We start from the raw sequence: 60,948 nt of genomic DNA, 5'->3' as shown, positions 1-60,948 counted from the left end.
TGCATGTGTAGGGGAGAGAGAGAGCGAGAGAGAGACCCGCTGAGACTCCCTGCTGAGCCTGTACTCCATAGTGGCGGGAAAAGGAAGAAAAACATGGAATGAAGGATGTGCTGTATATTGGCTACTCACTACCTATTCCTCTTGTTGTTCTTATTGTGTGTTTCTGCTGGCCACGTTCACCATTTCATGATGTGTCATCATCTCGCACAGGGAAGTCTGGAGCGATGAAGCAGAATCTTCACTTGGGGATAGTTTGAGGAAAACAGTCATATGTTAGCACTGAATCATTACTCTTCAGTCTAGTTTTTTAATTATGTCAGGAAAAGCTTGTGCTATCGTCATCCTATCTTTGATACAGCTATAGTAGATCTAAAATGTACTGAGGAATCATGGAATGATCCCATCTCAACGTCTCATCCCAGGGTGATATACAACTTCCATGACACTTTCACAGCCTTGTCAAGTGCTTCTCAGAAGATCTTACTCCCGTGTATCTTTTGATCAGCATGTCCAGCTAAAACAGTGCAATGCACGTAGGAAAATGTATGCAAATAGAAAACAGTTATATATGTAGACATCAATAATGTCAGCTTGTTATTGACTTTCTCAATATGAATGACCAGCAAAGGATAGAGGGTGGGGAGTAATTTATCTATGGCTAGTGGTGCCCAGCCAGGCAAAAATTTGCAATAGTGGGGGATGGGGGAAACACTGTTTTGACTGGTGGCTGGCTGTTAGCTTGAAGCCTCTATACTTTTTCCTTTTCATCTGATTGGTGGAACCAAGTGAAGGCTCTTAAACCCAATTTGGGAGGAGGAGGGGGAGGGATGGTTATTATGTGATGGAGCCATTGTGTGCTGGCTCTAAGTACTGTATATGATTGTGAAAGTGAGTTGCCTATTTCTTCATAATTCTATTCTGAGTAGTTGAACTCTCCCATTTCTTTATGGGCAATATTAATACATTCAAAGAGACTGGTTGTATAAAATATACATTCACAGAACTGTATGGCATCTAATTATCTAAATTAATACAATATTGGTTTACCATACGTTTTAATCGTTTAGCAGGAAATAACATTTCCTGTACACTTTTTCTACATGTGACAATGCTTTCTGTGCCTCGCTTCAATGAGTGATGTTTGGAAATACTGTAGCAAGCTGCCTGGACTGCCCATTTTTGTAGGGAAAGTCGCGTCACTGTGTTGAGTGTCTGAAGCCGTTGGCTTCGAACCGCCTGGCTTTGTATCTTATCTATTAGCGTTAAAATGTTAATTAATTTCCTTGTTATATCAATTTTGTAATCTTTGGAAAGAGATAACATGGTTTAGCTTTAACACGTGGATTACAGCGGAAGCCATCTATCAAAAGATTTCAGACAAAGTAGGTAGCTAGCTACTGGATTATGGGGACACATTTTGAAAGAGCAGCTAGCTAGCCTTGCTAGTTAACCAGCACCGTTCATATAAAGAACGAATCTTGTTTTTTTTGGTTTTGTTGTTGGAACACAGGAATAAATGCAAACTATTGCGACCCCTTTCTAAAGGTATGCCCTGTAATATGTTTTTTTTTTTTGACTAACTAGTTAGCTACCGCTAAATCCTTGTTTAGCAATGCCTCATGGTCGCGGGAGAGTGGCGACCGAAAAACCACGTCGCGGTGCCCAGGCTAGCTAGCTAATCACTACGTTAGCTTAGCCTCTTGCGTACAACCGTGTGGGGGATGGGCTTTGTGCTCTTCGCGCTAGCTAGTTAGCAATGCGAGCTACGTTAGCTTAGGCTAGCCGGTGACATAACGCCAACTAACGGTAGCTAGCTAACGTTAGACGAAATCGTTTTTTAATATTACTGTTGCTAGCTAACGTTTATAAATGAGGTAAAAGCCTAAATTGCGCAGTTAGGTAGTTAAAGTTAAGTTACGGATAGTAAATTGTGCCGACTGGTGTAGTGTGCCAATGTTATAACGTTGACTATGATAGCGTTTTCTATCACAGCTGTACACGAAGGTACTGTACATGTTAACGTTACAGTAGTAACTAGGTAATTATTCTTCCCCGTCTGCTTCTTGCGTACTGCTACCAGGGCACTTGTAGCACAAAGGTCCATTGGCTGTATGGATTCATCACTGACCCAGTCTGATAGTATAGCGACACACCCCTCTTGGCCAGTCAGTTTTTAACTCTTTCCTCAATCTGCCTGCGTAGGCACTGCAACATTTCCCTTACAATTTCCATACAATATTGGCAGGTAATATATCAATGTACTGGGATTGTTAAGTCCCAGTTGTCGTGCATAATTATTGAGCTCTGAAGTTGCTATGAAAGCATCATCCTCTTGCCATGATAGCTATATACTTCTAAACAGTATAGGTCTCAAGGTTTCACTCTTATGTACTTACTCAGAGAGAGTCAACATGAACAGTGTATAAACTGGAATAAAAAATAAATGCCTTTCGTTAACTAACACTCACGCTTGACTTTTCCAGCACTGACGTTATTGAGGAAACTTACTATGACCGAGATGTGGTTGTCTCACCTAGCTATCTTGAGATGAATGCACTAACTGTAAGTCACTCTGGATAAGAGCGTCTGCTAAATGACTCAAGTGTAAATGTAATTATTCTGTTCACTGTCTTCGTTCCTAGATTGCTGAGTTCCTCCTCTGGACGGTGGAGCAATGAGCTTCTGAAAGACACTTGATCACATGGTGAGTAGTCTGGGGCTGACATAATCGTATGTAATCGCATGCATAGTGATAGCTGAGAAGTGTTTCCGAAGCAACACACAAGTTGTGCTTTTGTCTTGTATAATAGAAAGCACAGTGGTTATCACAGAATCACACTGACATATCTGACGATTGCATTGTAAGGATGACTTTCTCCAACCTCAAACCTGGACTACCAGAATGTGGAGTTGTTTTGGATATCCCACAGGAGCACATCTCCCATGATGTGTGTCACTTTTCATCAACATAGTCCTTTCTCATCCACTCTGTGCACTTTGGGTTTTCAAATCCCCAAACAGACCATCAACTTTCGTGAAGGAGCAGGAGAGGAGTGCAGATGCAGTCAGACCCTCGGCAAGGTGTCAGGACTCTGGGGTTGAGGCCTGTACTTCAGTGCATGTCAAACAGAGACACAACTAATTCACACCGATGAGCCATATTCGCCCTCCTTGACCCGACTGAATTGTCATCACCCCAAAGAGGCATGAGGGAAACTAGGGCTGGGCGATATATTGAATTAATTCAAAATAATGTTTTAGCGCAATGTTCCAAATGCCTGTATTGCAAAAGTCAAGTATTATTTAATTGTTTTTGTTTCTTTGAGTGTTTTGTCTTTTTGGTCTCGTCTCCTTTGCTCTTTCTGTACTGTGTACTTTCGCACACAGACAATAAGCCCCTCCCCATGCCACTTCCTCTCTGACAACAAGCAGTTTCAACTCTCTATTTGCATTTGAGGTTTGGTCTAACATAATAGGTCATATGGACACCCAAACACATTGAGACATTATTTGTACTGTAATGGAGGAGAACTTAACCTTCATAATGATACTCTTTTTATGTCTCCACTCCCAAAATGTAGAGCAGACCATACTAAGACTGCAGTATAAATGAATGTGGAAAATTAATACTCAGTTTGTCGCAGGTGGTATTGCTGTACCATGTACCGTTAGCAGCATTTTAGCCAGACGGTTATGCGCTAGCTGTCTAGTCTGTGTTTTTTAAATGTGCAAAGAGTATAAAAATACTCATTTATTTAAGGAATTGTCAACTCATTCTGAGAAATAAGCATCTTCTTGTCCAGGTAGGCCTCTTGATTTCCACATCTAAACACAGTGATCAGGCTATTTTGTTCAAATAGTTGGAGATGGACAGGAAGGTGTGTCCAATAGCAAACAAATACAGTGCATTTGGAAAGTATTCAGACCCCTTGACTTTTTCCATATTTTGTTACGTTACAGCCTTATTCCTAAATTGATTTTTTTTTTTAATGTTTAAAATCTCATCATTCTACACACACAATACCCCATAATGACAATGCAAAAACAGGTTTTTAGAACATTTTGCACCTGTATTAACTGAAATATCACATTTACATAAGTATTCAGACCCTTTACTTAGTACTTTGTTGAATCACCTTTGGCAGCGATTACATTCTCGAATCGTCTTGGGTATGAGGCTACAATCTCAAATCAAATCCAATTTTATTTGTCACATACACATGGTTAGCAGATGTTAATGTGAGTGTAGCGAAATGCTTGTGCTTCTAGTTCCGACAATGCAGTAATAACCAACAAGTAATCTAACTAACAATTCCAAAACTACTGTCTTATACACACAAGTGTAAGGGGATAAAGAATATGTACATAAAGATATATGAATGAGTGATGGTACAGAGCGGCATAGCCAAGATACAGTAGATGGTATCGAGTACAGTATATACATATGAGATGAGTATGTAAACAAAGTGGCATAGTTAAAGTGGCTAGTGATACATGTATTACATAAAGATGCAGTAGATGATATAGATTGCAGTATATACGTATACATATGAGATGAATAATGTAGGGTATGTAAACATATTAGGTAGCATTGTTATTTTTATAGTTTTACGTTTATTTAACCAGGCAAGTCAGTTAAGAACATATTCTTATTTTCAATGACGGCCTGGGAACAGTGGGTTTAACTGCCTGTTCAGGGGCTAGAAAGTGGCTAGTGATATTTTACATCATTTCCCATCAGTTCCCATTATTAAAGTGGCTGGAGTTGAGTCAGTGTGTTGGCAGCGGCCACTCAATGTTAGTGGTTGCTGTTTAACAGTCTGATGGCCTTGAGATAGAAGCTATTTTTCAGTCTCTCGGTCCCAGCTTTGATGCACCTGTACTGACCTCGCCTTCTGGATGATAGCGGGGTGAACAGGCAGTGGCTCGGGTGGTTGTTATCCTTGATGATCTTTATGGCCTTCCTGTGACATCGGATGGTGTAGGTGTCCTGGAGGGTAGATAGTTTGCCCCCGGTGATGCGTTGTGCAGACCTCACTACCCTCTGGAGAGCCTTACGGTTGTGGGCGGAGCAGTTGCCGTACCAGGCGGTGATACAGCCCGCCAGGATGCTCTCGATTGTGCATCTGTAGAAGTTTGTGAGTGCTTTTGGTGACAAGCCAAATTTCTTCAGCCTCCTGAGGTTAAACAGGCGCTGCTGCGCCTTCTTCACGATGCTGTCTGTGTGAGTGGACCAATTCAGTTTGTCTGTGATGTGTATGCCGAGGAACTTAAAACTTACTACCCTCTCCACTACTGTTCCATCGATGTGGATAGGGGGGTGTTCCCTCTGCTGTTTCCTGAAGTCCACAATCATCTCCTTAGTTTTGTTGACGTTGAGTGTGAGGTTATTTTCCTGACACCACACTCCGAGGGCCCTCACCTCCTCCCTGTAGGCTGTCTCGTCGTTGTTGGTAATCAAGCCTACCACTGTTGTGTCGTCCGCAAACTTGATGATTGAGTTGGAGGCGTGCGTGGCCACACAGTCGTGGGTGAACAGGGAGTACAGGAGAGGCCTCAGAACGCACCCTTGTGGGGCCCCCAGGATCAGCGGGGTGGAGATGTTGTTGCCTACCCTCACCACCTGGGGGCGGCCCGTCAGGAAGTCCAGTACCCAGTTGTACAGGGCGGGGTCGAGACCCAGGGTCTCGAGCTTGATGACGAGCTTGGAGGGTACTATGGTGTTAAATGCCGAGCTGTAGTCGATGAACAGCATTCTCACATAGGTATTCCTCTTGTCCAGGTGGGTTAGGGCAGTGTGCAGTGTGGTTGAGATTGCATCGTCTGTGGACCTATTTGGGCGGTAAGCAAATTGGAGTGGGTCTAGGGTGTCAGGTAGGGTGGAGGTGATATGGTCCTTGACTAGTCTCTCAAAGCACTTCATGATGACGGAAGTGAGTGCTACGGGGCGGTAGTCGTTTAGCTCAGTTACCTTAGCTTTCTTGGGAACAGGAACAATGGTGGCCCTCTTGAAGCATGTGGGAACAGCAGACTGGTATATGGATTGATTGAATGTCCGTAAACACACTAGCCAGCTGGTCTGCGCATGCTCTGAGGGCGCGGCTGGGGATGCCGTCTGGGCCTGCAGCCTTGCGAGGGTTAACACGTTTAAATGTTTTACTCACCTCGGCTGCAGTGAAGGAGAGGCCGCGTGTTTTCGTTGCAGGCCGTGTCAGTGGCACTGTATTGTCCTCAAAGCGGGCAAAAAAGTTATTTAGTCTGCCTGGGAGCAAGACATCCTGGTCCGTGACTGGGCTGGTTTTCTTCTTGTAGTCTGTAATTGACTGTAGACCCTGCCACACCTCTTGTGTCTGAGCCGTTGAATTGAGATTCTACTTTGTCTCTGACGCTTAGTTTGTTTGATAGCCTTGCGGAGGGAATAACTGCATTGTTTGTATTCGGTCATGTTACCAGTCACCTTGCCCTGATTAAAAGCAGTGGTTTGCGCTTTCAGTTTCACGCGAATGCTGCCATCAATCCACGGTTTCTGGTTTGGGAATGTTTTAATCGTTGCTATGGGAACGACATCTTCAACGCACGTTCTAATGAACTCGCACACCGAATCAGCGTATTCGTCAATGTTGCTGTCTGACGCAATACGAAACATATCCCAGTCCACGTGATGGAAGCAGTCTTGGAGTGTGGAATCAGCTTGGTCGGATCAGCGTTGGACAGACCTCAGTGTGGGAGCCTCTTGTTTTAGTTTCTGTTTGTAGGCAGGGATCAGCAAAATGGAGTCGTGGTCAGCTTTTCCGAAAGGAGGGCGGGGCAGGGCCTTATATGCGTCGCGGAAGTTAGAGTAACAATGATCCAAGGTTTTTCCCGCCCTGGTTGCGCAGTCGATATGCTGATACAATTTAGGGAGTCTTGTTTTCAGATTAGCCTTGTTAAAATCCCCAGCTACAATGAATGCAGCCTCAGGATGTATGGATTCCAGTTTGCAAAGAGTCAAATAAAGTTCGTTCAGAGCCATCGATATGTCTGCTTGGGGGGGAATATATACGGCTGTGATTATAATCGGAAGAGAATTCTCTTGGTAGATAATGTGGTCTACATTTGATTGTGAAGAATTCAAAATCAGGTGAACAGAAGGATTTGAGTTCCTGTATGTTTCTGTGATCACACCAAGTCTCGTTAGCCATAAGGCATACGCCCCTGCCCCACTTCTTTCCAAAAAGTTGTTTGTTTCTATCGGCGCGATGCGTGGAGAAACCCGCTGGCTGCACCGCCTCCGATAGCGTCCCTCCAGTGAGCCATGTTTCCGTGAAGCAAAGAACGTTAGTCTCTGATGTCCCTCTGGAATGCTACCCTTGCTCAGATTTCATCAACCTTGTTGTCAAGAGACTGGACATTGGCGAGAAGAATGCTAGGGAGTGGTGCATGATGTGCCCGTCTCCGGAGTCTGACCAGAAGACCGCCTCGTTTCCCTCTTTTACGGAGTCGTTTTTTTGGGTTGCCGGCTGGGATCCATTCCGTTGTCCTGGTTGAAAGGCAGAACACAGGATCCGCTTCGTGAAAGGCATATTCTTGGTCGTACTGATGGTGAGTTGACGCTGATCTTATATTCAGTAGTTCTTCTCGACTGTATGTAATGAAACCTAAGATGACTTGGGGTACAAATGTAAGAAATAACGCATAAAAAAAAAACTGCATAGTTTCCTAGGAACGCGAGGCGGCCATCTCTGTCGGCGCCGGAATCTTTGCACATCTGTAGTTGGGTAGTTTCCCATTTTTTTCTCTGTACTCTGTTTTTTCTCTGATCTCTGTACTTTTCCCAATTAATATTTTCCTCGATCCTGACTTCTCCCAGTCTCTGCTGCTGAAAAACATCCCCACAGCATGATGCTTGCCACCACCATGCTTCACTGTAGGAATGGTGCCAGGTTTCCTTAAGATTAAGACGTGGCGCTTGGCATTCAGGCCAATGCGTTCCATTTTTGTTTCATGGTCAGTTCTTTAGGTGCCTTTTTGGAAAATTCCAAGCGGGCTGTCAGGTGCCTTTTACTGAGGAGTGGCTTCCGTCTGGCCATTCTACAATAAAGGCCTGATTTGGTGAAGTTCTACAGATATGGTTGTCCTTCTAGAAAGTTTTCCCATCTCCACTGAAGATCTTTAGAGCCATCGGGTTCTAGAGCCAAGGGTCTTCTTCCCTGATTTCTCAGTTTGCCCAGGCGGCCAGCTCTAGGAAGAGTCTTGATGGTTCCAAACTTGTTCTATTTACCCTTCTCCAGATCTGTGCCTCGACACAATCCTGTCTGGGAGCTCTAAGGACAAGTCCTTCGACCTCATGGCTTGGTTTTTACTCTGACATGCACTGTCAATTGTGGGACCTTTTTATATAGACAGTTGTGTGTCTTTCCAAATTATTCTTAAATTTTTTTTTTTTTAACTAGGCAATTCAGTTAAGAACAAATTCTTATTTACAATGACTGCCTAGGAATAGTGTGTTAACTGCCTTGATTTTTACCTTGTCAGCTTGGGGACTCGATCTAGCACCCTTTCGGTTACTGGCCCAACTCTCTAACCACTAGGCTACCTGCCGCCCCAATCATGTCCAGTCAATTGAATTTACCAAGTTGTAGAAATATCTCAAGGATGATCAATGGAAACAGGATACACCTGAGGTCAATTTCAAGTCTCATTAAAAGGTCTGAATATTTATGTAAATTAGGTATGCCTGTTTTTTTATATAATACATTTGCAAATATTTCTAAACCCACCGGTTTTCACCTTGTAATTATGGGGTATTGTGTGTAGAATGATGAGGATATATAAAAATACTTTTTTAGAATAGGGCTGTAAACGTAACAAAATGTGTAAAAAGTCAAGGGGTCTGAATACTTTCCGAATGCACTGTAGATCCAAGTTGGCTAAACTTTAAATATAAAGATTAGCTGGCTACTCACTACCAGGTGGGCTTGTGCTTGAGAGATTGTTTGAGAACTGTGTTAATGTTCTATAATGCCTGGTAAGAAGTTGGCCATTATCAGTGGTTCTGGTTAAATTTGTAACAAAAAGTGTATTTTCTTAAGACTTGAAAATCAGATCAGTGATTATTGCAACAAAGCAGGTTATAATATTTTCATTTGTAGTGGATCTTATATTTAGCCTAGGTATAATTTTACAAGGCCAGAATTCATTAGATTGACTGTTTTAAATAGTGTATTGACCCTTAACATTTTTATATGTTGTGAATCACTAAGTTTGAAAAGGCCATATCCCCCAGCCCTAGAAAAAAATGTAAAAAAATACTTTCTGTAACGCTGTAAATATTTGCTTGGGATAGTTGGAATACACAGCCATGACCATTAACCTGTTACTCCTACCCCCTACTTTTTCGAACATTCTGTTAAAAATTGCGCAACATTTCAGCGCCCTGCTGCTCATGCCAGGAATATAGTATATGCATATGATTAGTATGTGTGGATAGAAAACACTCAGACGTTTATAAAACTGGTTAAATCACGGCTGTGACTATAACAGAACGTGCGTTTCATCGAAAAGCAGGAAAATCTGATCACTGAAAATGGGAAAATATATCAATGCGCCACATGCATGTATTGTCTATGGGAAAGCAAATTACCTGGAGCCGAGATTGCAATTCCTACAGCTTCCACACGATGTCAACAGTCTTGTCATTTGCCTAGGCTTTGTTTCTTGGTCAAAAGAAGAGACAGCCCATTTCTTCAGGTCTCGGACCGGATATTTTGGTTGAGATTTACCCGGACATTATTTCCAGACGTACCCCTATAGAATACACATCGCCTTGTGATCAATTTGATCGCTTATTAACGTTTACTAATACCTAAAGGTGCATTACAAAAGTATTTCGAAGTGTTTTTTGTGAAAGTTTATCGTCAACTTTTTTAATTTAAAAAAATGACGTTACGTTATAAGAAGCTATTTTTTTTCGTTTATCACAGTCTTCATAGATCGATATCTAGGCTATATATGGACCGATTTAATCGAAAAAAAAGACCCAATAGTGATTATGGGACATCTAGGAGTGCCAACAAAGAAGAGGGTCAAAGGTAATGAATGTTTTATATTTTATTTGTGCGGTTTGTGTAGCGCCGACTATGCTAATTATTTTGTTTACGTCCCCTGCGGGTCTTTTGGGGTGTTACATGCTATCAGATAAAAGCTTCTCATGCTTTCGCCGAAAAGCATTTTAAAAATCTGACTTGTTGCCTGGATTCACAACGAGTGTAGCTTTAATTCAATACCCTGCATGTGTATTTTAATGAACGTTTGAGTTTTAACTAGTACCATTAGCATTTAGCGTAGCGCATTTGCATTTCCAGATGTCTAGATGGGACGCCTGCGTGTCAGGTAGGAGCAAGAGGTTAATAAACGCCTCAACCCATTTTTGCTTGTCTTCTCGAGCTGACATGCATTCCTGCACATAAACTCTCTTTACAAACTGTGCTGTTTTAATGCATTCATACTTATAGCCCTGGGCCTCGTGTTCCGAGAGAGTGCTGTCCTTGGGCAAAGTGCAAAAGGTGAGATACAGTAGAAGCTACAGTATAGCCCACAGAGAGGCTTGTATACAAACAGACTACAATCCTTTCCACTGAAATGTGTGGAGGGAAAGAAATGGTCCAAGGCTAGAATGGCTGGCATTTCATTGTTATTTTGTTGATGTTTTGAACAACAACGCCATAGTTAGCATCGCCGATATAAAGTCAAACTGAGGATCGATGGTTCCAGGGACATTATCTTCATATCAGAGGTTTAATTAAGGCCCACTCTCTGTGTGTCTAACCCCAAGGAGATCTGGAAAAGGGTTAAGGGCCCGGAGAATAAACCCTCACAGCTGCCCATGTCCCTTAAAGTTAATGATGTGGTTGTTACTGACAAGAAGCACATGGCTGAGCTCTTTAATCACCACTTCATCAAGTCAGGATTCCTATTTGACTCTGTCATGCCTCCTTGCCCATCCCAACATTTCCTCATCTCCCACCCCTTCTAATGTGACTATCACCAATGCTTCTCCCTCTGTTTCCCCTGCTCCGCTACAAAGTTTCTTCCTGCAAGCAGTCACTGAGGTGCTAAAGGAGCCCCTGAAACTTGACCCCCAAAAACCATCTGGGTCCAATGGTTTAGACCCTTCATTAAAGTTGCTGCCCCTATGATTGCCAAGCCTATCTCCAACCTTTTTAACCTGTCTCTCCTTTCTGGGGAGGTTCCCATTGCCTGGAAGGCAGCCACGGTTCGTCCTTTATTCAAAGGGGGAGATCAAGCTGATCCTAACTGTTATAGGCCTATTTCTATTTTGCCCTGTTAATCAAAAGTGTTGGAAAAACGTAATAATCAACTGGCTGGATTTCTTGATGTCCATAGTATTCTCTCTGGTATGCAATCTGGTTTCCGCTCAGGTTAAAGATGTGTCAGTGCAACCTTAACGGTCCCCAATGTTGTCACCATTGCAATTGATTCAAAGCAATGTTGTGTTGCTATTTTTATTGACTTGGCCAAAGCTTTTGATTTTGGTAGACCATTCCATTCTTGTGGGCCGGCTAAGGAGTATTTGGCCTGGTTTGCGAACTACCTCAAAGAGCGCAGTGTATAAAGTCAGAAAATCTGCTGTCTCAGCCACTGCCTGTCACCAAGGGAGTACCCCAAGGCTCAATCCTAGGCCCCACACTCTTCTCAATTTACATCAACAACAACAGCTCAGGCAGTAGGCAGCTCTCTCATCCATTTATATGCAGATGATAGTCTTATACTCAGCTGGCCCCTTCCCAGATGTTGTGTTAAATGCTCAACAACGAAGCTTTCTTGGTGTCCAACAAGCTTTCTCTGACCTTAACCTTGTTCTGAACACCTTTTAAATCAAAGGTCATGTGGTTTGGTAAGAATAATGCCTCTTTCACCACAGGTGTGACTACTACCTCTGAGGGTTTGATTCCTTGTGGAATCAAGGAAAGGGACCCTGCCTGTTATTGGTATGGGACACGAGAAGAGCAGTGTACTCGGCATATAACAAGTGTGTGTGTGTGTGTGTGTGTGAAAATAAAATAAACTTTTTAGATTTTAATTCTCAGGATCTACAGTTGAAGTTCGGACGTTTACGTACACTTAGGTTGGAGTCATTAAAACTCGGTTTTTCAACCACTCTACATTTCTTGTTAGCAAACTGTAGTTTTGACAAGTCGGTTAGGACATATACTTTGTGCATGACACAAGTAATCCAACAACTGTTTACAGACAGATTATTTCATTTATAATTCACCGTATCACAATTTCAGTGGGTCAGAAGATGACTGCCTTTAATCAGCTTGTAAAATTCCAGAAAATGATGTCATGGCTTTAGAAACTTCTGATAGGCTAATTGACATCATTTGAGTCAGTTGGAGGTGTACCTGTGGATGTATTTCAAGGCCTACCTTCAATCTCAGTGCCTCTGCTTGACATCATTGGAAAATTGTAGGCCTCCACAAGTCTGGTTCATCTTTGGGAGCAATTTCGAAACATCTGAAGGTACCACGTTCATCTGTACAAACAATAGTACGCGAGTATGAATACCATGGGACCACGCAGCTGTCATACCGATCAGGAAGGAGACTCGTTCTGTCTCCTAGAGATGAATGTACTTTGGTGTGAAAAGTGCAAATCAATCCCAGAGCAACATCAAAGGACCCTGTGAAGATGCTGGAGGAAACGGGTACAAAAGTTTCAATATCCACAGTAAAAGGAGTCCTATATCGACATAACCTGAAAGGCCACTCAGCAAGGAAGAGGCCACTGCTCCAAAACCGCCATTAAAAAAGGCCAGACTACGGTTTGCAACTGCACATGGGGACAAAGGTTGTACTTTTTGGAGAAATGTCCTCTGGTCTGATGAAACACAAATGGAACTGTTTGGCTGTAATGACCATTTATGTTTAGAGGAAAAGGGGGATGCTTGCAAGCCAAAGAACCACATCCCAACCGTGAAGCACGGGGGTGGCAGCATCATGTTGTGGGGGTGCTTTGCTGCAGGATAGGCTAGAAGAAATAAAAGCTGAAATAAAGCATTCTCGCTACTATTATTCTCACATTTCACATTCTTAAAATAAAGAGATGATCCTAACTGACTTACGACAGGAAATTTTTACTAGGATTAAATGTCAGGACTTATGAAACCGAGTTTAAATGTATGTAAACTTCTGACTACAACTGTATATCTTGAAATGTAGACCCACTGCTTGTCAGCAACCTCACCCCTCATAGTCAATGTGAATAGGACAAACTATGGGTGTCTCCTATGTGTTATCCTGAATGTACAACCAAACCCATCAGCTGTACCCGTGACTAACGCCACATATTGCAACACGATCCCATTCCTACCATTGTCATGATTCTGCCTGTGTCGTGAAGTGCATCGCATTCTCCAGAGGCCAAGGCTCTCTTGATTTGTTTACCATTAGCTATCATTTCTGGTCTCGGTGTGTACTTTTCAGTGGGCTAGCATGATGAAGTGCTATAAATTCCAATCCAGCCATCCTACACATCCCTGTTTCTTTCCACGGTCCTGTTTAAACAGTGTGTGGCTCACTTGAATAAATACGCATCTCAGGAATACGAACTATGCGGGATGTTTTTCCTTTCCCCCAGTGGTTTTGTCCACATGAGTCAGCCTGCCCTCTTAAGGAGGGCTCAGTAATTATTTCCAGTTGTGGGGGTAATGAATGGAAACTGGTGCCTTGCCTAAGGGCCAGGATGGAATTTAACTCCATGATTGTACTGCCAATTGATAATGATAAGTTTGGCCGTAACCACAGAGTGTTATGAATTTTCCCCAAAGTAGGTCAGGCAAGGTAAGGGATCAAAAGGCTTGCCCATTTTGATATGATGTTACATAGTGGAGTTATGTCATCTTTTGGCAGGGCTACAGACTGAGACCATTTAGTCACATTTTGTGACCCTTTGACTTTGCAAGTAAACATTTTTAAATTGGTCGCACTGGTGCAAGCTGCACATTCTACTGCACATTCTACTTGGATAAAACCATTAATTTGTTAAACAGTAAAGTGTCTGCCCTGCTGCCTGTTTAGCTGGGGCTTGCTGTTGTAATGTGCAAGCTTCACACACTCTGTCCCCCCTCATGATTGTATAATAGCGATGGGGGGGTGAACTATTTTTGGACACTATTATATTGGTACTTGGAGGAGTCAAAGTGTCGGTTTTTAGATATTAGCCAACTCTAGTCAGCTGTACTAGTGCCAAAATGCTGGTATTTTACACCCTATAGCTTGTTCTCCATCTTTTTTAAATAGTGAGCCTAGTTTTCAGCACTTATTTCCATGACAGAAACTAATTTTCTCATGCTCTCTCGTCTGCAGCAGACATAATGAGCAGTATGTTTGGAGCATCAGATCGCAGTATTGAATCACAATACATATAGAATTGTGAGAATCGTAATACATATCGTATCGGCACCTAGGTATCGTGATAATATCTTCAGGTCAATGGCAATTCCAAGCCCTATTGTATAATATTTCAAAATACAATGGGGGGAAAAGCACAACTTTGGAAGCAACTAGTGTCTCTATTAAAGAGAGAGACTGCCCCTAAAAAGTTATTTGTCATTTTCAAAATGGCCTGTGTGTCCTCTAATATTCTCGTGTCAAACTTTGTTTCCAACTTTGTGGCAACAGTTTGCGGAAGGCCCTTTCCAGTTTCGGCATGACATTTCCCCGTGCGAAATGCGATTTCCATACAGAAATGGTTTGTCGAGAAGTGTGTAGAAGAATTTGATTGGCCTGCACAGAGCCCTGACCTCAACCACTTCGAACACTGTTGGGATGAATTGGAACGCAGACTGCGAGCCAGGTCTAAGCGATCAACATCGGTGCCCAACCTCTCTAATGCTCTTGTGGCTGAATGGAAGAAAGTCCTTGCAGCAATGTTCCAACATCTAGTGGAAAGCCTTCCCAGAAGAGTGGAGGCTGTTATAGTAGCAAAGCCAACCCCATATTGATATCCCTGATTTTGGGATGAGATATTCGACAAGCAGGCATGTTTGACACTGCAAATATGTTTAGGGGGTGCCACCAGATCATGGGCTGGTGCCACTAACTGAAACAGAGGCACCAGTGCCAGCAGGGGAAAATGTTAGTGTGGAACTCTGCGTTGTGAGTTCGTGTCATTTTTACACCTTATTTTATTGACTCAGGGTATTTGCATGGATCTACTATCCATTGACTTTCAACATGTCGTCTAGACTGTAAATGTTGCCACTCTCCAAGACTCCCAAGTTCAAAAGCAAGCTCAGTTCCAACTAGATGCCTCATCACTAATCAGTGTAGTGGTAAACTGAAGTCCATCGGCAAGTGTTCAAATGTTCAACCATGACGGAGGCACTGGGTTTGTTTGAAGTGTCTGTTTTAATCTGTTAAGTATCTGAGTATAACACAAGCTGTACAGCATTCATGTTTTGTCAGGCTGTGTTGTAACTGTGTGGGTGTGTGTCTCTCTTCCTAGGCTCCCATTCCCTTCGTTGACCACCAGGATTAAAAATGAGCATTAGCAGTGATGAGGTCAACTTCCTGGTGTACAGATACCTGCAAGAGTCAGGTAAGACCCACATCTGATCTACAGTGCCTTCGGAAAGTATTCAGACCCCTTGACTTTTTATAACATTTTGTTAAGTTATATAGCCTTATTCCAAAATGGATTTTTAAAAATCCTTATCAATTTACAAACTATCCCATAATGACAAAGCAACAAAAAAATTGGGGAAATGTTTGCAAAAATAAAAATGGAAATATCACATTTACATAAGTATTCAGGCCCTTTACTCATTACTTTGTCGAAGCACCTTTGGCAGCAATTAGAGCTTTGAGTCTTCTTGGGTATGACTCTACAAGCTTGGCACACTGGCCCAGCCAGAGTCCGGGCTCTGGCTGGGCCACTCAAGGACATTCAGAGACTCGTCCCAGCTGTTTGCTTATTAGTTCCTCCCATTCTTCTCTGCAGATCCTCTCAAGCTCTTTCAGGTTGGATCGGGAGCATCGCTGCACAGCTATTTTCAATTCTCTCCAGAGATGTTAGATTGGGTTCAATTCCGGGCTCAGGCGGAACCACTCAAAGACAGTCAGAGACTTGTCCCGAAGCCAATGCAGGAGTGGCTTGGCTGTGTGCTTAGGGTCGTTGTCCTGTTGGAAGGTGAACCTTCGCTCCAGTCTGAGGTCCTGAGCACTCTGGCGCAGGTTTTTTTCAATGATCTTTCTGTACTTCGCTCTGTTCATGTTTCCCTCGATCCGGACTAGTCTCCCTGTCCCTGCCGCTGAAAATCATCCCCACGGCATGATGCTTCACAGTATGGATGGTGCCAGGTTTGCCTTTTACTGAGTAGCTTCCGTCTGGCCACTCTACCATAAAGGCCTGATTGGTGGAGGGCTGCAGAGATGTTGTCCTTCTTTTCCCCTCTCCACAGAGTTGCTCTGTCAGGGAAGTTTGGTCAGGAAGATGACCAAAGCCATTCTCCCCCAATTGCTTAGTTTGGCTGGGCGGCCAGCAGTTCCTTCTTCCATTTAGGAATGATTTTGAGGCCAGCGTGTTCTTTGGGTTCTTCAATGCTGCAGAATCTTTTTGGTACCCTTCCCCAGATCTGTGCCATGACACAATCCTGTTTTTGAGCTCTATGGACAATTCCTTTAGTACACACCTGTCAGAGCAAAAACCAGAGGTCGGCCGATTAATCGGAATGGCCGATTTAATGAGGGCCGATTTCAAGTTTTCATAACAATCAGAAATCGGTATTTTTGGGCATGATTTTTTAAAATATTTTTTTTGAATAAGTTTTATTTAACTAGGCAAGACCGTTAAGAACACATTCTTATTTTCAATGACTGCCTAGGAACTGTGGGTTAACTGCCTTGTTCAGTGGAAAAACGACAGATTTTCACCTTGTCAGCTCAGGGGTTCCAATCTTGCAACCGCACAGTTAACTAGTCCAACGCTTTAACCATTGCACTCCACGGGGAGCCTGCCTGTTACACGAATGTAGTAGAAGCCAAGGTAAATTGCTAGCTAGCATTAAACTTATCTTTAAAAAAAAACAATCAATCATAATTACTAGTTATAACTACTGATCCAGTTTAGCAGGCAATATTAACCAGGTAAAATTGTCATTTCTCTTGCTGTCATTGCACGCAGAGTCAGGGTATATGCAACCGTTTGGGCTGCCTGGCTCATTGCGAACTAATTTGCCTGAATTTTACGTAATTATGACAGAAAAATTGAAGGTTGTGCAATGTAACAGGAATATTTAGACTTAGGGATGCCACCCTTTAGATAAATTCCTGAATGGTTCCGCATTTCACTGAAATAATAAACGTTTTGTTTTCGAAATGATAGTTTCCGGATTTGATCATATTAATGACCAAAGGCTCGTATTTCTGTGTGTTATTATGTTATAATTAAGTCTGATTTGATAGAGCAGTCTGACTGAGCAGCAGCAGGCCCATAATCATTCATTCAAACAGCACTTTCGTGCGTTTTGCCAGCAGCTCTTCGCAAGCACAGCGCTGTTTATGACTTCAAGCCTATCAGCCTAATGGCTGGTGTAACCAATGTGAAATGGCTAGCTAGTTAGCTGGGTGCGCTAATACTGTTTCAAACGTCACTCGCTTTTAGATTTGGAGTAGTTATTCCCCTTGCTCTGCAAGGGCCGCGGCTTTTGTGGAGCGATGGGTAACGATGCTTCGAGTGTGGCTGTTGTCTGTGTTCCTGGTTCGATCCCAGGTAGGGGCAAGGAGAGGTACGGAAGCTATACTGTTACACTGGCAATACTATAGTGCCTATAAGAACATCCAATAGTCAAAGGTGTATGAAATACAAATGGTATAGAGAGAAATAGTCATATAAATACTATATTAACTACAACCTAAAACCTCTTACCTTGGAATATTGAAGTCTCATGTTAAAAGGAATCACCAACTTTCATATGTTCTCACTTTCTGAGCAAGGAACTTAAACGCTTTTTTACATGGCACATATTTTACATGGCACATATTACTTTCTTCTCCAAAACTTAGTTTTTGCATTATTTAAACCAAATTGAACGTTTCATTATTTATTTGAGGCTAAATAGATTTTTATTGATGTATTATATTAAGTTAAAATAAGTGTTAATTCAGTATTGTTGTAATTGTCATTATTACAAATAAAACAAATTGGCAGATTAGTCTGTATCGGCTTTTTTGGTCCTCCAATAATCGGTATCGGCGTTGAAAAATCATAATCGGTCGACATCTAGTGTGTACCTTTCCAAATCATGTCCAATCAATTGAATTTACCTTCTTTTAAAAGAAGTGATAGTCAGTCTCTCCTCAACTCTTAGCCAAGAGACTGGCATGCATAGTATCTATATCAGCCCTCTGATTACAATTAAGAGCTAAATGTGCCGCTCTGTTTTGGGTCAGCTGCAGCATAACTAGGTCTTTCCTTGCACCACTGGACCACACGACTGGACCATAATCAAGATTAGACAAAACTAGAGCCTGCAGAACTTGCTTTTTGGAGTGTGGTGTCAAAAGCAGAGCATGTCTTTATTACTGCCAGACCTCTCCCCGTCTTTGCAACCATTGAATCTATATGTTTGACCATGACAGTTTACAATGTAAGGTAACGCCAAGTAAGTTAGTCTCCTCAACCACACCATTCATTACCAGATTCAGCTGTGGTATAGCACACAAGGAATGACTTGTACCAAATACAATGCTCTTAGTTTTAGAGATGCTCAGGACCAGTTTATTACTGGCCACCCATTTGTTAAGGGTTTCAGTCACTTCATTAGCTGTGGTTGCTGATGCATATATGGTTGAATCATCAGCATACATGGGCACACATGCTTTGTTTAATGCCAGTGACAGGCATTGGTAAAAATAGAATAGAGGGCCTAGAGAGCTGCCCTGCAGTACACAACACTTCACATTAAAGAAAACCCTTTGAGTTCTATTAGATTGCCAAATTGTGGAATCAGAACTGAGGTTGAAAAGCCATAACATACACCTTTTTTCAACAACAGGTTATGGTCAATATTATCAAAGGCTGCACTGAAATCTAACAGCACAGCTCCCACAATCTTTTTATTATCAATTTCTTTCAACCAATCATCAGTCATTTGTATCAGTGCAGTACATGTTGAGTGCCCTTCTCTGTAAGGATGCTGAAAGTCTTTCGTTAATTTGTTTACGGAGAAATAGTGTTATATTTGGTCAAACAGATTTTTTTCCCAACAGTTTGCTAAGAGCTGGCAGCAAGCTTATAGGTCTGCTGTTAGAACCAGTAAAGGCCGCTTTACCACTCTTGGGTAGCGGAATTACTTTGGCTTCCCTCCAGGCCTTAGGACAAAGACTTTCCTATAGTCTCAGATAAATAAATAAAATATGACAGATAGGAGTGGTTATAGAGTCAGCTACCGATTACATTGTGCTGAGTCGGTTCCGGAAATTAGTGTCTCACCCTTTTGAAAATAGTTTTTTGAACTATTTTTTTGAACTATTTGCGAAAGCAATACATTTTTCCATTATCAGATCTGCAAATGATCTAGCTTAAATCCAGGGAAAATGCTTAATATCGCAAACATTTCAGCTACCATAATCCCTAAAATGAATCTTAACTGAGTGCTGCCCAGTGGGCAAAGCCAGTTGAAATGTTTATACAACCAGACATTGGTTGAAATTACATTATGACATAATTTCAACCAGTTTTGCCCGCAGAGTTTAAACTCTGCAAGGTGAATGTAAACATAGTGACACAGTGGTGTGGTGATTTGAAGGACAGTGGGTGTGCAACTCATTTTCCCCTTCCTCTCGCCCCATCCTTCTGCCAGGCTTCTCCCACTCGGCGTTCACCTTTGGCATAGAAAGCCACATCAGCCAGTCCAATATCAACGGAGCCCTGGTTCCCCCTGCTGCCCTCATCTCCATCATCCAGAAGGGCCTGCAATACGTGGAGGCAGAGGTCAGCATCAATGAGGTCAGTACCCACAACGCTAACTTTCCTATTTACTGACTGTACCCCAAACTCACCGGGTGGTATACCACATTTTACTATATACCAGGATTGATGCATGGACCGGTTTGGGGTTTTACTTTACAATCTATAACGGTATTTCAATGTTTGGTTCGTTAAATGTGATACGCAACTCAGGCAGGTATGTCTGTTTTTATAATTGACTCCGTTTGCTACTTGAGTCGTCTTTCTCCCTCCTGCTGCATGCCACTTCCAAACACAAAGCCCTGCCGCCTGTCACACAAGGAGAGAGTAGATGTTCGACCACGGAGTCACAAACACTTTCTTGCCGTTCACTCGGCAGTCTGCATGGTCAGATAGATGGAACAAGATGTTGGTGAAAACTCTGCTGCTTTCCATGTGTTCTATAATTACACAAACTAATAGTAGTTTTCAGACGGTAAGATACAAACTAGAAGATAGTGTATTTTCTTAGCCATTTGTGACTAAAATAAATATTTTTAGATGCTAATCGCTAGTTAGCTGGCTAGCTAGCTTGCTTGCTAAATATACTAAGAGTCAGAACAAATGTATAAAGCTAATACAGCCTGGTACCAGTGCTGGTGTAGGCCTAGATAAGCATATTGTTTGTGCAACAATTTCTTAAATCAGAGAAGAATAGGTTAAACATATGTTAGCTACATGGGTTAAGAACATCTCATTACGGTCCCCTGGAAAAATTCATTCATTTTCATGTCAAACAACAATGCACAACAAATATTATGGCTGAACCTAAACGTGCTGGTTGATAAAATACCTGTATTTATGGGAAAGATGTTTGAAAATGGTATTTTGTTTTTAAATTATATTGTAAATTGGAATGGTAGAGTTATCAGAATTGTATGGGAAGGTCTGCTCAATCCAAGTACAACCAATTTAATACAGCGTAACCCCAAGCAGGTAGGATGTAGGGAACTGGTCTGTCTGCCCAATATAAAGGATCAAAACTGGCAGAGGAATAAAAATGGCATAAATAGGAAAGTAAATCAGTTTCTTTAGAGGTCCCAGATGTGCTCAATGGGATTGAGATCCGGGCTCTTTGCTGGCCATGGCAGAACACTGACATTCCTGTCTTGCATTAACCTCTCTGTGATATATGGGACTGGTAGAAAGTGAAGAGCACTTTCTGCCAGTCCTGTCTGGTCCAGCGACTGTGTTTTTGTGCCCATGGGCAGCGTTGTTACAGGTGATGTCTGGTGGGGACCTGCCTTACAACAGGCCTACAAGCCCTCAGTCCAGCCTCTCTCAGCCTATTGCGGACACTCTAAGAACTGATGGAGCGATTGTGCGTTCCTGGTGTAACTCGGGCCGTTGTTGTTGCCATCCTGTACCTGTCCCGCAGGTGTGATGTTTGGATGTACCGATCTTGTGCAGGTGTTGTTACACGTGGTCTGCCATTGCGTGGATGATCAGCTGTCCATTTTGTCTCCCTGTAGTGCTTTCTTAGGCATCTCACAGTACGGTCATTGCAATTTTTTGCCCTGGCCATATCTACAGTCCTCATGCCTCCTTGCAGCATGCCTAAGGTACATTCATGCAGATGAGCAGGGACTCTGGGCTTCTTTCTTTTGGTGTTTTTGAGTCAGTAGAAAGGCCTCTTTAGTGTCCTAAGTTTTCATAACTTTGACCTTAATTTTCTACCGTTTGTAAGCTGTTAGTATCTTATCGACCGTTCCACAGGTGCATGTTCATTAATTGTTTCAGAGTGGAAAACTGTGTTTAACTTCTTGGCGCACCCATCCCGTTAGCGGGATCATTTTTGTCAACATCCGCTGAATTGCAGAGCGCCAAATTCAAATTAAATTACTAAAAATATTTAATTTTTATGAAATAACAAATGCAAAATAGCAAAACGCAGCTTAGCTTTTTGTTAATCCACCTCGCGTGTCAGATTTCAAAAAAGCTTTTACAGCTAAAGCAAACCAAGCGTTTATATATGGACATCTCTCTGAGCAGACAAAACATTACAAACAGCTAGCAGCAAAATAGATTGGTAAGCGATTAATTGTATTGCTTTTGACCTTTGATGATCTTCAGATGTTTGCACTCACGAGACTCCCAGTTACACAATAAATGTTACTTTTTTGTTCCATAAATATTATTTTTATATCCAAAATACCTCCATTTGGTTGGCGCGTTTTGTTCATAAATCAACAGGCTCGAGCGGTCGCGACGGGGCAGACAATGCAATGTCTTTTTGTGCATGCAAAACTGCTGGCACCCAGCCATCCACTGACGCGATGTGATCATTCTCACTCATTTTCAGAATAAAAGCCTGCAACTATGTCTAAAGACTGTTCACACCATGTGGAAGGGAAAAAATCTGGTTGATATCCCTTTAAATGGAGGGAAGGCATGCAATGGAACAGGGAGTTTTCAAAATACTTCCTAGTTGGATTTTCCTCAGGTTTCCGCCAGCAATATCAGTCCTGTTATACTTACCGACAATATTTTGACAGTTTTGGAAACTTTAGAGTTTTCTATCCTAATCTGACAATTATATGCATATTTTAGCTTCTGGGCCTGAGAAATGCGCAGTTTAATTTGGGTACGTTTTTCATCCAAACATCAAAATACTGCCCCCTACACTCAACAGGTTAAACCCTTTTCAATGAAGATCTGTGAAGTTATTTGGATTTTTACGAATGATCTTTGAAAGACAGTGTCCTGAAAAGGGGCCTTTCTTTTGTTGTTGCTGAGTTTATAAAACTACCCAAGATTCAAGACATTGTGCTTTTCAGATAAAATTATTATATAGAATTCCAACCTAATAAGAATTTCAACATAATGTTGAATATTTGGGGCATTCAATCAAGCTCTGCAGATTTTGTTGTGAGGATACAGAATCAATAGACCATTTATTTTGGTATTGCCCTCAGGTAGCCTGTTTCTGGTCTCAGGTTCAGGAATGTCTGACAATGCAGAGCATTGATCTAAAATTGTCCCTATAAATAGTGCTGTTGGGAGATCTGGAGAGACCGGGTCAGTCTATTAATAATATATTAATACTCTTAGCGAGTTGAAGATAGTATAAGTATTTAGCCTTAGCCTGAATCCAAGATGGCATAGCAGTTCAGATGTCTTTTGTCCTCGTCGTGTATATATATATATATATATATATATATATATATTTATTTATTTTATTTATTTACTTACAACTTTTTTCACATACATTTTTACATGTTTTCCATCAACTCATCTTCAAAACACTCTCCTGCAACCCGCCTCACCAATTTATATTTATAAAAAAAGTATTATTTACCTCAAATCTGTAATCCTCCAATTGTTTTTATTTTTTATTTGATTTCACCTTTATTTAACCAGGTAGGCTAGTTGAGAACAAGTTCTCATTTGCAACTGCGACCTGGCCAAGATAAAGCATAGCAGTGTGAACAGACAACACAGAGTAAACAATTAACAAGTCAATAACACAGTAGGAAAGAAAAAAAATCCTCCAAGAAGCTAGCCCAGGAGCTAGTTAGCTTCTTTACTGGCAAATCGTTAGTATTCTGCTAACCACGGTTTGTGGTCATCAGCTATCCTTTAGCTCGAAAATCTATCGCCAGTTTTGTACGGCCCGGCTCGGAACGGAACATTACCGGACCAATTTTTCTCTCCATGTCCCTGGATTTTAACCACTAACTCTAGACATTCATACCTGGATCTCACAGCTAGCTAGCTGCTATCCGTGTGACTGTCGGCTTTCATCGATTCCGGAGCAAACATCAATTATTCCGGAGCTAGCCAGCTCCGTCAATCACTCCTGAGTTCCATCAATCACTCCTGGGCTGCAGTCACATATCCGGACCCGTTTTACATCCTACGCGGAGCCCCACCGGGCCTTCACAACTGGACTGCCGACGTTATCTACCCGAAGGAGTTATCCGGCTGGCTCCTCCATCGCAACGTTACCTGAACGCCCATCTGCGGCCTGGTAACCGTTAGCTGTCTTATCGGCTGCTATCTGAATAGACAATCGGACGATTTATTTATTTTTATTATTATTACGTTTTCTTCTTGGGCCTCTAACTATCTATTGTTTTTATTTTTGTTGTGTGATTTGGATTAATCCCCTCTACCACACGGAACCCCACTAATCTACTGACGGAACGCAAGAGGTGGCTAATAACAGACCTCTATCCTATGCTAGCTAGCTACCGATGGCCGGGCTAGCTGTTTAAATCGCTGTGACCCCCAACCAACCTCTCCACTCACCGGACCCTTTTGATCACTCGACTAAGCATGCCTCTCCTTAATGTCAATATGCCTTGCCCATTGCTGTTCTGCTTAATATTTATTGGCTTATTTCACTGTAGAGCCTCTAGTCCTGCTCACTATACCATATCCAATTTATTAGTTCCACCACCCACACATGCAATCACATCTCCTGGTTTCAATGATGTTTCTAGAGACTATCTCTCTCTTCATCACTCAATACCTAGGTTTACCTCCACTGTATTCACATCCTACCATACCCTTGTCTGTACATTATACCTTGATGCTATTTTATCGCCCCCAGAAACCTCCTTTTACTCTCTGTTCTAGACGACCAATTCTTATTGCTTTTAGCCGCACCCTTATTCTACTCCTATGTTCCTCTGGCGATGTAGAGGTGAATCAAATCAAAATCAAATAAAATTTATTTATATAGCCCTTCGTACATCAGCTGATATCTCAAAGTGCTGTACAGAAACCCAGCCTAAAACCCCAAACAGCAAACAATGCAGGTGTAAAAGCACGGTGGCTAGGAAAAACTCCCTAGAAAGGCCAAAACCTAGGAAGAAACCTAGAGAGGAACCGGGCTATGTGGGGTGGCCAGTCCTCTTCTGGCTGTGCCGGGTAGAGATTATAACAGAACATGACCAAGATGTTCAAATGTTCATAAATGACCAGCATGGTCAAATAATAATAAGGCAGAACAGTTGAAACTGGAGCAGCAGCACAGTCAGGTGGACTGGGGACAGCAAGGAGCCATCATGTCAGGTAGTCCTGGGGCACGGTCCTAGGGCTCAGGTCAGTTGAAACTGGAGCAGGAGCATGGCCAGGTGGACTGGGGACAGCAAGGAGTCCTCATGTCAGGTAGTCCTGGGACATGGTCCTAGGGCCCAGGCCAGTTGAAACTGGAGCAGCAGCATGGCCAGGTGGACTGGGGACAGCAAGGAGTCATCATGTCAGGTAGTCCTGGGGCATGGTCCTAGGGCTCAGGTCCTCCGAGAGAGAGAAAGAAAGAGAGAAGGAGAGAATTAGAGAACGCACACTTAGATTCACACAGGACACCGAATAGGACAGGAGAAGTACTCCAGATAAACAAACTGACCCTAGCCCCCCGACACATAAACTACTGCAGCATAAATACTGGAGGCTGAGGAGGGGTCAGGAGACACTGCAGTGCCTAGCTCCACTCCTATTCCCCAGGCGCTCTCTTTTGACGACTTCTGTAACCGTAATAGCCTTGGTTTCATGCATGTTAACATTAGAAGCCTCCTCCCTAAGTTTGTTCTATTCACTGCTTTAGCACACTCTGCCAACCCGGATGTTCTAGCTGTGTCTGAATCCTGGCTTAGGAAGACCACCAAAAATTCTGAAATTTTAATTCCAAACTACAACATTTTCAGACAAGATAGAACTGCCAAAGGGGCGGTGTTGCAATCTACTGCAGAGAGAGCCTACAGAGTTCTGTCCTACTATCCAGGTCTGTACCCAAACAATTTGAACTTCTACTTTTAAAAATCCACCTCTCTAAAAACAAAACTCTCACCGATGCCGCCTGCTATAGACCACCCTCTGCCCCCAGCTGTACTCTGGACACCATATGTGAACTGATTGCCCCCCATCTATCTTCAGAGCTCGTGCTGCCAGGCGACCTAAACTGGAACATGCTTAACACCCCAGCCATCCTATAATCTAACCTTGATGCCCTCAATCTCACACAAATTATCAATGAACCTACCAGGTACCTCCCCAAAGCCTTAAACACAGGCACCCTCATAGATATCATCCTAACCAACTTGCCCTCTAAATACACCTCTGCTGTCTTCAACCAAGATCTCTGCGATCACTGCCTCATTGCCTGCATCCGTAATGGGTCAGCGGTCAAACGACCTCCACTCATCACTGTAAAACGCTCCCCGAAACACTTCAGCGAGCAGGCCTTTCTAATCGACCTGGCCGGGGTATCCTGGAAGGATATTGATCTCATCCCGTCAGTAGAGGATGCCTGGATATTCTTTAAAAATGCCTTCCTAACCATCTTAAATAAACATGCCCCATTCAAGAAATTTAGAACCAGGAACAGATATAGCCCTTGGTTCTCCCCAGACCTGACTGCCCTTAACCAACACAAACATCCTATGGCGTTCTGCATTAGCATCAAACAGCCCCGGTGATATGCAGCTGTTCAGGGAAGCTAGAAACCATTATACACAGGCAGTTAGAAAAGCCAAGGCTAGCTTTTTCAAGCAGAAATTTGCTTCCTGCAACACTAACTCAAAGTTAGTCTGGGACACTGTAAAGTCCAGGGTAGATCCCGGGACCAATAAGAAACACGCATCCCAGCTGCTAAATGGCCAGTTCTGGGACACTGTAAAGATAGGAATAAGAACACCTCCCAAACTGAAGATAGGAACGCTGTCACCACTGATAAATCCACCATAATTGAGAATTTCAATAAGCTTTTTTCTACGGCTGGCCATGCTTTCCACCTGGCTACTCCTACCCCGGTCAACAGCACTGCACCCCCAACAGCAACTCGCCCAAGCCTTCTATTCATGGAAATTGCAAATTAAGTGAAATAAATATGCTAGCTCTCAAGCTTAGCCTTTTGTTAACAACACTGTCATCTCAGATTTTCAAAATATGCTTTTCAACCATAGCAAAACAAGCATTTGTGTAACAGTATTGATAGCTAGTGTAGCATTTAGCGTTAGCATTCAGCGGGCAACATTTTCACAAAAACAAGAAAAGCATTCAAATAAAATCATTTATCTTTGAAGAACTTCAGATGTTTTCAATGAGGAGACACTCAGTTAGACAGCAAAGATTCTTTGTGTAGGAGAAATCGCTCCGTTTTGTTCGTCACGTTGGCTACCAAAAAAAACAAATTCAGTCATCAAAACGCCAAACTTTTTTTCCAAATTAACTCCATAATATCGACTGAAACATGGTAAACGTTGTTTAGAATCAATCCTCAAGGTGTTTTTCACATATCTCTTCGATGATATATCGTTCGTGGAAGTCTCCTCTCCCCTCTGAATCACATGGATGAATGCGTGCAGCTTGGAGATTACGCACCAATTTCGACAAAGGACACCGGGCGGACACCTGGTAAATGTAGTCTCTTATGGCCAATCTTCCAATGATATGCCTACAAACACGTCACAATGCTTTCAGATACCTTGGGGAAACGGCAGAACATGTAGGCTCGTTCAGGGCGCATTCACAGCCATATAATGAGACAATGGAAAACAGCGCCTCAAAAGTTTTGCTCATTTCCTGTTTGAAGTTTCATCTTGGTTTCTCCTGTAGCATCAGTTCTGTGGCACTCACAGATCATATCTTTGCAGTTTTGGAAACATCAGTGTTTTCTTTCCAAAGCTGTCAATTATATGCATAGTCGAGCATCTTTTCGTGACAAAATATCTTGTTTAACCTGTTGATCCTACCCCCTACTTTTTCGAACATTCTGTTAAAAATCGCACAACATTTCAGCGCCCTGCTACTCATGCCAGGAATATAGTATATGCATATGATTAGTATGTGTGGATAGAAAACACTCAGACGTTTATAAAACTGGTTAAATCACATCTGTGACTATAACAGAACGTGCGTTTCATCGAAAAGCGCAGGAAAATCTGATCACTGAAAATGGTAAAATATATCAATGCGCCACTTGCATATATTGTTGAATGGAAACCACATTACTTGGAGCCGAGATTGCAATTCCTACAGTTTCCACACGATGTCACCAGTCTTGTCAATTGCCTAGGCTTTGTTTCTTGGTCAAACGAGCAAGACAGCCCATTTCTTACGGTCTCCGACCGGATGTTTTGGAGTAGAGATTTCTGAACATGATTTGAAGACGTGAAGCTATTGAATACACATCGCCCCGTGATCAATTTGATAGATTATTAACGTTTACTAATACCTAAAGTAGCATTACAAAAGTATTTCGAAGTGTTTTGTGAAAGTTTATCGTCGACTTTTTTAATTTAAAAAAATGACGTTGCGTTATAAAACGCTGTTTTTTCCTTGCTCACACAGTCTTCATAGATCAATATCTAGGCTATATATGGACCGATTTTAATCGAAAAAAAGACCCAATAGTGATGTTTATGGGACATCTAGGAGTGCCAACAAAGAAGATCGTCAAAGGTAATGAATGTTTTATTTTATTTCTGCGTTTTGTGTAGCGCCGACTATGCTAATTATTTTGTTTACGTCCCCTGTGGGTCTTTTGGGGTATTTCATGCTATCAGATAATAGCTTCTCATGCTTTCGCCAAAAAGCATTTTAAAAATCTGACATGTTGGCTGGATTCACAACGAGTGTAGCTTTAATTCAGTACCCTGCATGTGTGTTTTAATGAACGTTTGAGTTTTAACGAGTGCTATTAGCATTTAGCGTAGCACATTTGCATTTCCAGATGTCTAGATGGGACGCCTGCGTGTCGGGTGGACGTAAGAGGTTAAAACGGGAACGTTTTTTCATCCAAAAATGAAATACTGTCCCTAGTGTTCCAAGAGGTTAAGCACCAACTGTCAGAGCGGCTCACAGATTACTGCACCTGTACATAGCCCACCGATAATTTAGCCCAAACAACTACCTCTTTCCCTACTGTATTTAATTTTTATTTTTATTTTGCTCCTTTGCACCCCATTATTTTTATTTCTACTTTGCACATTCTTCCATTGCAAATCTACCATTCCAGTGTTTTACTTGCTGTATTGTATTTACTTTGCCACCATGGCCTTTTTTGCCTTTACTTCCCTTCTCACCTCATTTGCTCACATCGTATATAGACTTGTTTATACTGTATTATTGACTGTATGTTTGTTTTACTCTATGTGTAACTCTGTCGTTGTATCTGTCAATGCTTTGCTTTATCTTGGCCAGGTCGCAATTGTAAATGAGAACTTGTTCTCAACTTGCCTACCTGGTTAATAAATAAAGGTGAAATATATATATATATTTTTAATCTTTGGATTCTATTCGATTATGACAAACATCACAGCATAGTTGAAAGATATATGGTATAGTGCCATACATGCACTCAAACGTATTCAGTTGGCCTTGCTGTTATGATTTTTGTTGTCCTTGATATCTTTGTTGTTTTTTTTGCATTGTTGTTTTCAGTTTTTTTTCTCCCCTTTTGTTTGTTTTGTTCGTGTATAGGGGGGTGGAGAAATTGAATATTTTTTTCTGGGTGGAGGGAGGGGGGTCTCGGATCTGGGGATCTGTGGAGGGAAGGGATCTTGGAGGGCTGGCAGATGGAAGCTTAGGCCGGTGGCTGATGGAGCACTGGTTCAGGTCCCCGTTTTTTGACCTCGTGGGAGATCTGCCGACGTGCCCTTGAACAGGGCGTTGACCCTGGTTGCTTGTGTGTGTCGCTCTGGATGGGAGTCTGTTAGATGACTAATGTGATGTAGTTGTTGAGTGGCTTTATGGCAAGTATGTTTTAATCATTCAATAATAAAGAAATAAATGCATTCAAGGAGCTCCCTGCCCACTATATTCCGCCTATAGTATTAGAATAATGATTATATGATTCAAACAGTTCAATTAACTAGACCTAGATGTGTGCCCATATCATGCAGCCCTGCATGGCACAGTGTGGAAATTATAACAAAAGTGCAAGAAATGGTTTAAAATGGTGAGTTTGGTTTGAAGTTGGATTGAACAGTAAAAAAAACAATCAGAATGAAGAAATCCCCATTGCAGTCACTCACAATTTGCCACCCAAGGGTCATTTTTAGAACTTTTAGTAGTCAAAAACAAAATAGCGTCATACTGTCTAAAAAGTGAAATTTTTTGTGATATGATATTTAGGCTATATCGCCCAGCCCTATGTGAGACATATCTGTTGAAATATTAAAAGGTTAAGAACAAAACATCAAATTTGAATTTTTGAGTGGAATTCCCCTTTTTTAATGAAAATGTTTCTGAACCTGTATCACTGGTCAATGGCAACTGCTGTGTTGAAACCCTAACACATGTCTCAGGTCGCGTTGATGCAGGATGGTGCGTTTTTTACACAGAAAAGGAACGTTCAAATGTAGACAAGTTCTTGCTTCATTTTGTAAACGGATATCTAAAGTGCTTCCTATTGAAAATTCAGTTGCACTTCTCCACTGGGATTAAATATATTTGCTCTTGTCATTGAACCACCAGACAGCGCTCTTGACTGATGTGTAGGTTACTTTCCTCTGGTACTTTCGTCCGGTGTATTTATTATTATTATTTTTTTCCAGTCGCAAATTTAAAATGCCAGATTAACTTCAAACAAAACATTAGGAAATGTAGCTGGCTACATTCTTTCTATTATAAACATTAAAAAAATATATGCATCGTTTTTGAAAAAAACCTTGCTTTTTCTTTGTACGCTAATTTACTTGTGTGGCTGGTAGCAAAATAGATTAGCACTTCTGTTGTCATTGATGAAAACAGTTTTCTGCCTCATGTGTTGCACTAATGCATTTTGTGTGAAGAAAAACTAGAGTTGCATGCCCTGTATCACTCGATTGAAGCAACAACAAACACTTGACTTTCAATGTGAAACTCTGAATGGGCATAAGTACTCAAACTGATGTCGCAACTCAATATTTAACCCGGAGATCATTTTATTTAATTTTTAATTTAATTTTACAATAATGTAAACGATTTGGTCAACGTTGTCTTGAAGACTACGTTCATTTGCTTTGATTCTCGTGTGACATTTGTACATGTGCATTTGTGGTACACAACAAAAAATAAACCAGGCCAGGCATCACACGGTTCTTCTCTCTAAATTCCCTTTCTCCTCTGTCTCACTAAATCGTTTGCCGTCCGACCGCGCCCTTTACACAGAAGTGCTGAGTGCGACTACAGAAATAAATAAATTTTTGCACAAATTCAAAATGGACTGGTTGAAGTAGGGAAATGTGTTCCCACAACAAGCTGCAGTTTTGGAATAACTGTGTAATTTCCCTCATAGGCTACTTTGTGGTTATCACTAGTTACCACAGTCACAAAGTCAAGTTGGCTATTGTAAAAATTAATGACAACAAAAATTTGCTGAATTTGTACTTTTCTGTGTGAAAAACGTATAATCCTGCGTTAACGCGAAATGTGTCTTCATTTCAACCCCTCTGAATTAGAGGCGTGGGGGGCTGCCATAATCGACATCCACGTCTTTGGCACCCAGGGAACACAGGGTTAAAACTGCCTTGCTCAGGGGCAGAACGACAGATTTTTACCTTGTCAGCTCGGGGATTCGATCCAGAAACCTTACGGTTACTGGCCCAACGCTCTAACCACTAGGCTAGCTGCCGCCACTTTGAAGATTATGTTCCACAATATAATATAACCAGTTACAGTTTCAATAAAATAATGTTAGATGGATATATGAGGCAATTTAGCAAAAGGATTTGTTATCTGTAATGTTTTTTTGATAAATTAGGCATTGTTGCGCACTGTTGGCATATAGATAATGTGCACATTGTTTTCCTTGTTCTAAAAATAGCTCATGAGAGTACAGTGAAAGGCCAAATGCGCATTCCTATATGAAATGCAGATTAAATCCCAGATTCTTTTGACAGTCAGCATTTTGAAAATTCAGATTTCTTAAAGCTAATGCTGCAACCCCTGTATCGTGTCATCCAGGATGGAACTCTGTTTGACGGGAGGCCCATCGAGTCGCTGTCTCTGATCGACGCTGTGATGCCCGATGTGGTGCAGACGCGGCAGCAGGCCTACCGGGAAAAGCTGGCCCATCAGCAGCAGGCAGCCGGGGCTGGCAGCGCCAGTGGCACCCAGGGCCCCCAGCCCGGCAGCACCAAGAATGGAGAGGGTGGAACCGCTGCCAATGGCGAGGAGAATGGCGCCCACGCCTTAGCAAGTGAGCAGATCCTTTCATTATGACGCCTCCTTTTTTATTTTTGTTGACTTTTTTTCCCCTTTCGTAATAGTTAACATGATATCATAACCAGGGCTGGGATCAAATCCAATTTTATTTGAAATCCCAATTCCATTTTTTATTAACTTATGAAGGGAATTCTATTGAATTCAAGTTGTAATTGTGTTGAATTGTAATTGTAAAAACATTTACTCAGTTAATGAAATTAATGCACTGAGTATAAAAAATTTACTGCAGGATTTGTTTGAAATAATTTAAACTGATTTTGTATATTTCTAGTATAGCGAAGCTGTCTGAACATTAGACATTATTGGCCTTAAGACCTGAGGGAATTGGAATTTGGGGATAATATTGAACTAGAAATTGAATTCACCTAACATTGGAATTGGGGGGATTGGAATTGAGGACTTGAATTGTCTCTGAATTCAAAGACTGACCTGGAATTTTAATTGAATTAAATGGAATTTATTGGAAGAGGGAATTAAATTAAGATTGGACAGTACAAATGAAAAACAGTACGAATGATTTACAATACATAGACCTACATAATCACCTCCTTGTGTTTAAGCACAACTGATGATGGAGATTGTTTTACCTTTTCCTCTCCATCATTCCTACTAACACTAACTAGCATAGGTTTAGCTGCTACTCGACAAGCTTGACCAATGAAAATCTTGACGTTTCTTCCGTCATGCATTTTAAGTGGTCGAAACTCCCTTCAGCCAATGCTTACATCAATCCCACACTTTTAAAAGATGATCAGGGAATGTCCAAGTGCACATTTGGGAGATTTAGGGGGCAGCCCAAGATCTCAATGTGATGGTAAGCAAGGTGTATATAATCCGTTTGATACAAAGTTGAGTCCTCTATCTAACTCTATGGGGTATTCCATCCTCTCCCCCTCCAGACCACCATGCAGACATGATGGAGGTGGACGGGCATGTTGACATTCCCCAGAACAAGGCCATGGTGCTGCGAGGCCACGAGTCCGAGGTGTTCATCTGTGCCTGGAACCCCGTCAATGACCTGCTCGCCTCAGGGTACAGAACCGACTCCTTCATCCTTCTCTTTCTCTCTCTTTTGGTTTCACTGTCTGTCTTCTTCTCTCCTACTCCTCTCTCCTTTTCTCTCACCCTCCTATCACTCACTGTCTCCTTCTACTCTGTCTCTCTTCTACTTCTAAAGATAAATGCTTATTGTTCATAAAGTAAATTCCCCCTTCATATAGCATTGGCAGTTTTCATGATTAGTATGCGTTGACCTACATTTTGATGAATAGAACTTAATCAAGGAAGTTTACAACAGAGTGTTGGTGGTAAAACTTAAGATAAAGCATGTGTATATTTGGCAGGTTTATGTACTCTCGCATCTAATTTAATCCTGAGAAGTGTGTTTTATTAGCCCTTTACACACGTACCCTTATACAGTTTGAAAATTAAAGATTTGAGCATTAGTAAGTGCCTAAATTGGAACGTAGTGGCTGTACAGTAACCTGCTATACATGACGTCCGAGCTCGCTCCTCAAAGAGTGATTTATTTAAAACAAGGCTCAATTTGGTGAGTAGAAAGACAATGTTTTCAGGGATACACAGACAGATGTTCAATTTAGTTTATTCCGCATGTTCTTTGGGATTTTCTAAACGGATTAACAATTCCACATTGAACGTTGCATGGTGATAAATTACGGCCATGACATCTGTTTGGTGAGTAGGCCTAGGCTTAATGATTCTGTTCCAAACCGAATGAGCCGATGTTGGTTTATTGTGTCGAAAACGTGCCGCAGCAAATGCACCTGAAATGCACTCATGACTCTTTTCTATGCGCACCAAAATTCCGACCTGTTTCTCTGAATCGCCTTGTGAAAGCCTAACACTGTAAGATCGTATTTTATAACTCAACTAGTCATGTTGGCAATAGAGCAAGCTTTCAAATCATGCCCACCTGATCCAGATTGCTATTTAAAATGGACCGCTTTTGGATTGCGTAAACAACAGTAGTTGTGTGATGTTGGGGATGCAGGGTTGTAATTCCATACGAAACAACTACAAGTGTGCTTGCTCTAGTTCCTCAACGGCACAGCTAGGAAAGCTAAAAAAAAGTTACTTTTAGTTGAAGACTCTTCTTTTAGTCATAAAAGTGTATTGAAAATGCTTAAGAATTACGTACACTTTGGAGATGTGTGGCCACTTGGAGACCCCAGTTAGTCCTCTCACTCAAACACTTGTTTTTTATTTATTTAAAAAAAAAAATCTTATGTGGCCTCCGACCCCACATCTTCCAGGAATTAGTCTTGTCATTTCACTGAATGTATCTTGAGTATTTTAAGATTCAATTTTGCCCTATCGCTATAGTCCAATTCCCACGAGTGTAAAGGGTTAATGTTGCTATGTTTTAGGCTGACAAAAAGAAGTTGCACATTAGACGACTGTGTGTGTGTGTGTGTGTGTGTGTGTGTGTGTGTGTGTGTGTGTGTGTGTGTGTGTGTGTGTGTGTGTGTGTGTGTGTGTGTGTGTGTGTGTGTGTGTGTGTGTGTGTGTGTGTGTGTGTGTGTGTGTGTGTGTGTGTGTGTGTGTGTGTGTGTGTGTGTGTGTGCACGCGCAGGTCTGGGGATTCAACGGCGCGGATCTGGAACCTGAGTGAGAACGGCACAGGCAGCTTCACCCAGCTGGTGCTGAGACACTGCATACGGGAGGGGGGTCAGGACGTACCCAGCAACAAAGACGTCACCTCACTGGACTGGAATGTGGGTTAGAGAGAGAGAGTGTGTGAGTGTGTGTTTGAGGGGTGGGGGCAGACAGACTGTGTGTGTACACACTCTGGTGTGCGTGTGTGTCTCGGCTGCCAAAGGCATTCTCTGGCAGCGCTTCCCAACCGGATATATGGGACTGCTAAATTCCCTCCCATGGAAAATGCAGGACTTTCACTACCGCTACTCAGAATATAGACTTACAGTAGAACAGGCTGTCATTTCTCCCTGATCTATAAGTTGCTGGAGGATACTGAACCAGCATTTTTAAGTACTTTTGGCCAAATCACAACTCGAGATGTAGGAAAAACTGACTTTCTCAAATGTTTTGTCATCAGGAGATTTAAGCCAAGATTTGAGTAATTCACATAAATCTCAAGTTAGGATCAGTGCCATGTTTTGTCCTAATTTGGGGTGCAACAGAAACCCAGAACTACAGGTCATTGAAAAGGTTTGGTTTTGGTCCCAAAAATGACTAACTGAGGAATTTCTATCTTTCAGAGTGAGGGTACGCTGCTAGCCACAGGCTCGTACGATGGCTTTGCCAGAATATGGACTAAAGACGGTAAAGCAATTTAAAGATACACTATGGGCATGCTAATTGTTTACGTAAAATGTTGGCTTGAATCCTTAGTTTTAGGGGAACAATATAAACTTTTGCTCACAGGCGAGGGAGGGGAGGAATGATGCTTTCTGTCCAATTAGGTCATTATGGACAATATTTCTGTCCATTTAGGGGACCCCTTTGTGTGGCTCAAGAGCAACCTCGAAGGCAAAAGTTCCGTATTGCCTCCTTTTTTTTAATGTCAGAACTTTCACATCTCAACATTTCTAAACAGATTCACAGATGGTCTAAATTACTGTTCTCTTGCTAACCAAGCACCATGACATGTTTTTTGCAGGTAACCTCGCCAGTACCTTGGGCCAGCACAAAGGTCCTATATTTGCCCTCAAATGGAATAAGAAAGGCAACTTTATCCTCAGTGCAGGAGTAGATAAGGTAAGATAATTGTTTGTGTGTTAAAGGTCCAATGCAGACATTTTATCTACATTTTTACCCTGAAAGGATTTGATATCAAGTGCCTTACTGTGATTGTTTCTTTTTGGCAATTTTCATCGAAAATAAAAATAGCTTCTTAGCAAAGAGCAATTTCTCAATTAAGATTTTTGCTAGGACTGTCTGGTTGTTGTCTGAGTGGGGAGGGGAAAACTAGCTGTTATTGGCTGAGAGGTTTGGAACTCTCTTTCTTATTGGTCTATTTAACTAATTTACTGGCAGGCCAAAAATCCTTCCCACCAAAACAGGCAGAACTTTCAGGCGGTCGTTTCAAACAAATCTTACACTGAAAGGGCTTTATCATAATTGTAACAATTTCACAATATTCAGTGAAAATACCATGAGTGTACAAAACATTCCAGTGTTTTTCTTTATCTTTACTATGTTCTACATTGATGAAGCCATCAAAATAATGAAATAACGCATGGAATCATGTAGTAACTAAAAAAGTATAGTTGAGATTCTTCAAAGTAGCCACCCTTTGCGTTGGATGACAGCTTTGCATTTCTCAACCAGCTTCACCTGGAATGATTTTCCAACCGTCTTGAAGGAGTTCCCACATGCTGAGCACTTTTCCTTCACTCTGCGGTCCAACTCATCCCAAACCATCTCAATTGGGTTGAGGTCAGGTGATTGTGGAGGCCAGGTCATTGAATGGCAGAACATCACTCTCCTTCTTGGTCAAATATCCCTTACACAGCCTGGAGGTGTGTTTTGGGTCATTAGCCATGCTGGTTAAGTGTGCCTTGAATTCTAAATAAATCACAGAGCGTGTCACCAGCAAAGCACCATCATACCACCTTCTCCATGCTTCACAGTGGGAACCACACATGCGTAGATCATCGGTTCACCTACTCAGCGTCTCGCAAAGACAGGGCAGTTGGAACCAAAAATCTCAAATTTGGACTCATCAGACCAAAAGACAGCTTTCCACCAGTCTAATGTCCATTGCTCGTGTTTCTTGGCCCAAGCAAGTCTCTTTATTATTGGTGTCCTTTAGTAGTGGTTTCTTTGCAGCAATTCGACCATGAAGGCCTGATTCACACAGTCTCCTCTGAACAGTTGATGTTGAGATGTGTCTGTTACTTGAACTATGTGAAGCATTTATTTGGGCTGCAATCTGAGGTGCAGTTAATTGCAGATTTCTGAGGCTGGTAACTAATGAAATTATCCTCTCAGCAGAGGTAACTCTGGGTCTTCCTTTTCTGTGGCGGTCCTCATGAGTGCCAGTTTCATCATAGTGCTTGATGGTTTTTGCGACTGCACTTGAAGATACGCCCAACGTTCTTGAAATTTATGTCTTAAAGTAATGATGGACTGTCATTTCTCTTTGCTTATTTGAGCTGTTTTTGCCATAATATGGACTTAGCCCTATTTGGCAAAAGACCATCTTCTGGATACCACCTCTACTTTGTCACAACACAAGTGACTGGCTCAAACACATTAAGAAGGAAAGAAATTCCACAAATTAACTTTTTAATTCGGCTGACTACCTGTTATGCGAGTGCAGCAAGGAGCCAAGGTAAGGTGCTAAGCTAGCATTAAATGTATCTTATAAAAAACAATCAATCTTAACATAATCACTAGTTAACTACACATGGTTTATGATATTACTAGTTTATCTAGCTTGTCCTGCATGGCATATAATCGATGCGGTGCCTGTTCAATTTATCATTGAATCACAGCCTACTTCGACGAATGGGTGCTTTAACAAGTGCATTCGCAAAAAAGCGCGGCCGTTGGACCAATGTGTACCTAACCATAAACATCAATGCCTTTTCTTAAAATCAATACAAGAATAGATTTTTAAACCTGCATATTTAGTTAATATCGCCTGCTAACATTCTTTTAACTAGGGAAATTGTCACTTCTCTTGCGTTCTGTGCAACAGAGTCAGGGTATATGCAGCAGTTTGGGCCGCTTGGCTGGTTGCAAACTGTGTGAAGACTATTTCTTCCCAACAAAGACAGCCAACTTCGCCAAGCGGGGGATGATTTAACAAAAGCACATTTGCAAAATGAGCACTGTCGTTGGACCAATGTGTACCTAACCATAACATCAATGCCTTTCTTAAAATCAGTACACAGAAGTATATATTTTTAAACCTGCATATTTAGTTAAAAGAAATTCATGTTAGCAGGCAATATTAAACTAGGGAAATTGTCATTTCTCTTGCGTTCTCTTGCGTTCATTGCATGCAACAGTTTGGGCCGCCTTGCTCGTTCCGAACTAATTTGCCAGAATTTTACGTAATTATGACTTAACATTGAAGGTTGATCAATATAACAGCAATATTTAGACTTATGGATGCAACCCGTTAGATAAAATACAGAACGGTTCCATATTTCACTGAAACGTTTTGTTTTCGAAATTATAGTTTCTGGATTTGACCATATTAATGACCTAAGGCTTGTATTTCTGTGTGTTATTATAATTAAGTCTATGATTTGATAGAGCAGTCTGACTGAGCGATGGTAGGCAGCCGCAGGCTCGTAAGCATTCATTCAAACAGCACTTTACTGCATTTGCCAGCAGCTCTGTGCTGTTTATGACTTCAAGGCTGTCCAACTCCCGAGATTATGCTGGCAGTACTAAAGTACCTAATTAGAACATCCAATAGTCAAAGGTATATGAAATACAAATGGTATAGAGAGAAATAGTCCTATAATAACTACAACCTAAAACTCTTTACCTGGGACTATTGAAAACTCATGTTAAAAGGAACCACCAGCTTCATGTCTTCTGAGCAAGGAACTTAAACATTAGCTTTTTTTTTTACATGGCACATATTGCACTTTTACTTCCTTCTCCAACACTTTGTTTTTGCCTTATTTATGTGAGACTAAATATATTTTATTTATGTATTATATTAAGTTAAAATAAGTGTTCATTCAGTATTGTTGTAATTGTCATTATTACATATATATATATTATTATAATAATCACTGATTAATCGGTATCGGCCTTTTTGGTCCTCCAATAATCGGTGTCGGTTTTGGAAAATCATAATCGGTCGACCTCTATTACTACATGATTCCATATGTGTCATTTCATAGTTTTGATGTCTTCGCTATTCTACAATGTCGAAAAATAGTAATAAAAAAATAGAGGACCCTGGAATGAGTATGTGGAGAAAGCCTAAGCCTTCTAAGAATAGAAGAAACCAGATGTTTTTTTCCATTGTCATGGTATTGTCATTTCGTCACGCACATGACGAAAAGACTCTGACAATGTATCCTTCTCTCGTTTAGACCACGATCATTTGGGATGCTCACACAGGGGAGGCCAAACAGCAGTTTCCCTTTCACTCTGCGCCGGCCCTGGACGTGGACTGGCAGAGCAACAACACGTTTGCCTCCTGCAGCACGGACATGTGCATCCATGTGTGTAAGCTGGGCCAGGACCGGCCAGTCAAGACCTTCCAGGGACACACGGTAATACGTGAGACTGGACTGGCTCTCTGGCCTGGGTGGATCTCAATAGTCTCTTCTCCCTGTCACGTTAACACTGGTTTTGTTAACATAGGCAGACCAATGCTGATATCTTGTTCAGTTATTTGCAAAATATCTAATCGGATTGGTCAAAAGATCTGAATTAGCCTGCCTGTGTAAACGCAGCCATTGTGACTGACATTGATTAATCTCAGTAGTCTAAAGTGGCACCCTCTGGTTCAAACGCATTGATCTGAATATAGAGGATAGGTGAAAGCTTTTGCCCATCCTGTTTCGTCACATCACTGCAGGAAGTGCCTTTGTACGTGCACCCTGTTTGTGCACGACCCATGTTATAAAGTTCACGCAATGTTTCCTTGTATCCTCCCTCCCCTCATAACCCCTTTGACTTTTCCCTCTAGAATGAAGTGAACGCAATCAAGTGGGATCCTACGGGGAGTCTGCTGGCCTCCTGCTCCGACGACATGACACTCAAGGTCAGGACACACAGCTCACACACAACTTCCTAACTACTGCCAAATATGTAATTTCATGGCGTAGGAACGGTACAAAATAAGTGTTATCGGGGTCCACTTTTGGCTGTAGTTTATAAGCCGTAACTAGAATCTCTTCTTCCCAAGTCGGTTCATATAATTGATTGGAGTCCTCACGTCTCTTTCTCTCTCTCTCCTCTCCCCTCCATCTCTACCAGATCTGGAGTATGAAGCAGGACTCGTGTGTCCACGACCTGCAGGCCCACAGTAAGGAGATCTACACCATCAAGTGGAGCCCCACGGGGCCTGGGACCAACAACCCCAATGCCAATCTGATGCTGGCCAGGTAATATAAGGCTAGGAACCACTCCAACTCCCAGCATGCCTCTGGGGTTTGGGCGAAAAAGGGGTTTTGTGTCAAACAAATGCCTTTAGGATCTGTACGTAATGTAGTATGGAGTCATGTATGTTCATTCTATGCTTCTCAATCTGTTACGTTCTGTTTGCCCCAACTGAATAGATCCCAGGATAGTCACTGTAATCAAATGAAAGTGAATGGTTCTCTCTCTTTCCTCTCTCTTTCCTCTCCTCTCCTTTTACTCTCCTAAATTGCTTCGGGGCACTGCACTGGGGCTGACCCTGTACTCCCTCCAGAGTGTGTCTGCTTTTCTGTAGTGTCTTGGAGGTTAGGAGCAGAGCAAAAGATGCATTTCCTTTCCAAGATGGACTAAAGTCTTATTCCATCTCCCTCCCAGTGCGTCGTTTGACTCAACTGTGCGCCTGTGGGACGTGGAGCGCGGCGTGTGCATCCACACGCTCACCCGCCACCAAGAGCCCGTCTACAGTGTGGCCTTCAGCCCCGACGGGCGCCACCTAGCCAGCGGCTCCTTCGACAAGTGTGTCCACATCTGGAACACACAGGTACAGGATGGACTGACACACACACACACACACACACACACACACACACACACACACACACACACACACACACACACACACACACACACACACACACACACACACGCTCTTCTCACTCATACGTCATTCACATCTCAAGACCAACTGTTTATTGCAGGGCTGGTCTGATGTTCGATGCATGGGTTTGAATATTTAGGTCCAAATCCTAACTTGAGATGTGAGCGCAAAACTCTGACTTTCACGTAAATCATGCGTTGATTTCAACCGGTGATTTGTTCGAACTATTCTCAAGTAAGGATTCAGCCCTAAGTGAGATGCGTGTAAAACATAATTGAAATGGACTTGTCCCCAGTTCTCCTGCTTATTATTGTTTTGCTGATCACATCCGTCTGTCTGTCTGTACAGACTGGTGCTTTAGTTCACAGCTACAGGGGAACGGGGGGCATCTTCGAGGTGTGCTGGAACGCCACGGGGGATAAAGTGGGAGCCAGCGCGTCAGACGGATCAGTAAGTCACCAGCCGCCTCTTCATGGCCAGGAGTTATTTCCCTGATTTCAGAAGGAACAAATATTAGACCACAGTTAAAAGCTATATCTAGGGTCACAAGTTTTTTTCTGGCTTCGTTTATGGTCACTGATCACCTATTAGTGACACCTATATATGGATGATGGCACTGTGCTAATAGCAACTCGCATGCCCAGCCCACCTTAGAATCTGTCTTTTTTCAGCCATTTATGTCCTGTGTTATTGAGAGGTGCCAAATCCAATTCTCACTTCAATCTCGCTGGATTGATTGCTTTCATTCTACTCATCATACTCTTTCATACCTGTCGTCGGCCCCCCCCCCGTTAACGTTACGACCGGGAAAATGTTTGGAATGACCTGTTGAACACATCCCGGTAATGGCTGAAATGGGCTCAATGGAATTCATCGTCTTTCCAGTGACTCTATATGAACCCTAAAGCTTCGTCAGGGATTTAACACATCTTGGCACTTGCATTACACACAAAAAAGTTCTCATTTGATACAGTTGAAATGTTTGCAAATTAGATGAGCTGAAATGAAACAAATTTCCAAATGTGTACACTGATTATAGTGATATTTTATCTGAGCTCTCAAACAATGTAAAGTGTGTATACTGTAGATGGGTGTAATCTAGAGCCGAGCGTGTTGATTTTTTAATCAGAGCGTATCCTGCTATTGACGTGCTTGTTGAATTATGCAACAGAACTTGACAACAGTTTTTAAAGAGGCAGTCTAGAAAAGTGTAGGTAGGCCTAAACGGAGGACGTTTTTGTGATTGTAAGCCCTATTCCACCTAGGGTTGTGGCAGTCCTGAAATTGTCAGCCAGTGACCGTCAAGCAAATAACTGCCAGGCTCACAGTAATTGACCGTTAATTAGCATAACCAAGTTTAGCATCTCCTGGCTTCCACACAAATCTTTACAAGCCACTGACACAAACCTTTGGAATGTGTACTTAAAAAAAAAAAGTATTAAGAAATCTATTTAATATAGTCTACGCAATCACAATAAATTCATGATTTATTTTAGACCGGTCTAAAGAAACATGATATGAAGAAAATGTAGTCTATTTCAGAAGAACAGAATAGCATCCTCTGAGTTGTCCTTATGTTAGGTCCTGATCTGGCTATGCCATATGGCTGTGGGCTACACTAGTTCATTTAGCAGATTTGCTTAGAATTCCATGGCTTTATTTAAAAAAAAATTATTTTATAGTATGAAGAATACAATTGAACATAGCTTAATAAAATAGAAACAATATTTTCTCAATGATTCCAGAGGAAGTGCGCACATGCGACTATTCTGTGTCGAGCGGTTAACGAAGAAATGGTATATGCTTAACTTCAATTGTGATACAAAGGTTGGGCTATATGTTTTGATGTTTAAGACATTCTAAGCATGCTGCATGATGAGACTAATGATGATTTGAAAAAAGTCGGAATCTGCACACCATCAGTCTCCCATTAACAATTTGACAAGCACTTGATAATATTCTCACCAGGCCTTGAATTTCCCGGCGGAATCCCCCTTGTGTGGCCCTTTAAAAAAATCTATGCCTCTTGCGGCCAAAGTGGCCATTGTGCCCTTGGCCTGAATATGATAGCCTAATTGTAATTCCCTTCTCATGGCTGCCATGCTCCGACGCACCTCTCAAGGGAAAATGGAGCGCTGAGTACCAGGCAAGTAAGCAAGTTTGGTAGGTTGCTAATGACCATCCGCAACATCAGAGCTTGGAGAAGCCTAGTTGCCGTGACTTAACGGTCACGTTGAATTTGACTGCTGTCATGATTCGTGGTCCCATGTGGCTCAGTTGGTAGAGCATGCCCAGGGTTGTGGGTTCGATTCCCGCTGGGGACCAGTACTGAGAAAATGTATGCACTCACTACCACTGTAAGTCGCTCTGGATAAGAGAGTCTGCGAAATGACAAATGTAACAATGTGACACACAATATAAAATAAATACTTGAAAATAGACTTGAGTATACATTCTCTTTCCATGACAGACTGACCAGGTGAATGCTATGATCCCTTATTGATGTCACCTGTTAAATCCACTTCAATCAGTTTAGATGGAGGGGAGGAGACATGTTAAAGAAGGATTTTTAAGCCCTGAGACATGATTTGTGTGCGCCAGGTGTGCCGGTTTGTGTCAAGAACTGAAATGCAGCTGGTTTTTTCACGCTCAACAGTTTCCCGTGTGTATCAAGAATGGTCCACCACTCAAAGGACTTCGAGCCAACTTAACACAACTGTTGGAAGCATCAAAATGGGCCAGCATCCCTGTGGAATGCTTTCGACACCTATGTCCTGACGAAATAAGGCTGTTCTGAAGGCAAAAGGGGAGGGGGTGCAACTCAATATTAGGAAAGTGTACCTAATGTTTGGTAAACTCAGTGTCTCATTGAAAACCTGAATTCCCACTAATATCCTTAAACTTGATTCATTATTTGTCCGTTCCAGTAAAATGTTTTATGTGCTATAATTCATTAAATACATGATGGATTTAAGACATTCAAAGAGTTTAGTGTCTTCATCCATTGTCCAACTGTTTCATTAAAAAATATATATTATTATTATTTATTTTTTATCGTGGCAAATGATCTCTAGATGTAGGTCCTCGGTTGGTAGAGCATGGCACTAGCAATGCCAAGATGGTGGGTTAGATTCCCGGGACCAACAGAAATATAACTACCCAACCAGTTTTCAGTATCTGCTTTATTCATCAAGTGTCAGTATTACAGCTATAGCAGTAAACAATGTTTATTTTTATGTCAATAGTTGCAGCTGTGGAGTAATTAATCAAACAGATAGTTTGTCAATAGGCTTGAGCATCTACGGATAATCTGTAAGGGATTGTCCTAGTGCAGTGAAACCCACCCAATTATCTCCTTTCATAATGCAGTTTCTATTGACTGGGACGGTTAGGAAGTCGATAGCTATCGTTCTGACTGGACTTGAGAGGTTTTACACATTGGCACAGCTGAGTTTTAAAATTAAATAATGAAAAGAAGTGTTTTTCAGCAGTGGAAACAGCACTACTTAGACTAATAATGGATGTGTGTTTCTTATTGTTAAGGCCAGGGGTTTCTCTGGTCACATGGTCAGAAAAAAACAACCTTGCCCTGCTCATTGCATTTGACCTTTAACCTCTCCCTCTCCGTTCCAGGTTTGTGTACTAGACCTGAGGAAATGACGCTCGTTTGGGGAGCCATGGACCGACTACGAATGTGTACATAGCCAAAATGACTGTCCCAGCCTGTCGTCTACACTGCTGTAGTCCCATCAGAAGCCATGGCCCATCATCACAACCACCACCATTACCATCACAGCCAAACAGAGCACCCCAACACCCCCATAAACACACAGACTACCCCTCCAGAGAAGAGGTCAAACTAACCCCCAGCAAAGGGGATCTGGACTTCCCTCAAGTCCGACTCAGACCCACAGGAGAGAAAAATGACTATATTATGGTCACCGAGACAAAAATCATATTGAAGAGAAGAGGACCCATTGCATACATACCAAAATATCTGCAATTTGTTTTATTTATTTTTTATCCTTTATACCAGAAATGAGAAATGTTAAGCTTTTTTCCCCCCCACGTTGTTGGTGTGTGCATATTGTACATGTCCACATTTTTTGTTGTCCTGTTTTGCTGTAGGTTTGTGTTACATGTCGAGAGAGGTAAGGTCAGTAGGATTTTTTTTCTCTTAAATTTGGGTTTCAAACTGATATTGGGAGAAATCATTAATTTTTGGCACTGTCCATGCATGTTTTTGTGGTTCACAAATACATTGAACAACAAATATATATTTATAAAGTTGAAATAGGTTCACTTGTTTTCAATTCAAAGCTTCAAACAATTAAATTCAAAGTTTTTTTTTTTTTTCATTTTACCAAAATCCTTTTATTAAACATTTTTGGGAGAGCAGCTAGTGGGGATTAAAGGTGCCATGTGCATACTTGTACTTCTTATTACCTTTAAATGGCTTCAGGTGTGCAAAACTGTTAGCTTAGTAGATATCTGAGAATTCTAATAAACTCTTGGACTAAAGATCATCACTGCAGCTACTAGAAAGCCCCATCCTCTTACATTCTAACTACATGTGATGTTAGATTTGAGTGTAATGGATTGGTTAGGGGAAGTTGCAGACACTGATATAAGGTCAGTTTGGCGTTTTCTCCCGTAATGGCTATGGCTAGGATTGGGGGATGGTAAGCTGATCCTCAATCTGTGCCTCCGGGGAGCTTTTAGCCAGAATATAGGGATGGCAGGGCTTTGGGTAGCTCATGAATGACAGGACAACCCACAATGTCCTACAGGCGGGTTGTGTTCAGTAGGACACTAAGTAGCAACAAGTTTTGCAATGGAAAAACACGTGTTTCACTTTGGACACGTTCAATTAGAACCTCCACGTTTCAGAACGATTTCTCCCTATTGAACGCTCTCCCTGTATCCTGATTGGTTGATAGAGGATGTGACCATTAACATCTGAGCTGTGCTATTCACGATATGTTGTACCTCCACTGTCCATTGCGTGCTAAGCTAACAAATGCTAAATGATAATCAGACTAAGCCATCACTTAAGTTTATTTGTTGCTTTGTTTTGTTGACCGGTCTTGCTTGGTAATTAATCTGGACATACTGTAGCTGTCTTTATTTCAGCAGTAACACCTGCATAGAGTGGTGTGTACTGTACAGAGGACCTTCATAGCACCTACATAAGTATTACGCCGGCCCTTTCAAATGTCTGCAGTCAGTTTCAACCATGCTTCCTTCAATCGACAACCAACTCATCACATTTGAAATGTTAATGCTGGGCAACCTTATTGCAATTTGTCATGTTGAACAAAATGTTTATGATTGTCATTGACTGTTGATGTCTGGGATCTAGTGATGTTTATGTTGATGTCTTCAGGTGTCATGTTTAGGTGGTTGACTCCGACGTCAAAGTTAGCCGGTAGTTTTCGGACCCGAAAGAGGTCTAAAGGCATCCGCATGCTTCAGTTTGCCTGGCGGCTAGCCAAAGTCGGCTAGGCGAACTGAACAAGTGTGCTCGTATACTTCCGTAAAAGACCTTCACTTTTAAAAAAATAAACAAGCGGCAATAGTACTGTTTGTCCATTTTGAGACACCGTAGCCAGTATACACTTTCTCAAAATAATCCAAATGAATCTAAGATCTAAATCCTGAGTTAGTATTATTTATTTATTTTTACCTTTGTTTAACTAGGCAAGTCAGTCAGTTAATTCTTATTTTCAATGACGGCCTAGAAACAGTGGGTTAACTGCCTAGTTCAGGGGCAGAACAACAGATTTTTACCTTGTCAGTTTGGGGATTCGATCTGGCAACCTTCCGGTTACTAGTCCAACACTAACCACTAGGTTACCTGCCGCCCCAAATCTATCATTCATTTTTACATTTTTGCAGAGGAGATCTTAGATATAAAATTGTGCAACTAAGATATTTGGTGCAGTATGTCTCAATGAAAAAATGTGCATGAAAATGAGTTGTCTCGTTGAATGTCAACAGACTTCACTGAAGAATCCTGTTCTTCAGGATGTTGACCAATCACTGACGAACCAGTGTAGACTTCAGCTACCAACCTCGGCTTTTCTCGAGAAAATATTATGTGCCTGGAAAAACCCTTACTGAAGTCCAAAATGAACAAAAACATCACAAAATGTCATAATATATGCACAAACTCTTCCAAACTGTTTCGGCTGGGAAGCATGCGGACGCCTTTACACGAGATTAGTCTACGTTCCAAGACTACTTTTTGAGTTCTATAAACATCTGACAAAGTTAGATATTTGGAGTGAACCATTGCTTTCAGTGTTCTGTTTTAGGACACAATGCTGTGTCTGCTCTTTGGTTGTGGTTTTAAAAGTGATTTTGTGCACAGCACCAACACAGGCTGTGTTGAGGCCTATGCATGGATAGACAGCGTTTTTGTTTTGTGGTGTTTCAGAAGGTGCAGGTTTTTTAAATATTTTTTTAAGCCTTTTTTTCCCCTTCTGTTTTGTTTTTTTTGCAGGGAGATTAGTTGAGATGAGAAGCGGACTTTGGGACATGTATGACTTCATGTAACTACATATAATATATCTGTGACATCACAGGCGATTCTTTTTATATGCCCCTCAAGTGCAAGGGTGGTTTAAAAACAAAAATCTAACTCTTGAAGACATGCTTGGAAAATGTGGCGGTACTATACATCATGTGGGTCTTTTACCATGAGAAATGGTTCTTTATAAAATACCATTAAACGGTCATAGCTATAAAAGAGAAGAGCAGCCTTAAGACTGGGTTTATATGTTCTTTTTTTTCCTGCACTTACGAATAATGCGTAACAGGGAGATGTGTAAACCAGGGTTGTAGTCAATTCTATTTTGATTAATTCTGTAAGTGAAATTTCAATTCAAGAATTGGAAAAAAGAATCCTCATTCTAAATGAATGGCACTTTTTTTTTTTTTTTTTGAAATTTCAGTTCATCCCATAAATGTAATTTAGAGTTGACTCCCAACCCTGGTTGGCACATCCAGACAGGGATTAATGCTCGTGGTTTTATTTCACTCTCAGCTGAACGTGTGCAGTAGTTCCGTTAAAAAGGAAGGGGAAATAGTAGTGTCTAAACAGTTGACTTATTGGTTACACATTGGATCCAGGCCAATTTCATGGCATTCCAAAATCCCATATCTTAGCCCTAGCTATCATCCTGTCGCTTTAAAACACCAATGTTTTTTGTTGTCTTTTCAAAGGTCTCCTTTGCGATTTTCTTTCTCAGAATGTCACTTGTTTTACAAACAAATTTTGTACAGAAGCTAAGAGTATTTTGAAGTTTTCTTTAATATAATCAACAGTGAGTGGATTGTACCATGATGACACAATTTATTATGAAGTCTATGACAGTGGAATGGTATTTTATAACCCTTTTGTTTTTAAAAAGAGATGCTTTTTACACTGCATTCAAGTGTTTGCTATTTTTTTTTTGTTCCTACCTAAAGTACTAATTCTATCTTTGCTATGTCTAAAAAGCCCTTGAAGGTTTTGTACTCTTTGGAAACTTTTATAATTCAGATTTATTTGTAGCTATGTACGCAAAAATGAACAAAAACAATAAATCTCAACTTTAACAAGGACGTGTCATAACACCCTGGACCATGTAAATACCTGTTTGCAGATTGTTTGTTGTTCCATGTTGTCTTTGCCCTCACCCTTATGTTCTCTCTCTCATATGGTTGCTGAGACTCTCTCTGCAACCTACGCATTTGACTGTTGTAATATCACTCAGATCTTTGAAACGTCTAGAATAAAATCTATTTTGATAATAGCCAAGTGGTTTTTCTGTTGACTTGCTTTGTTCCTCATGACACCTAGAGGGCCGTCTGTTGTATTGCATTCTCCCTCAATGTACAGTTAAAGTGGCAATCCGCAGTAGAAACAATAACTAAGTGGCCTCCCCGGTTCGGTAAAAAGATGAGGGGTGAGGCTGGAGAAATGTTATCTCAAATTGTAGACCAAGCTATGGATACAAGGATTGACCATCTATGGTATCGAAGTTTTAGTTGAAACTGTGTTTTGAGGCGGTTTGACATATAAAAAAATAATTTACAAGCTTATATTTTGGGTTCTGATGGGGCACGACAGTCGAACTAAGCTCATGAGTCGTAAATTACATTCTAAAATAATTGATCATGTTTACAATGTTTATTGTAGCAACTGCTGGTTTCTCATTTAATGGTATCCATATCCCCTTTAGCCATAGGTGCTGGTTGTGTATAGTACTCTACCCGTGGTCATGGTACATGGCACAATGTCTTGAGCACTTTCGGGTCTTGTGATGTTTGCATGCTCTAAATCCAGGCTACAAATTAAGGAAACATGCAGACCAGAAGACCGCATAGCCTGCATTTTTTTTAAAGGCCAGTGACTGCCATCTAGTGGTCCAAAAGTTATGAAATTGGGAAGTTAAAGGTACTACACAATTTCTCAGAATTTCTCCCCTATGTGGAAACTAGGTGAATTCCAACAGCACTCAATTCTCCCTCCCCAGAATACAATTTCAGTAACATGGCAGACTCCCACTTGAGCCTTTTACTTTCTGTTTTGGTCTTCCAGCTTCAAACAGCTGTAAAAACTATTTTTGTTATTTAAAATATATTTCACAGATGGTAAAATTATATCATACACTATTCAGTGCTTGTTTTCTCACTTAAACTGAAATTGAGCGAACAGTGTAGAATTTTAGCAACCAGGAAAATTACAGCGGTTTCTACATTGGCTGCTTGCCCCGGTTTCCATTAAATAACACAGGCACAAAGTAAAAACCGTTTTCGCATTTTTCTGGTCCAACAGGAGAAATGAATTAGTGAATGTCACAGCCAATTACAAAACTGACGAGTAGACTTTAAAGAGGCAATCTGGGATTGCGACATTTGTGGACATTTAATGAGCGACTGCCTTTCAAAAGCAACAAATCCCATCGAAAATGGCCTATGTGGCATCGATTTGAGTCAGAAACAGTTATTTCGAGTGTCAAAATTGACTTACAAACTGTAAACAGGATAATTTTGGTCATGAAGTCAGCCTTGCCTAAAACGGAGTTTGGAACATCACTGCGTCACAATGGGTAAATGGAGGTTGGGTTTTGATTTGACCATGTCCATTTGCCCACTAACTTGGGGTGAACAGTTGCGGTGATTGCCCTCTATCCAATAGCATAGACAGTAAGACAGACCTGCCCAGCAGCTCTGACTTTGTTTACATATGACAACACGTTGCGCATTTTTTAAACTTCAGAAATACTGCACCAAACACCTTAGTTAAATGTCAAATTGACCAATTAAAACATTATTGGCAAAAAATGTCGACATTAATTGCAAAATACTTGAGTTATTTTACATTCATTCTGGCGATTTTGAGGAAGTGAAATAGGCTTTTGCGTCTCATGTGGGACAAATATCATTAGCCAAACGTAGAATAGGTCAGGAAACACACCTCCAAGACTGAAATCACGCAACAGAAAGACACGCAATTGATTATTGAGGAATATAACTTAGACTAAATGCCTCATGAGCTTAGTTCCACTGTTTTACACCATCAGAAGAAGCTTCCCACTGGTCAATCAACCTTGTTTCCACCCCATTTCATTGAAGTTATGTTGAACCCAAGTGGAATAGACATTGAATTGACATCTGTGCCCAGTGGGTTGTTGTATCCTACTCCATTGTAAGCAAACATTGTTTAGCTTAAAACATGGTATAAACAATATTTTACGGAGGGTCAGTCATTGCATCCATAGGTCTTTGTCTATGAATTTGAGTGGTTACATTTCTCCAGTGCCATCCCCCAGCTGTTCACCTAAAAAGGTGTCTGGGTGTCCTCTTTGTTGTTATTTGAAGTGTTCCTTTCCATTTAAGATCATTGGAAGAAAGAGGAATGTCTGGTTAAAAAAATTGATCAGAATACAAATTTGAGGTCAAGTCATTATTGACCTACATAGGCATACATACACAATCAAGTTTAAACAAGTTTGATATTCAAGAGATACCGTTTGGTCTTTGAAAACAGTTGCTTCTGAGTTCATTCACTCCTATTGTTTTTGGGGTGAAATATACCAATGAAAAATAAACTAGGTGGACAAAGACAGAGAGCATTGGCTTTCTTTATTACAGATAAAGGCTTGTATTGACTGTGACATTGCAAATTCAATTGTAAATTGAAACCTGGGCCCTACTAAAGTGTGAACCTAATATGTCTTCTTTTTTCTGTTCTCAGACTGGTGTCAGGCTGGAGTTTGAGGGCCACGGCTGTGTGCAGAAACATCTATTCTTCTTTCTTACAGCCCTTGGAGCAGCTCTCTCTGGCACAGCTTGAAATCAAGTTCCTGTGGGATGTGTTCTGCACACCAAGGTTCCTCCTGGGCCCACAGGCTCTCAGTGTATCCCTGTACAAGGTGCTGCGTGCGACCCTGAGGGGAGCGAGCCACGAGGCCAACCGCAGGCTGGTGCTGCCCCAGTCCCAGTCGGTGCAGCTAGAACCAGAGCCCAGATCCCTCTCGCTGGACCTCACAGCCTTGGCTGAGAACTGGCTTAAAAACCCCTACAGTCAATTTCGAAGGCCCCGTGTGATTCGAATTAGCATAACAACACAATCAGTGTTTTTGCATTGGATGCATCTCAATCCACCGCATGTCGCACTTCTGCATCTGCAGTGAAAGGTGAGAGAGCTAGAGCGGTATTCTCACACATTCGTCTGTAGCGTCCGAACAGTTTAGCCTACAAACTATTATGACCACTCTATGGAACGATGAGACTCTCACAACACAAAGTCGGAAGAGCCGATCTGCCAACTTCTGTCTGTAGTGTCCGAACAGTTTGGGCTACACACTAATAGGACCCCTCTGTGGGAAGGTGAGACTCGTCTGAAGGTCCCCCAGTACCAGTTAAACATTTTCTATGGAAGTCTGTATGGAGACAGTTTAGTGCCAAAAATAATGGGTTAATAAATACATGTCAAAAAAAAATATATATATATATATATATATATATATATATATATATATATAAAATGTTTCCAGATCTTTCTTAAATGTCTTTGATATAGGACAGACACTTCAGAACAAACTTCCTTTAGATAGTTTTTGTTCCATGTTCTATCTGTTGTTCCATGTATTGAATCTGTTATTCAATGTGTTATTTAAACCAGGGAGGACCTACGGGCTGGAGCTACAGCCTCAACCCGCCCACACCCTGGCCAGGAACACCATCATGGCCCACCACCTGAGAAACACTCTCCCGATCGTGCCAACAGTAACCTTCCCAGACTTCCAGACCTCATTGGTGGCCCATGTCCCTGAACCCGCTCTAGTGCTGCTCTCGGCGGAAGTGGAGAGTCGTCTATCAACTCCTGAACAGCTAATCAAATGGCAACCCAGACTATTTGCATTGCCCCCCCCCCCCTTCTACGCTGCTGCTACTCTCTGTTATTATCTATACATAGTCACTTTAATAACTCTACCTACATGTACATATTACCTCAATTACCTCGACACCGGTGCCCCCGCACATTGACTCTGTACCGGTACTCCCTGACTCTTTTCTCTGTATATATCAATGATGTCGCTCTTGCTGCTGGTGATTCTCTGATCCACCTCTAAGCAGACGACACCATTCGGTATACTTCTTTAGACTTTGGTATACTTCTTTGGCCCTTCTTTGGACACTGTGTTAATAAACCTCCAAACGAGCTTCAATGCCATAGAACACTCCTTCCGTGGCCTCCAACTGCTTTTAAACGCAAGTAAAACTAAATGCATGCTCTTCAACCGATTGCTGCCCGCACCTGCCTGCCCGACTTGCATCACTACTCTGGACGGTTCTGACTTAGAATATGTGGACAACTACAAATACCTAGGTATCTGGTTAGACTGTAAACTCCCCTTCCAGACTCACATTAAGCATCTCCAATCCAGAATTAAATCTAGAATTGGCTTCCTATTTCGCAACAAAGCCTCCTTCGCTCATGCTGATTCTTGACTTTGGCAATATCATTTACAAAATAGCCTCCAACACTCTACTCAGCAAATTGGATGTAGTCTATCACAGTGCCATCTGTTTTGTCACCAAAGCCCCATATACTACCCACCACTGCAACCTGTATGCTCTCGTTGGCTGGCCCTCGTTACAAATTCGTCACCAAACCCACTGGCTCCAGGTCATCTATAAGTCTTTGCTAGGTAAAGCCCCGCCTTATCTTAGCTCACTGGTCACCATAGCAACATCCACGCACTCCAGCAGGTATATTTCACTGGTCATCCTCAAAGCCAACACCACCTTTGGCCGCCTTTCCTTCCTGTTCTCTGTTGCCAATGACTGGAATGAATGGCAAAAATCACTAAAGCTGGAGACTTATCTTCCTCTCTAACTTTAAGCATCGGGCTGTCAGAGCAGCTTACCGATCACTGTACCTGTACACAGCCCCTCTGTAAATAGCACACCCAAATACCTCATCCCTATATTATTATTATTATTATTATTTTTGCTCTTTTGCACCTCAGTATCTCTACTTGCACATCATCATCTGCACACTCCAGTGTTAATCCTAAATTGTAATTATTTCACCTCTATGGCCTATTTATTGCCTTACCTCCCTAATCTTACTACATTTGCACACACTGTACATAGATATTTCTATTGTGTTATTGACTGAACGTTTGTTTATCCCATGTGTAACTCTGCATTGTTGTTTTTGTCGTATTGCTTTGCTTTGCTTTATCCTGGCCAGGTCACAGTTGTAAATGAGAACTGGTCTACCTGGTTAAATAAAGGTGAAATCAAAAATATAGCCCTGCTATTGTTATTTACTGCTGCTCTTTAATGATTTGTTATTCTTATCTCTTACTTTTTTGTTGTTGATATTTTCTTAAAACTGCGTTGCTGGTTAAAGGCTTATAAGTAAAGCATTTCACTGCATTCGGTGCATGTGACAAATACAATTTGATTTAATTTGATTTGCCACCTCTACATCTACTTCAAGGACGTGGGCTGGTAGGACTACTGCCACATAGAGTGCCCATACCCGCTGAGCGAGAGAGCCAGAACGGCACCAAACCATGCCATCCTGCAGACACTGGTACACTCCTAGGACCCCTGCGGCACACCCCAGCCCTGCTGAGTACCCATCCGCCTATCACCTGTCTCCATGCTCTACTACGACAACAACGACAATGTAGTCCTACGCCACCACAAGGACATGGTGGTGGATGAGGAAGGCTGTAGATGAAATACACGAGGAGGTGTGAAAAGAAAGAAAATGGCTTGTTGATTAGTGGAGTGGATTTTTAGGAAAAATTGATTTGTCATATGCATTGTTTTTTAAATATATTTTTTTATCACTCATACAGTGAGGCTCCTGTGGTCAAATGGCTTTGACATCGTCATACAGATAGATGGTCTCTCTCCTCAGTTTGGCACATCAAATCAAATGTTATTGGTCACATACACCTATTTAGCAATGTTACTGCGGGTGTAGCGAAATGCTTGTGTTCCTAGCTCCTACAGTGCAGTAATATCTGACAATTCACAACAATACACACAAATCTAAAGTAAAAGAATGGAGTTAAGAAATAAATATCAAATATCATAAATATCAGGATGAACAATGTCAGAGTGGCGTTGACTACATTTCAGTAGAATGGAATAGAGTATATACACATGAAATGAGTAAAGTGGTATGTAGACATTATTTAAGTGGCTAGTGTTCCATTATTAAAGTGGCCAGTGAATCCATGACTATGTATATATGACAGCAGCCTCTAAGGTGCAGAGTTGAGTAACCGGGTGGTACCTGCTAGTGATGTCTATTTAACAGTCTGATGGCCTTGAGATAGAAGCTGTTTTTCAGTCTCTCTGTCCCAGCTTTGATGCACCTGTACTGACCTCGCCTTCTAGATGGTAGCGGGGTGAACAGGCAGTGGCTCGGGTGGTTGATGTCCTTGATGTTTTTATGGCCTTCCTGTGACATCGGGTGCTGTAGGTGTCCTGGAGGGCAGGCAGTGTTCCCCTGGTGATACGTTGGGCAGACCGCACCACTCTCTGGCCGTACCAGCCAGTGATACAGCCCGACAGGATGCTCTCAATTGTGCATATGTGAAAGTTTGTCAGGGCCTTAAGAGGCCAAGACAAATTTCTACAGCCTCTCGAGGTTGAAGTGACGTTGTTGCGCCTAATTCAACACACTGTCTGTGTGGGTGGACCATTTCAGATGGTTGATGATGTGTACGCAGAGGAACTTCAAGCTTTTCACCTTCAGATGGACACATTTCACCAAACACAGACATTTCAGATAGAAATTGATATACCTCTCACAGACTGGGATTTATTGTGCCATCCTCTGGCCACTACACATGCCGAAAGCAATCCCTGACCTATTTTTCATTCTGCAGTAAAAAAATCAACAAATGAAATCAAGAGAATGGGAGTGAGTGTCGAAGATGTTTCAAAACAGCTTTGCTGGTAACATATTTGCATCGTATATAATCAACTCCAGTGAACTTGTAAGATGTTTCTGCCTGGCTGCCATGAACAGAGAAAATCTCAACAATGAGGCTATTCTCATTGCTGCCATTGTTATCACACAACCTCAGACCTGTTCTATACCTTTCAAAGAATGTCTAGGTGGGGGAAGCTTTCAAACCAGACCTGGGCTGTTGGCAGATCTCATCATTATGAATTATATAATTATCTGAAATTGCCTTGGTTGCAGGAAAGAAGCAGAACAGAGTTCCTGGCTTTCAGTTATTGTTTTATGGGGAAAGGGGAAGGAGATACCTAGTTGCACAACTGAATGCATTTAACCGAAACGTGTCTTCCGCATTTAACCCTGAGAGGTGCAGGGAGCTGCCTTAATCGACATCCACGTTATCAGCGCCCAGGGAGCAGTTGTTGTTGGGGGTTAACTGCCTTGCTTAACGACAGAACGGCTCGGGGATTCAGACCAGGGACCAATGCTCTTAGCCGCTAGGCTTCCTGCCACCCATAAGCAGCATTCATCCTGTTTGGCTTCTTTCCAATGTTGTCAAAAGGCAGTGTCTTTGAGTCCTTCTACATGTTGTTATTTGACTGCGGTGCTGTCAAAAGGGTCTAGACTGTAGTGAGTTACATGCACTAACAAAATTGTTATTCAGAACAATGGTGTTGGGGGTTTTACATGTTTAGCTCTGCAGGCAGTTCAATGTAGAAACCACAGTGTCCTAAAATGTAAAACACTGCTGCATGCAAAAACAGGAAATGCTATGTGGTTTTCTAGATTATGTGGAAGTATCTACCTCATCCCCATACTGTATTTATTTATTATTTTACTCCTTTGCACCCCAGTATCTCTACTTGCTCATTCATTCATTCATATATTCATATATATATATATATATTCTGCACATCTACCATTCCAGTGTTTAATTGCTATATTGTAATTACTTCGCCACCATGGCCTATTTATTGCCTTAACTCCCTTATCTTACCTCATTTGCACATACTGTATATAGACTTTTTCTACTGTATTATTGACTGTTTATTTGTTTATTCCATGTGTAACTCTGTGTTGTTGTGTGTCGAAATGCTTTGCTTTATCTTGGCCAGGTCGCAGATGCAAACGAGAACTTGTTCTCAACTAGCCTACCTGGTTAAATAAAGGTGAAATAAAATTGTAAAAAATCAACAGTGTAGGCTATACACTGTTGCTTCTATGCTGCATTAACAGCTACTATTGTCTCAAAACGATTTCTAGATATTGCGTACTAACAGCTCCTTGAGGTGAACAATCATGTGGACACAAGCAATAGCATAAATAGTAAACAAACTGTTACTCTTCAATGATGTACAAAGGGCCTTAATCTACCTTGAGATGTCTGTACTTATGGTCACTCTTTCTCTAGGCAAAGAGTAGTTACATATTAAACATTGTAGCTACAGAAAAAACATATGTTTTTGTCAATGATTTCACCATTAAGCTCATCGCCTTCTTTATTCTATATGAGTAAATCAGCAAACAAATGTGTGTCAAGAAATACGTTTTTTTTATATACATTGATTCCATACTTCATTAATATGTGTACATATTATAAAAGAAAACCATTCAAATAAAGCACATCACTTGTAGAATCATCATATATTTGAAGAGGCAGCAGCGTTCATATACAGTGCTTTCAGAAAGTATTTCAGACCCCTTGACTTTCTCCACATTTTGTTACGTTACAGCCTTATTCTAAAATTGATTTACTGTTTTTTCCTCATCAATCTACACAGAATACCCCAAAATGACAAAGCAAAAACAGGTTAAGACATTAAGACATTTTTGCAAATGTATTAAAATAAAAAACTGAAATATCATATTTACATATAGTACCAGTCAAAGGTTTGGACACACCTACTCATTTAAGGGTTTTCTTTATTTTTACTATTTTCTACATTGTAGTATAATAGTGAAGACATCAAATCTATGAAATAACACATATGGAATTATGTAGTAACCAAAAAAGGCTTAAACAAATCAAAATACATTTTATATTTGAGATTCTTCAAAGTAGCTACCCTGAAACAGGTTTTTATCAATGATCTAATATATAATAATAATAATATAGCCATTTCTTTTATCACTTACAGTCATGTGTGCATACATTCTACCCGGGATTGAAACTAGGCGTTACAAGCGCCATGCTTACCAACTGAGCTCAGAAGGACCACACAGTATAACCATCTACATAGATCCGTTCATCTTTCCCTCGATCCTGGCTAGTCTCCCAGTCCCTGCCTCTGAAATACATATGGTGACCTCACCACAGTATAACCAGCGTGTCCAGAGATGCAACCTCTCTTATCATCACTCAGTGCCTGGGCTTACCTCCACTGTACACGCACCCCACCATACCCGTCTGCACATTATGCCCAGAACAATTCTATCACGCCCAGACATCAGTTCCTTTTATTCTCTGTCCCCAACGCACTAGACAACCAGTTTTGATAGCCTTTAGCTGTACCCTCATCCTACTCCTCCTCTGTTCCTCGGGTGATGTGGAGGCTAACCCAGACCCTGCGTGTCCCCAGGCACTCTCATTTGTTGACTTCTGTAATCACAAAAGCCTTGGTTTCAGGCATGTTAACGTCAGAAGCCTCCTCCCTAAGTTTGTTTTACTCACTGCTTTAGCACACTCCGCCAACCCTGATGTCCGTATCTGAATCCTGGTTTAGGAAGGCCACCAAAATTTTTGAGAATTCCATACCCAACTACAACCTTTTCCATCAAGATAGAACTGCCAAAGGGGGAGGAGTTGCAATCTACTGCAGAGATAGCTTGCAAAGTTCTGTCATACTTTCCAGGTCTATGCCCAAACAGTTGGAGCTTCTAATTTAAAAAATTAATCTCTCCAGAAATAAGTCTCTCACTGTTGCCGCCTGTTATAGACCCCCCTCAGCTCCCAGCTGTGCCCTGGACACCATATGTGCACTGCTGGCCCCCATCTATCTTCAGAGTTCGTTCTGTTAGGTGACCTAAACTGGGATATGCTTAACACCCCAGCAGTCCTACAATCTAAGCTAGATGCCCTCAATCTCACACAAACTTTCAAGGAAACCACCAGGTACAACCCTAAATCCATAAACATGGGCACCCTCATAGATATTATCCTGACCAACTTGCCCTCCAAATACACCTCTGCTGTTTTCATTCAGAATCTCAGCGATCACTGCCTCATTGCCTGCATCCGCTATGGGTCCACGGTCAAACGACCACCCCTCATCACTGTCAAACGCTCCCTAAAACACTTCTGCGAGCAGGCCTTCCTAATCGACCTGGCACAGGTATGCCCAGATTGCCTGGTCGTTCTTTAAAAGTAATTTCCTCACCATCTTAAATAAGCATGCCCCTTTAAAACAAATGTAGATCTAAGAACAGATATAGCCCTTGGTTCACTCCAGACCTGACTGCCCTTGACCAGCACAAAAACATCCTGTGGCGGACTGCAATAGCATCGAATAGTACCCGCGATATGCAACTGTTCAGGGAAGTCAGGAACCAATACACACAGTCAGTCAGGAAAGCAAAGGCTAGCTTTTTCAAACAGAAATTTGCATCCTGTAGCTCTAACTCCAAAAAGTTTTGGGACACTGTAAAGTCCATGGAGAACAAGAGCACCTACTCCCAGCTGCCCACTGCACTGAGGCTAGGCGATACGGTCACCACCGATAAATCCATGATAATCGAAAATATCAATTAGCATTTATCTACGGCTGGCCATGCTTTCCTCCTGGCTACCCCAACCCCGGCCAACAGCTCCGCACCCCTTGCAGCTACTTGCCCGAGCCTCCCCAGCTTCTCCTTCACCCAAATCGCAGATGTTCTAAAAGAGCTGGAAAACCTGGACCCGTACAAATCAGCTGGGCTAGACAATCTCAAACCTCTCTTTCTAAAATGATCCCCCGCCATTGTTGCAACCCCTATTACCAGTCTGTTCAATCTCTCTTTCGTTTCGTCCAAGATCTCTAAAGATTGGAAAGTCGCAGTCATCCCCCTCTTCAAAGGCGGTGACACTCCCAAACTGTTACAGACCTATATCCATCCTGCCCTGCCTTTCTAACGTCTTTGAAAGCCAAACAGATGGCTTCAATAAACAGATCACTGACCATTTCGAATCTCACCGTACCTTCTCCGCTGTGCGTACCGGTTTCCGAGCTGGTCACGGGTGCACCTCAGCCACGCTCAAGGTACTAAATGATATCATACCCTGGCCAAGGCTTTCAACTCTGTCAATCACCGTATTCTTATCGGCAGACTCAATAGTCTTGGTTTCTCAAATGACTGCATCGCCTGAGTTCAGTGTGTAAAATCGGAGGGCCTGTTGTCAGGACCTCTGGCAGTCTCTATGGGGGTTTGAAAATAAAAGAGCCGCACACTCTAGGAGCTCAGATGAAAAAATGTTATTACCAACGTTTCGACAGCCAAGCTGTCTTCATCAGGGTATCAGGGTATACACCCTGATGAAGACAGCTTGGCTGTCAAAACGTTGGTAGTTAAATTTAGCATCTGAGCTCCTAGTGTGCGGCTCTCTTTTATTTTCACGTTTTCTACTCCGCTAGCCAGAACCTCGCCTAAATAGGTGTGCGTTTCTTTTTCTTCTAGATTATTATTCTAGTCTCTCTATGGGGTTACCACAGGGTTCAATTCTCGGGCCAACTCTTTTCTCTGTATATATCAACAATGTCGCTCTTGCTGCGGGTGATTCCCCGATCCACCTCTACGCAGAGGACACCAATCTGTGTTAACTAACCTCCAAACGAGCTTCAATGCCATAAAACACCCCAGCTGCTCTTATATGCTAGCAAAACCAAATGCATGATTTTCAACTGTTCGCTGCCCGAACCTGCCCGTCCGACTAGCATCACTACTCTGGATGTTTCTGACTTAGAATATGTGGACAACTACAAAAACCTAGGTGTCTAGTTAGACTGTAAACTCTCCTTCCAGACTCATATCAAACATCTCCAATCCCAAAAATCAAATCTAGAATCGGCTTTCTATTTTGCAACAAAGCCTCCTTCACTCACCCTGCCAAACTTACCCTAGTAACACTGACTATCCTACCGATCCTCGACTTCCGCGATGTCATCTACAAAATAGCTTCCAATACTCTACTCAGCAAACTAGATGCAGTCTATCACAGTGTTATCCGTTTTGTTACCAAAGCGCCTTATACCACCCACTACTGCGACCTGTATGCACTAGTCGGCTGACCCTCGCTACATATTCGTCGCCAGACCCACTGGCTCCAGGTCATCTATAAGTCTATGCTAGGTAAAGCTCCACCTCATCTCAGCTCACTGGTCACGATAACAACACCTACCCGTAGCATGTGCTCCAGCAGGTCATTCCCAAAGCCAACATCTCCTTTGGCTGCCTTTCCTTCCAGTTCTCTGCTGCCAGTGACTGGAACGAATTGCAAAAATCGTTGAAGCTGGAGACTTACTAACTTTAAACAGCTAACTGAGCAGCTAACCGATCGCTGCAGCTGTACATAGTCCATCTGTAAATAGCACACCCAATCTACCTACCTCATCCCCATATT

The 60,948-nt window shown here is 41.8% G+C and overlaps 1 protein-coding gene and 1 pseudogene across 5 annotated transcripts; both read left to right on the top strand.

Moving 5' to 3' along the window:
- The first annotated feature begins 1,165 nt into the window (after positions 1 to 1,165).
- On the top strand, positions 1,166 to 48,663 carry LOC124009407 (F-box-like/WD repeat-containing protein TBL1XR1). Of its 5 annotated transcripts, none has more exons than XM_046321228.1 (16): positions 1,166 to 1,382; positions 2,484 to 2,562; positions 2,643 to 2,704; positions 15,511 to 15,603; positions 19,868 to 20,013; positions 31,906 to 32,140; positions 33,066 to 33,198; positions 34,760 to 34,901; positions 35,406 to 35,469; positions 35,807 to 35,904; positions 39,213 to 39,395; positions 39,815 to 39,889; positions 40,105 to 40,232; positions 40,642 to 40,807; positions 41,213 to 41,314; positions 44,498 to 48,663. In XM_046321228.1, the coding sequence occupies exons 4-16, from the start codon at positions 15,546 to 15,548 to the stop codon at positions 44,522 to 44,524; spliced, it is 1,557 nt and encodes a 518-aa protein (XP_046177184.1). In that variant the 5' UTR covers positions 1,166 to 1,382; positions 2,484 to 2,562; positions 2,643 to 2,704; positions 15,511 to 15,545; the 3' UTR covers positions 44,525 to 48,663. The 5 variants fall into 5 exon arrangements, with proteins under 5 accessions (XP_046177184.1, XP_046177183.1, XP_046177182.1 ...); XM_046321227.1 differs by lacking the exon at positions 2,484 to 2,562 and adding an exon at positions 1,511 to 1,545; XM_046321226.1 differs by having other exon boundaries at positions 1,166 to 1,545.
- A 1,303-nt stretch (positions 48,664 to 49,966) lies between these two features.
- LOC124010247 lies at positions 49,967 to 54,116 on the top strand (annotated as a pseudogene).
- Positions 54,117 to 60,948: the final 6,832 nt, after the last annotated feature.

This window comes from Oncorhynchus gorbuscha, linkage group LG22 (assembly GCF_021184085.1).
Source record: "Oncorhynchus gorbuscha isolate QuinsamMale2020 ecotype Even-year linkage group LG22, OgorEven_v1.0, whole genome shotgun sequence".
NCBI classification, from domain to species: domain Eukaryota; kingdom Metazoa; phylum Chordata; class Actinopteri; order Salmoniformes; family Salmonidae; genus Oncorhynchus; species Oncorhynchus gorbuscha.
Note: the sequence above shows the minus strand (reverse complement) of the source record. Positions and strands in the feature narration are given on the sequence as shown.

Excerpts from the sequence above, each read along its gene's own strand:
- LOC124009407 (XM_046321225.1), top strand. The coding sequence starts at position 15,546 with ATGAGCATTAGCAGTGATGAGGTCAACTTCCTGGTGTACAGATACCTG. Across the intron at positions 39,890-40,104 it reads CCGACGACATGACACTCAAG|ATCTGGAGTATGAAGCAGGA; the intron begins GTCAGGACACAC and ends CATCTCTACCAG. Across the intron at positions 41,315-44,497 it reads CCAGCGCGTCAGACGGATCA|GTTTGTGTACTAGACCTGAG; the intron begins GTAAGTCACCAG and ends TCTCCGTTCCAG.